The sequence below is a fragment of the Macrotis lagotis genome, chromosome 1 (assembly GCF_037893015.1).
Source record: "Macrotis lagotis isolate mMagLag1 chromosome 1, bilby.v1.9.chrom.fasta, whole genome shotgun sequence".
Lineage (NCBI taxonomy): Eukaryota > Metazoa > Chordata > Mammalia > Peramelemorphia > Peramelidae > Macrotis > Macrotis lagotis.
The window spans coordinates 882430605-882502416 of record NC_133658.1 but is presented as its reverse complement, the minus strand read 5'-3'; the positions used below and the strand labels follow the sequence as shown (position 1 = coordinate 882502416).

Sequence of the window (71812 nt, the reverse complement as noted above, 5' to 3'; positions counted from 1 at the left end):
TTATTGTACTGCACTGCGTGCTGTGCCTATGGGCACACTTAAGTGAGCTGAGCTCAATAGCTGCTAGCTGGGCACTGGCTCTGGATACACCCTTGGGCACACTGAGCCATCAGCAGGGAGAGCCAGGGTATTAAAGAGCTCTGTGCCAATGGCCCGCTGCTGCATTTAACCAAGGGCAGTGCTGGCGTAACTGGCTTAATTAAAACTTAATGCAAGTTCAAAGGGCAGTGGAGAAAACGGGTTGCAGAAATTGTGGAGAATGAATCAATCGATTAGGTGAGGTGTTCAGGAAGGGGGACAAGGTAAGAGGAAAGGATCTGGAGAGGGGAGGGGGTGGGGGGACTAGAATCTGTCATTGTCTTTTAGGGAGGCTGTGTAGAGAGCTGGCAAAAAATGTTAGATTCAGAAATCTGGGTTTGAATTCTAGTCCTGCTAATGACTAGATGTATGATTTTAGCCAGGTCACTTCTGAGTCTCAGTTTCCTCATCTGCAAAAAGGGAAGTGGAAGGCCCGGATTAGATGGCCTCTAATGTCTCTTCTGCTCCAAATCAATGATTTTTTTTTTATCCAAATAACTTGTTTCAAATAAAGTAATTTTTCTTTGGGGGGTCTGTAGTGAAGTGACTTGTTTAGTTGTTTCAGTAGTATCTGACTTTTTGTGACCCAATTTGGAGTTTTTTTGGCAAAGATGCTGGAGTGCTTTGCCATTTCTTTCTCCAGCTCATGAAACTGAGACAAGCAGGGTGAACTGACTTGCCCAGAATCACACAGCTAGGAAGTGTCTGAGGCTGGATTTGAACTCATGAGGATGTCTTCCTGATTCCAAGTCCACTATTCCACCTAGCTGTCCTGGTGAAGTAGCCATCACTGGATTTGGGGTAAGAGGAGGACAAGGGATGTGAATTCAAATTCTACTACTTAACTCTATATGGGATCTCAAATCAATCTTACTGTGACTACTGGAAAAAATGCATCTCTCCTGGGGTGCTACTCACCATCCTTATTACTTTTCAAAACAAAATACACTCCTTCACCCCTTCTGGTCACCAATCTCCACAAAAGTTTTCCCCCATTAGAATATAAATAGCTTACTCAAGGTTTTAAATGTGAATGTTGAAACTTTTTTTTGCATATAATGGGGGAAAATAAAATAAAATAAAATGTAAAACAAACAAACAAGCAAACATAATATAAGCTCCTAAAGGACAGGAACTGGTTTTTGTATCTATATTTCTCTTTTAATAAATTTAATAAATGTTTCCTCATCTATTCATTCAAATTACTTCACCACCCTGGACTTCAGTTTCCCCATGTGTAAAATGAAGAAGTTGGACAAGATAACTTCTAAGGTCTCTTCTAGCTCTAAATCTATGATTCATTTGTTCTCCTTTATATAAAACCAGGCAGGTATGTGACACAGTGGATAGGGCACTGGGTCTTTTGTCAGGAAGATTTGAGTTCAAATCTAGCCTCAAACATTTATGAGCTGTGTGACCCTGGGAAAGTCACTTGGCCTGAGTTTGCTTTAATCCACTGGAGAAGGAAATCTAGTGCCAGCCTGTTCTAGTATCTTTGCCAGAAAAATCTCCATGGCCCATATTGGGATGCTGTGGTCCATGAGATCACAAAGAGTTGGTCACAACTGAACAACAACAAATATAAAATTAGGTCTTCACCCTCTTAAGGGTGCAGGAGATATTATCCACAATAGACTAAACTTCTTAAGCACAACCCCCTGCATTGTTTTTGACTGTGTATCTCAGGTATAGAGCAAACACATAATAGGTATTTATGTTGAACTGAACCAAATTGAAAAAAACAAGGGACCTCAGATTCAGAAAGTGCTTTGGGATTGTTCTAGAGAAAGCGTCAATACTTGCTATTACTATTCCTGTTCTTCTTGGGTAACAGGTCTTCTAGGCGAATTATTAAGGGACTGCACTGAACCACATTGGTGGCCACCATACTTGCAGGCTTGGCACTGGATAGAACTAGCCTCTGCAGTACTGGTCTTACAAAACCAGACCTATTGAACTGGGATTCCCCTGGGCTAGACATCACTGTCATGGGGAAGAACAGTCATTATTTTTTGGGTAGCTGAAGAAAGTCCTTGCATTTACTTGGGTGGTCTACCTCCATGGGCATAGATATGGCAGGTGTCATATTGTACAAACCACAAAGAGTCAACTCTTCTCCTTGACCCCATGGTATGTGAATTGCCATTTCAAATGAACAGGAGGTCAAGCATAATTAATCTGAGGACAAAGGAAACTCTGAAACAGCAATCACATAGCCCATTCTGAAATCCTTTTACCTGGATGGTTTCTGGTCCACAAAGGATGCTCTCTTGGCCCAGGTTGGAATTTATCACTGGACACTTCAAGATGTAATGATCACTTTGTCCAAAACTTTTTATGCCTTTCTGAAATATCCTGATTTCCAGTAGGTAGTTTGCTTTCTGTGAGTGGTGCAGGATTCGTCCATGAAAATGAAAGAAAAACACAGAGAAGAAGCAGCTAGGTGGCACCTAGAGAGATGTAGATTCAAAAACCAGTCCCTGTCCTTTAGGAGCTTATATTATGTTTGGGTTTTTTATATTTTATTTTATTTTCCCCCATTACATGCAAAAAAATGTTCAACATTCACATTTAAAACCTTGAGTTAGGCTGAACCTTGAGTCAATAAGTCTAAAAATCAGTTCCATTCTGTATGATCCTGGACAAGTCATTTAACCACTATCTGCCTCAGTTTCTTCATTTGTAAAATGAGATAGCATATGTCAAGTACTTTGCAAACTTTAAAATGTTACATAAATACTAAGTATTATTAATATGGCAACAGCTAGATAGTGCACTGGATAGAGGACTGGATCTGAAATCAGGAAGAATATAAGTTCAAGTCCGGCCTCAGACACTTATTAGCACTAGTGTGACCCTGGATAAGTTACTTAACCTCTATTTGCCTCATTTTCTTCATCTGTAAAATGAGCCAGAGAAGGCAATAGCCATCCACTATCACTGTCAAGAAAACCCCATCTCAAGTGTTTGTGTTATTGTTGGTACTTTGTTTTGTGTATGGTGTTTTTCCTTCCGTTATGAAGGAGAACATTGAGTCTAGTGTTGTTTCTCTAGATAAGTATTAATAAAATTTAAATCTATTCAGCTGCTGAAAAACTTAACTGCCATCTGACTTTAGTTTTTTCAAAGATCTATAAAGAAGTTTATAGAAAATATTTGAATTGAAATCTGCCTATGTTTAAAAAAGAGAGAAAGAAAGAAAACCCCAAATGGGGTCACAGCTGAAAACAATTGGACAATAATTATTAATATAGACCAGGAGCCAGGGCAGCTAGGTGGTGTAGTGAATAAAGCACCAGCCCTGGAATCAGGAGTACCTGGGTTCAAATCTGGTCTCAGACACTTAATAATTACCTAGCTGTGTGGCCTTGGACAAGCCACTTAACCCTGTTTGCCTTGCAAAAAAAAAAACCCTAAAAAAAATAAAAATATAGACCAGGAGCTATTCCCAGACTATAATTTCTACATTATTATGCTTCTTCAGTTCTAGAACATTCATTCATGAGAATATAGATCTAGAACTGCAAAAAGTCATCTGTTTCAACCATCTTCTTTTATAGATGAAATGGGGGGACCAGCAAGGTAAAGTGACTTGGCCAAGGTCATATGGTTAGTAAGTTCCCTAAAGCAGAATTTGAACCCAGGGTTTCCTGGTTCCAAAATTAATGCCCTATCCACTAGGTTATTATATCTCCCTTCATTATATAAAAGCCATGGAATATTAATATGTATTGAACATAATATTACAATACTGGGGGAAAAAAAAGACTTACCTCCTGCCGCACAAAGCAGGCTGTATAGAGCGCTTGGAAAATATAATTGCCGGCTGAGTCAGGGTGCAGGAAATAACCACATCTGGTCAGGAAAGAATTCAGCCATCCCATGGACATGGCCCAGTTCACTAGCAATGGAGAAGGACAGAACTAGATTAAAATATTGTCCCTGCTACTTATGACCTGTAAGACCTTGGGCAAGTCACTCTTTTTTTTCTTTTTGGTCTACAAATGTAGTGGAGAGGGGGCAGGGATGGGACTATATGGTTTATATAAAATCCCTTTTACCATAATCCCAAATATGAAAGAGCTTTTTGTCTTAACAAGAGGCAACATGCGTAGTGGAGACAGCACTAGACTTTTAGTCAGGAGGATCTGGATTTGAATCCCACTTCAGTCACTAGAATGGTGACTCTGGGGTTCTGTTTCCTTCTTTGAAAAGTGAGGGGGCTGAACTCAGTGATCTCAAAGGTCTCCTTTGATCCTCTATGATCCCATGATTAATCTGGATTATGGCAACAAAGTACCAATAAGGGACTCCTGAGACTTCCAGATGATTTTAGAGTGTCGGTGAACTTGCATTTTCTTTTCCTTTCTTTTTTGTTTTTTGTTTGTTTTGTTTTTGCAAGACAGTGGAGTTAAGTGAATTGTTCAAGTCACACAGCTAGGTAATTTTTTAAAAGTATCTGAGGCCACATTTGAACTCAAGTCCTCCTGATTCCAGGGTCAATGCTCTAGTCACTGCACCACCTAGCTTCCCCATTTTTCCTTTCTTTTTAAATATTTAGATAACTGTGCAGTTGGTTTCCTTTGTAATCCTATGCACTTTATTTTATTTTAAGCATTTAACAACATTCTTCTGAGAAGGGATTATAGCCTTCCCTGATTTCCAAGGGGACCTTCATACACTGAAGGGTTATGTACACTGAATCACACACTAATTCAGAGATGCCTGAGGACATGTGATTAGATGTCCTCTGAAGTGCCCACCAGCTCTCATATATCGTTGCAATAAATGCCTTTGCTTTGAACTAAGTATGTCTTCTGGATGACTAGTAAAAATAAAAACACCAGTGGGGGCTCAATGGCTATGACTCAGAGAATTTTGACCCACAAAGAACCTAGTTCTGGAGCAGCTTTTGGGGGGGGGGCATGAATGGGGGGCATCCTGGATACCATGTCATGGAGGTTAATGCAGTATTTTAGAAAATTATTCTTAAGATCTATATATGGAAGGAAACACTAATAAGCTACCATCTTTTCTAAAATGTATTTTAGACCAAGATTAGTGTTATGCCTTTAGCAAAGGAGAGGATATGAAAGGTACAACCTCACTGGGGAAATAAAGTGTCTAGGCCTAGATGTGCAAATTGACCTGGCACATTTCTGTTTTGCCTTCAGGTTGCACTTTGTAAATATTTGCCTGGTTCCATGCTGTTTGCACCTGCCTGCTGTCCTCTTAGGTTTATGGAAGCCAGCAGGCAGCATCATTTCCTTGATCCCACCTGGTGGTGCCAGGGCCTGGGCTAGAAATGAAAAGTATCTCGTGAAAGCTACAGGTGTCCCTGACAGGGCCTAAAACTAATGGTCTGTGGCTGGCCGCTGCGACTAATTCTCCGATTATTGACTTTATGATTTTACGCTTAAAACTTCTTTATAATAACACACAGAAATGTTTAATGGCCTCTATCCGGGGCCATAAAAATTACTTATTGAACAAGCATTTAAGAACTATTAATCTATTGTTTTCCATTAATAATAGCCCACTGAAATCCAGGCGACAGCTTAATGTATCCAGAAGGTTTCTTCTTGGAAAGTGGATTTTTAGCCCATAAAGCTGGAGCCTTCAAACATGGCTTATTCATTTGGTCGCTGACCTTCTCACCCAACAACTGGCGGCTTGACTCCTCTAGGTCCTTTTGGACCTTTGGTGATAAGTAAAAGTCTGATAGGATTTCCAGCCTTTAAAAGAGAGGACCCTGGAGTTCCACTTGGAAGGGACTCCAAGAGCTTATCTAGCCCAGCCTCCTCATTTGACACAGGGAGAAAATAGATAAAGAGGAGTGGGTGACAGTGGTTACACAGCTAGATTTTAACCCAGCCTGCTTCACATGTAGCCTTTTATGTACTACATCACCCTAGAGAAAAGATTCTAAACCCTTGTCCCTCAACTTCAACCTTTAGGTGGTCACAGGGAAAGGAATTCCAAATATCCCAGCAATAGGAAGATCAAGACAGAATGGCTTAGTGGGTTGTAGAATGATGGGCTTAGCTATCAGGAAATCTTAGGAGCCCATTCTGCCATATTTACTAGCAGTGTGACCTTGGGCAAGTATATTAACTTATCTGAGATGTTGTTGTTACTCTATAAAATGGGGACTATAATTCCTGTGGTACCTCAAAGATTTTTTATAAGATTCAAATGAGATAATGTAAATAAAACTACTGATCTCTTAAGTTTGTGAATTTTAAAAAATTCACTCTGTCTCTGTCTCCCTCTTCATCTCTCTGTGTCTTTGTCTCTTCCTTTTTTCTTTGTCTCTGTTTCTTTGTCTCTCTTTTTCTGCCTCTTTGCTCTCCCCCTTTTCCCTCACTCCTCTTTCTCTGTCTCTCTCTCTCTCTCTCCCTTCCCTTCTCTCCCCACTCTTCTCTCTCAACTCTCTCCTCCCTTCTCATTCTCCCCCATCTCTCTCTTTCCTCCCCTCCCTCTCTTCTCTCACTGCTCTGTCCCTCTCTTTGTCTCTCTCTAAATACCTGTGTATCTATAAATGTATACCTGGAAGTAGAACAGTAGAATGAGAGAAGTTGATCCCGTTGGGCTTCTCTCCCCATTCTTGCTTCTGCCCCATCCCAGCAGCCTGACCCTGATCCTTGTTCAATGATAGCATATAATAATTCCATATAATCAACTCTCTGTTCACCCCATTCCCCCATTCCTTGTCTTGGAGGCTTCTGGGGAGACCACATGGCAGTTACTGTTACTCTTGGAGTACAATTTCCTTACTAAGTATAAAATATGTTTCTTATGTCTAGGGTTCCCCCTTTCATCTATTGACTTATTCTCTTCCATGGTGGTTTTTATTTCTGAGATCTTTGACAACTAAGTGGATACTTCTTAAGATGATCAGATCTCAGACTTAGAGCTAGAAAGGACCTCCAAGGCCACCTGATTCAACTATCCCATTTTACAAGTGGGAAAAGAGCAGACCAGATCAGAAGAAAAGAACAGAAGTAGAAAACATCAGAAGTGGGACTTAAATTCATGTCCTTTGAGTACATTCTGTTCAATATACCATGCTTCTTCCTCAGCTTTAGAGGTGCCGTTTTTCTGTGTCAAAATTCTCTATGTAGGGAAAGATCATCTAGATTTTAGATTCTAGAGCTTTCTGAAAGAAGAGTTCTAGACTGGGAGAGAAAGAAATGCAGGGTTCAAATCTACCACTAAGAGTAACTTTGTGACAGATTCCTCATCTGTAAAATGGGGCAATAATATCTGTAATAATCACCATCTAGTAAGAGGACCTGGGTTCAAATTCAACCTCAGAAACTCGAAATTTACTAGCTATGTGATTTTGGGCAAGTCACTTAACTCCATGGTCTCACAAAACCCCAAAAATCATCATCATCATCATCATCATCATCATCATCATCATCATCATCACAATCTAGGATGATTGTGGGACTTTTAGCAGATATCTGAGAAGTGCTGTATAAACCTCAGAGATAATAATTCTTGATCCTGTCCAATAACAAGGCCCTCTTTCATTAATTCTAAATTTTAATTGTTTTAAGCATGTTTTTCTTCTTTTTTTAACCATCATTACCACTTCTCCCCACTAGGGACACTTCACCATCAGCCCTCTGATGTCCAAAATTGTAACAGTACCCCCTTACCTGGTACCTGCAGGGTTCTGGACAGCCATTGCTTCAGTCCTTGGACACGGCTCCTAGGGATCCATAGCGCCATGTAATCTGAGAAGCATTCAATGTTATCTAGCAAAGGCAAAAACATTCAGGAGAAAAAAGAGCCCCATGGAACTAAGCACTGGTCAGCAAGTGGTGAGACAGTAAACTTATTTATCCAGAAGGGTTGGAGACATAACACATCCATCATAGCTCATAGATCACAGAATTTCAAGGTTTATGAAGAGCTTGGAGTCTGGAATCTTGCCAGAAGAAAGACGCTAAATCCTTCACTCTCTTGCCCTAGGTCATATAAGTTTTGGATTTCATGAGAAAGGACCTGGGTTCAAATCCTAACATTCCCAGTTGTCCTCTCCCTAGAACTTAGTTTCCTTTTTTCAGATTCCTAATCCTGTGTTCCTTTGATCATGAAATTGGACTTCTTGTTCCTCATACACAGCCTTCCATTTCCCATCTCTGTTTGATTTAGCTGAGGCTGTGCCCATGCCCAGGCTACACTCCCTCCTCACCTCTGCCTCTTAGACTGCCATTTTTCTCTTAACTCAGCTTTTAGATGAAATCTCTGTTGATCTCCTCAGTTTGATTGCTATGCCCCTCCCCCAGCCTGTGTCACCTAGGATGTATAATATTTATTTTTCATACACCTGTATATGCACCATTGCCTCCCTTGATAGAATGGAAACTCCAGGAGATGGGGTCTATTTTTCTTTTGCCTTTGTATCCCAGTGCCTACCTAATATAATGCTCCCCACAAAGAAGATGTTCAGTAAATATTTGTTAATTTGGGGGGTTTGATTAATTCAAAGAATTAGAATACAATGAAAAGCAATCAACACTGACTGGATGTAATTTAATTTTTTTAAACTTATGATTCAGAAGGTACAGAAGGATTTCCTAGGACCTCAGGAATATCTTTTTGAACATGGATTTGTATCATCCAGGACAGCATATGTGGGAGGTGGAAGAGGTTGGGCTCTGTCTTTTTTGACACTTTGAACAATTCCTTTTAAAAACTAGTCCCTGATATTAACTTGTTCACTTGCTTTCAAATTCCCTTTCTTTTTGAAGCTGTCCAGTGGTTTGGAGTCTGGATAAAAGAACAGTGAGAGTAATATTCAACACCTACATAACCTTCAGGTTGGCAAAGCATTTTGCTTATTTTCTTTCATTTGAGCATCAGGATGGCCCAGTGAAGTCAATTCTCCAGGGTTAACGGCTCTGTTCTCAAAGGAGAAGTGACTTGCCTAGAGCCACATGACTAACAAATGTGAGGGATGGGATTTGAATCCAGGTCTTCCTGACCCACAGTCCCGGACATCATCTGCTTTGGCAGCCTAGATCTCAACACCAATGAAGGTAACTTGCCAGTTGTGGGGAGGATCTTTCTTCTTGTGATATGAGAGAGCAGAGAGAAAGGAATCTTGAAGTCAAGGGAAAGCAGGTCCCAACTCTATGTGTGTGACCTAGGTCAAAGCCTCAGATTCCTCATCTGTAAAATGATGATAAGAACACTCATAGTATCCCTCAGACAGTGGCTCAGTGACTTGCCTAGGTCACATAATTAGTAAGTGACTGAGTGTCTGACTCCAGGTCCATCACCCCAGCTCTGGCCATGTGAGCTTGGGCAATTGTTTAACCCCTCTCTTTAGGCTATGGGGTCCTCCCCATGTAAAGTGACAAGGTTGGACAAGATGATTTCTAGAGTCCCCTAGAGGGCTGTGATTCTGTAAAATATGCATTTACATAATCCTTTCTCTGAGAAAGGTTTGGCAAATGAAATGAGAGTGCTTTCTGGTTAATGAAAGATCTGTGATGGAAATAGTCAATAAAAGTCAAATATATCATAGGTTTAGAGCTGAAAAAAAACGTTAGAGGTCATTTAGACCAATTCCTTCATTCTGTCAAGGAAGCAATTGAGGAGGAGAAGAGAGGGCCAGTGACTTTCCTAGGGTTACTTGATTAATAAGTGTTAGAGATGAGATCTGAATCCAGGACTTTTGATTCCAAATAATATAGAAACAGAGATTTAGAGATAGAAGGGACTTTGGAATCCATCTGTTCCAACCTTTGCATTTTACAGATTAGGAACTGAGGCCGCCAGATTTGAAATCAGGTCGTGTCCCTGCCTCACAAAATAAAATGAACGGGTCAGATAAAATGATCTCTAGGGACACTTACAGACTTCCATGTCATATGACCAACAAGATGAAGGACTAGACATTTTCTTCTTTTATTGTTCAGTCATTTTTCAGTCATGTCTGATTCTTTGTGACCCCATTTGGAGTTTTCTTAGCAAAGATACTGTAGTGGTTTGTCATTTCCTTCTCCAGCTCATTTTACAGATGAGGAAACTGAGGCAAAAAGAGTGAAGTGACTTGCCCAGGGTCACACAACTAAGGTTGTATTTGAACTCAGATCTTACTGATTGCAGGCCAGGTGTGCCATCATCTAGCTGCCACTCTTCAAGCCTTAACTTCCCAATTGTTATTTTACCTAAAGACCCTCTCAGTTCTAACATTCTGGGATTCCCCAAAATAGCCAAACACCCCCTACTTCAGAAGTCCCTCAGCAAGGGAATCTCCTGGAGATTGCTATTGCCTCCTAGGATGTCAAAAGGCTGATTTATTTACCTGTTGAAATTTCAACCACTTGGTCTGGCCTATCCTTTGACTTGAAAAGGAGAGCCCCTGGAAGAGTACATGTCAGGCAAATGACCCTGCAATGGAGGAAGAAAAGGGAAGGAAGCTTGGGTTAACAGCAATGTGGAGAAGCTGGCACCAGTCACCCAAGATCATTGCTAGTTAGCAGATGATTCTGAGATGCCTAACTGTGTCACGTGATTAAAGAATAAGGACTGAGAAGAAGTTGAGACCATTGAGTCCAGTCCTTTCCCTTTAATGTTTGTCCTTCATTTTTGAAGACCACAACATCAAGGAGGTGATGCCATGACATACGTGTGAATTGGATTTGAGTGAGGGGTTTCTGTGCTTAGGCACCAGCCTCACTTTTTCCTCCATAGTCATCTGGGTTCAGTGCCCGAATATGAAATTGTTCTGGATGTGAGGCAATCAGGGTTATATAACTTGCCCAAGGTCAAGAAAAGAGTCAAGTATACAGATGAAGAAACTGAGACACCAGTGGGTAGGAAGCAGCAGAGCTAAAATTTGAACCCAGGGCTTCTGGCTCCAGATTCAACCTCCTTACTTATCCATAACACTGTCTCATTCCATTCATTCCATTTTGCAGGAATGTGTGATGCAAGGTTGAAAGATGAGACACTGAGATATCTCCTCCAGAATTCCCTGTGATTGACTGGACAGCTCCTAAGGAAACATTTCAGGCTAAAGAAGCCTTGGGGCAGAGCATCCAAAGGAGCTCCAATTTCTTGTTAATTGGGGTAGAGGAGAGGATACATTCCAGACAAAAAGAAAGTACCCACTTACCTGGAGCAAGGACCTAGGTTTAGCCCCCATGATGGGCCACTAGCAAACATGTCTTCATTAGCAGACCTTCTAGTTATAGTTAGTTATAACTAGTCAATTTTGTATCCAGGGCAAGAAATTCAGAAATAACTTTCAAATCAACTTAAAAACAACTACAGTGGAAGGAGAGGAGAGATCCCAGTAGTATATCTCAAGTCTACTATGCTGGACCAGAGGGAAGCTTAAGTGTGTTGCTTTCTTTGGGAGGAAGCAAGCAGAGAGGGGAAGAGGTGGGCTATCCACCAATTTTCTATTTTAACTAAATATTCTTGTGAACTAGGCACTTATTATTTTAGTCATTTTTACATTGCTGCATTCCTGAAAATATTGTCAGTGCCCTCTAAATTTCAGAAGCCTGGAAACAAGCTCTGTTGCCCCACCCTAGTTACATCTCCATCGGTTTTAGATGGCACAGGGAAATGAGTTTCAACAGCATGCATATGCATAGCCTTGGGGCTTTGCAGAGATCTAGCAGGAACTGAGAAGTCTCAGGACATAAGGTAGAAATCACCACCAGCCAGGAAACTAACACAGCAGTTGTCAAATCAGCCAAACCTTTACCTAATGATGTCCCACAGCTATCATCCGACTCATTCATGGGGGAGACAAAGACCCTTCCCAAAGCAGAAGAACCTGCCAAACCAAGAAGAGAGGGTACCACACAATTTAGAAGCTTTTTATTCCATTTCAATGGAAAGGAACAATGAGCTTTCTCCTAATATGCCCTTCTACCTTGGTCACCTCATTAGTCAGAGGCCTGGAACCCTTCACCTTTATTCAGCACCCAGGAGGGAGAAAAGGTTATTATTATTTGATTAGTTCACAAAACAAAGACCTGGTCCATGCAATTGGACTTGAAGGAAGGTACTCTGAGGGAGAGTAAATCTGAAGCTAGAGAGGAGGAGAATTAACAAAGGAAAAGGGGAAGTTGAGGAGGCTGATTGCTAACTAGCATTGTCCCAAAGGGGGAAGTGTTTTTCCTAGTGTTCCATTTAATCCAGATTAAACAAGGCAGATGTAATACTCCCCTTCCCCCTTTTGAACCCCCAATTATATCCTTCACACAAAAAAATGCTTTAAAATGAAAGAAACAATAAAGTGCTGGCTAGGACATTGGTGCCATTCTTTTTGTTAGTGCTAAAATCCCTGGGGAAGGACAAACTTTATTTGCAGACTCAGTGAAATTCAAACACGCCTTGTTACATCTGAAACCTTGACAAATGTGTCAGATTCACAGAATCTAGGGGTTGAAAGAGACTCCAGGGGTCATCTAACCTAACCTATAATGAACAAGAATTCTACCTACAACATTCCCACCAAGGGGTTATACAATCTTTGAAGGTCTCTAATAGTAGAGAACTTTCTACCTCCATAGCAACTCATCCCATTTGGATAGTGCTTCTTTGATAGGAAATTTGTTCTTAGATCAAGTCAAGATGCAGCTCTCTATCCCCCTATTGATCCTGGTTCTGCTATCTGGGGGTCTAACAGAACAAATCCAATCCTGCTCCGTGTGTCAGTCCTGTAAATATCTGAAGACTGCTCTTATGAAGATGACCCCCCTCAAGTCTTCACTATATTAAGACCTCCAAGTTCCTTCTGATGATTACCCAGGCAGAATGATATCCAGGCCATTTACCATCTGGTCAACCTTCCCTGGATGTTCTCCAGCTTATTAACATCCTTACGAAGATGTCCACAACTGAATCCCATGTCCCAGATGCTGTCTGACCAGGGTAGCAAGCAGTGTCTAGTCCTAGACATGCAGCCTCTTATACTGAAGCCCAATATTACATTAGTTTTTTGACTAACAGAAAGCATTTTTCTGGAGAAAAATATATTTTTCTCCCAAAGAGTCAGACACAATTGAACTCCCAATAATTTCAAAACACTTCAGGAATAAACACAATACTGGAAATTTGACAGAGGGAAGAGCTGAGTCATGTGAGCAAATAAGTCATCATCACTATAGCAGAGAATGTAAAAGCTAAATCCCAGATCTATTTTGGAACCACAGAATTGTAGAGTCTGCTGAGAATATGTATGAGAGACCCATGGATCAGGGATCCTGAGTCTGGACTCAGTCAGACCAGATTCCACCTTGGGAACTACCCTCAAAGAACATTCTTATGCTTTCCTCATTCAGAATTTACTCGGGAAATTTCTGAATAGAACTTAAGTACAACTTTTGTCTGGGTTTCCACACATGTAAATAATGAAATCTCTAGCTCCTATACAAGTACTTAAGTTAACATATGATATCAGGTATAGGACAGCTTTTCTACCATATGAAACATGGACATAGTCAGATCATCTCTGCCTCAGTCAAACCATTTCTATAACTTATAATTTAACATCATTTTCTTCAAAAACAATTTCCTTCTCTCTGACTTGTGGCTGAAGAATTTGAATCTCTTGTTAAAGTCTGGCCTTTCCAAAATTCCAAAGGACTCATAATGAAAAATACTATCCATCTCCAGAGAGAACAGATGAACTCTGAGTGCAAAACAATGCTTCTTACTTTCTTCATTTTTCTTGGGGTTTTTTGATATGGCTAATATGAAATGATTTCACATGTATAACTGATCGTATTTCTTGCCTTCTCAGTGGAGAGAGTGGGAGTGGGGGAAGCACAGGATGGAGGAAGAGAATTTAGAACTCAGATTTTTTAAAAAAGAATGCTAAAAATATTTTTAAAGTGTGGTTTTTCTATAAATTTCCATTCAAGTGTCACTTGCATGAAGCCTCCTCTAGTTTCCCCAGATGAAAATCTCCCTCCTCAAATTTTCCTAGATCATTTTGTCTGCCTCTCTCCTTTACTCTCATCATTCTCTATTTTGGATTATACTTATCTATGTACAATAACATTACCACTACCAATAGAATATCATTTTTCAATTATTGTATCTCCAGCACTTGTTTTGGATTTAGGTGAGGACATGATAAAATGTCAGATAAAATGGGCAAGCATGAATGAGTTGCAATCTATCATTGGAAAGAATTTCCACAATGATCTCATACCCACTGAAAATTTGGAGTGACCCCATCACTTAACAGGTGCTCAACAAACGTTCCTTATATCTTCGCTGAAGCTCTATGGAATGGATTAACCATCCTCCTAGTCATAGTCTATTAGGGTTGTCTTAGCATCCTAAAGCTGTATTTTCCATCCTCTTTTTCCACTAAGTCAAGGGTACTTACCAGGCAATAGCTAAGAGACCCTTCATCCTCGTTCCTCTGCTGGTTCTTCACTTGCACATTCTAGGCTCAGGAGGAGAATTTAACCAGTTGCCATGGATAGAAGCAACAGCCTAAATGAAAACTCAATGCCTCTCTCCTTACCTCATACCCCACATTTTTAAATCATTCCTGGGAGGAAAAATTCCAAGTTCAAAATGTCACCTAGGTGTTGGAAAACACATAATGGGGGGTGGAGAGAGAGAGAGAGAGAGAGAGAGAGAGAGAGAGAGAGAGAGAGAGAGAGAAACATTGATTCTACATGGTAAGACTGGTTTCTTCAGTTTGTTTTTCTTTTTTTGCAAGGCAAATGGGGTTAAGTGGCTTGCCCAAGGCCACACCACTATGTAATTATTAAGTGTCTGAGATGGGATTTGAACCCAGGTACTCCTGACTTCAAGGCCGGTGCTTTATCCACTATGCCACCTAGCTGCCTGGTTTCTTTAGCTTTTAAAATAATAATGTAGAAGATGATAATAAAATAATTCCTCAGAGCTCTTCATCTGAAATGTTCTACATTTACTTGGCAAAAGTTTATGCTCATGAACCAAGAATCTAAAAGGGACCTGGGTAACTGTCTTGCAGGGAAAGGAGTCCATGCATAGATTTCCAAGAGAAAGGAAGGGGAAAATGACATCTTTATAATTGGTTTCCTTTATAATCCACTGTACTTTATTTTAGACATTTAATTTCCACATTAAATAAAACAATTATCCAGAGGTTTCAGAATCAGACTGTCCAAGTGATCCATGATTCAGACAAACTCACAACCCCTGGACTGGGCCAACCCTTCTTTGAATAAGGGTCTTCTCTCCAGCTTTCCCAATAAGAGGTCATCCAAGCCTTTGTTTGAAGACCCTGAAAGTCAAGGAACCCTCTTCCTCCCAAGCTAGTCTATCCCACTCTGGGCTTTTCAAATTGTTAGAGGTTCCTTACATTCATCCAAAATTTCCTTCTTTGCAATTTTTCATTCAGTACTCTGATCAGAATAAAGATTGCCTATTCTCATTCTAATGTTAAACTGTCAATGGACAAATGTCATTATTGTCCACAATCCTATTAATATACATTTCTAGAAAGGTATCTTTGTGTAGTAGCAAGAGCCCTATCACCAGGACAGACTTGGGTTCAAATCCCACCTCAACTCAATTTGATAGAGGTTTGTTAGATGCCTACATGACTCCAGGAGAAAAGTTGTTCAATTTTTTTGGCCTCAAGACCCCTCTTAAAAATTATGGATGTCCCCAGAGAGCTTTATTTATGTGGTTCACATCTATCAATATTTACAATATTAGAAATGAAACAACAAATATTCAAAATATTCATTTATTCATTTTAAAACAATTGCAGGGCGGCTAGGTGGTGCAGTGGATAAAGCACCAGCCCTGGAGTCAGGAGTATCTGAGTTCAAATCTGGCCTCAAACACTTAATAATTACCTAGCTGTGTAGCCTTGGGCAAGCCACTTAACCCCATTGCCTTGCAAAAACCTAAAAAAAAATTGAAAATCTGTTATGTGTTAACATAAATAACATTTTTATGAAAAACTATATTTTCCAAGACAAAAATAATTTAGTGAGAAGAGTGGCATTGTTTTATTTTTACAAATGTTTTTATTTTTTGTTTTGTAATTCAGGCATATTTGACTCTTTGTGTCCCCATTTAGGGTATCTTTGGCAAAGATTTTGGAGTAGCTTGCCACATCCCTTTCCAGCTCATTTAACAGATGAAGAAACTGAGGCAACAGACTAAAGTGGCATACCCAGGGTCACACAGCTGGTGTCAGTTTTGACTTACAAATGCCAGATTTGAACTTGGGAAGATGAGTCTCTCTGGCACTCTATCCACTGTGCCACCCAGCTACCCTAAATCTCTTTGCCAATTTAATGGAAAAAGGTGGATTTATCTCTTTCTCTATTCAATTTTTGTGTTTTGTTTTGGTTGAAATCTATGAAGAAACCATAACCTCACACAAATATGTGCTTTAAAAAAGGAAGGAGGAATTTAATAGGCAAAAAAAAGTCTGAATATTAAAACGAAAAGAGTTTAGAGCTCACAGATTCCCTAAAAGCATCATGGTGGCCCCAAGAGTCCTGGGACCACACTTCAAGAACTTCATTTTGAAAGTACACAAACAATTCTTACTAGTCCTGTCACCATAGGGTAGTGCTGGAGTTGAAGAGAAAAGGAGAGAGAAAAGAAAAAGCTCTTAGGTTCTTCTGACTTCCAGTTTTGAGAAAAAAAGATGACCATTCCAACCTCTCTTGCTGAAGGCAGAGACAGACTCCAGGAAGAAGTCAAAATGAAAGTAGTTTGGAGTCTCTATCCTATCCTAAGTTTGCTATACTAGAGACTTAAGGGAATTTCCCCTTGGGAAATGGGTTCTCTATCTGTCTCTTGTCTCTGTCTCTGTCTGTCTGTCTCTCTCGATCAGGAGTATAGTTTGAACTTAAAAAGTACCTCCCCTTGGAGTAATTATATTTAAGAGAACAAATAGATATAAATCTAGCCTGTTACCTTTTCTTTCTGAGGAAAATGGAAGAGCCAAACACTGGCCCCAATCTCCTGCTTCCTTTACTGGCAAGAATCAAGGTCTTCTTTGGAAAAGTGTAGGAGGAAGAGATGTCTATTCTTGCCTCACTACTACCAAATCTAGACAGACTCATATTATTGTTCAGTTATTTTTCAGTCTTTTCTAATTCTTTGTGACCCTTTTGGGGATTTTCTTGGGAAAATATACTAAAGTGATCTTCCATTTCTATAGCTCATTTTACAGATGAGGAAACTGGGGCAAGCAGGGTGAAGTGACTTGATCAGGGTCACACAGCTAGAAAGTATCTGAGAGAACAGATTTGAATCTGGGTCCTCCTGTCTCTAGGTCTGGCCTCTATTCACTCTGTCACATTGTTGCCCAAAAGCATAAAGACATACATAATTTACATGAGTAAAACAGCATCTTGAGACTAATAACCAAAGAAAACAACTTTGAAATACTCCCTCACACCTAAAAAATTGATAAAGACAAATTGAATCCAATGAAACTCAATGTTATGGTGGGGTATATTGTAGAGAAATAGGTATACTCATTCATAAGTAGTGGAATTGCAAACTTTTTTAGGTCACTGGTAGCATGCAATGAAAGCTACAAAAATAGTCAAACTCTTTGACTCGGTAATTCAATTATTGGACTATCCTGGAGACGCAATTTCAAAAGCAAAATAGCTATTTAAAAATTATTCATTGCAGTACTACATGTAGTTGTAAAAGAAACAAATAGAAGCAAACCAAATGCCTAACAATAAGGTAATGGTTAAATAGATCATGATATATTAATGCAATAATAATTAAGACTCTTCTAATCTGCCCTTGGATGCTTAATAATTACCTAGCTGTGTGACCTTGGGCAAGTCACTTAACCCCATTGCCTTGCAAAAATAAAAAAAAATAATAATTAAGACTCACATGTAGCAGAAATGCAGAAAATCTGGAAAGAACCAGATGAAATAAAGTGAATCAAAAAAAAAAAAGGTGAAACCAGAAGAACAGGACAGATGCATCCTGACTGGAACCACCTAAGAGAAGGAAAGAATGAATAAACAATGGCTCAGGATGCAGTCACTTAGTCAATTATTCCATTGTCTAAGGGATGAGACAATGAACAAGCAAATATATAAAAACAAACTGTATACAGGAGAAATGAGAAATAATTATGAGGGGAAGGCACTAAAATTAAGAGAGGTTAAAGAAAGCTTCCTAAGAGGTGGGATATTAACTGGGACTTAAAGAAAGCCAGAAAGTTAAGTATTCAGAGTGGAGGAAGGAGATGGTTCCAGATAAGAGGGACAGGCAGAAAGATGGTCTTGCTCCTGGGATGGAGTATCCAAGAGACAGGTGTCACTGGATCAAAGAGATTTGAACATCAGAGGATTTTGTAGTTGATTCTGGGTGTGATAGGGAGCCACTGAAGTTTATGGAGTAGGGGGAGAGATGACATGGACAGATCTGCAATTTGGTAAAATCAACTTTGAATGGAGGATAGACTGAAGTGGGGAAAGACTTGAAACAGGCAGACTCAGACTTGTAATGGTAGAAAAGTTAGGACATGCTCTATGTCGAAATTTATTTAAATGTACTGTTACAAAGCAAGTTTAACTAGTAGTATTGATGTTTAATAATCTTTTATAAAAAGATTAGGGAGGCTTCACTTTTTCCTCCACAGACTAATGAAATTCAGACACTCATTTTGTTTGTCAGTTGGGTTTTGGGGGGCTTCTGTTTGGTTGTTTTTTTTGGGGGGGGGGGGTTGGTTTGTTAGGTTTTTTTTCCCATTGGAATGGTCACCAGGCAGATTAAAGCTTTGGAGTTTTCTCCCCACCTGACACACTTTGCTTAGACCTCTGAATCTCCATAATGCCCCAATGCCAATGAATTCTTCCTTTAATCCCTCTTCTCCCAGGCAACATTCAAATATTTACTGGTATACTAGGAAATGCCAGTGAAAACTTGATGTGACATTTATGGATGTGAGTGAGGTCTGGTGGCCACCAATCACCAGGTTGTCAGATGTGAGGCCCCCTGCCAGTCCAGAGAAAAGCAAATGGTAAAGTGATTCTTGCCTGGGTGAGAGCTCAGAGGGATTCCTTAGGAATCTCAGAGTACTGGTATACTTAAAAGGGTGTCGGGACATTTCACCTCTTTCCATAAAGCCTCGCACAGGAATGCTAAGGTTACTCACCCCTGCCCTCAATATCCCTAAACCTCAAAAGAGAAGAGAAAATTGCCAAGAAAATAGACAAAACAGGTTTCCTAATTCCAGTCCAAACCCCTCATTTTACAGAGGAAAAAATTTAAGCCCCAGAGATCAGGGGAATTATTTGCCCAAGTTCACACCGGTGATTAGTGACAGAGAAAAGATTTAAATCAAGGTCATCAGTCTCCAAACTTATCATGGTTTCCATTGTACTTTATTACCTTCCCTAATTTACCAGTTCTATTCCATTGACATTTTTTCCCAATTGTCTGCCTTGGAGGCTTGGATCCCAACTATACTTATAGTCCTTTTACCTCTATGATTTTCAGTTTGCTGATTTATAAAATGGGGCTAATAATATGGTTTGATTGTGATATGGCGTATAACCTTCAGAGCATTGTAAAAGTATCAGCTTTGATCATATAGGTGAGCCTGGATGCCTCTCAAATTACAGACAAGGAAACTGATCCCTAGGGAGCCGAAGTACAATGTCCAAGACCACACAGTGATGAGTGGGATCTGAATTCAGGTCCCCTATTGTGTTCTTAAGTAAAATTTTTGTCTTTCTTTCCCTGTTTAGTATTTTTCAACTTGTTTTACACAATAGATGCAAATCATTGGGTGTTGGCTATAAATGTATATTATCACACCCACACGAGGTTTTCATCATGAGTTTATTAATACCCTCCCCTCTCTTTCAAATAAGAACTTGCAAAATCCTTTTTAAACTAGATGTTATTTTGCTTGCTGAACTATTTTCCGCCCACTCTTAAAAGCAGAAACCATAGACCCACTCATTGGCTCCTTTTCATAGACTGACATCAAAGGTCAAGTTCCAAAGCATTTTAAATTAGCTAATCTCTAGGAGATTCATCATGATGATGGCCATTTTGTGGATGAAGAAACTGGAATTCAACTCAGCAACCATTAGGCACCAACTGTAAGCAAAGCATTCATTTTAGCAAACATTTATTAGATACTGATTATACGCAAAGCATCTTTTTTTCATCCCCTTTACTTTTCCTGTTTGGATTGATAAGACAATTAATTTACTAGGACTGTAGGCCAGACACTTAAAATATAGAGTCAGTTGGGTTCAAAGTTGAACCGGAGGAAAAGAACAGGTTGTATTTGTTGGGGAGAAAATGCTATAGTGTTTTTAATGATCTTGAGTTGCACAATCCAAAGACCTGTTTTTTAAAAGTATAAATACTCTGCCAATGAACCGTATGGTGGTGAATGATGGAACACCACAATTTCTGAAGAATGAAATCTACAGATGACCCAAAGGACAATGGAGACACATAGTGGCAGTAAGTGGACTGCAATATATTTTCAGTGATCATTTCTATGCAGGAAGTACATTAATGGATATACATTTTCTATGTAGAGGCTAGAACCCTGACTTGGAGTCAGAAAGACTTAAGTTCAGATTTGGTCTCAGACACCAGCTATATGTTGATGTTCAGACATGTCCAACTTTTTGTGATCCTGTGAACCTCTATGAGGTTTTCTAAGCAAAGATACTGGAGTGGTTTGTCATTTCCTTCTCCAGTGACAGGGGTTAAGTGACTTGTCCAAGGTCACACAGCTAGGAAGTTTCTGAGGCTGGATTTGAAACTCAGATCTTCCTGATTCCAAGCCCATCATGTCCTGTACCATTTAACTGCTCCTACTAGCAAGAGATGGGATATCAGATTCAGGGAACAGCTATTATTCCAGTTTGGTTGGAAGGTTAAGAGTGTGTGAAGGGGAATGATGTGATATAAGAACAGAAGAGTACACTGGAGATAGACTGAACTAAATATCAGACTGAGAAACTCCCATTTTATCCTAGAGGCAATAGGGAGCAGGTGAAGGTGGCACGATTAGATCTATGTCTTTAAAAGATTATTCTGGCTGTACTGCTATATGGCAGTTTAGACAATAGAGGTTTGACCACACTAAGTCAGGGCCTCTCACGTATGAGAGGGTGACATGACTGGGAAGCTTGGCAAGGATCTTGGTGGAAGAACATGATCAGAGGGAGATCTGGGTAGGGAAACTTTAAACCTAAAAGATGGACTTGGCAGAGAACAGGTAAATCAATGCCATGTATGGGAGGGGACATTCCTAATTAGACTCATGTGCAATGGGGAATTTTCCCTGACCACTTTTCAATAACAGAATTGGATGGGGGAGTTTCTTAATTGGGACCAGAAATTGGGTAAGGGGTTTGAATTGGTAATGGGGACCTTAGGAATGAGCATTAGCAAGCAGTCACAGCAGGCCCCCAGAGTTCAATCCAATCAGGAATCAATCCAATTCAATCCAATCATTGACATACTTGATCCAAGGTCAAAATGAGTTGGGACAACAGAAAAGAACAAATCGTCTGTCATTGCCTATATGTATATGAATATGAGGACTACTTAGCCTAAGTGACTTCATATCAGAGTCTTATCATTAATAATTGCAACATCAGTCAAAATATGTCAAAATTCACAATTATCACAATGTCTCAGTCCATGCCCTAAATCCAGGATCACTTCCATGTAACAGAAAACACATTTCACCATTTGTCCTCATTTTAGGGATCAAAGTTCTTAGCATTTTCCCAGTTATTTCTTTTATGCAGGGTTGTTATTGTATAAATTGTTCTCCTGGTTGTCTGCATTTCACCCTTCATTAGTTTATTATAAAAAGCTTCAAAATGGTTCATTTTTATAATATTTATCTCATAATATAAATTGTTCCCCTAAGTTTCCTCCCTTTCCCCTGGACCAATCTTCAGAAGGCTTTCCATGTCTTTTGCAAATATCTATTTCCTCATTTCTTATAGCGCAATGCTATTTATTCCATCATTTTCATCTAACACAAATTATTCTGTTATTGATAGGTATCCCTTGAGTTTCTTGGGACTTTTAATAGAGGGGCAGGAGTGTTTTTCAGTCTTTCAGTTGTGACAGACTTTTCATTTAGGATTTTCTTGGCAAAGATATTGGAGTATTTGCCATTTCCTTCTCCAGTTCATTTTACAGATGAGGAAAGTGAGGCAGACAAGGTTAAAAGACTTTTCCAGCTATTAGGTGCCTGAGGCTAAGATTTGAAATCAGGACCTGACTCCACCTGGTGCTCTACTACCTATCCTTTCTGCTTTGGTTTGGCTTCTGTGTCATTTTCCCACCACAAGAAGTGCTGCCATAAGTATTTTTGTATCTAAAGGACTTTTTCCTTTTTCTTCAATTACTTTTGAGTATAGGCTTTGTAATGGGATAATTGGGCCAAAGGACTGTTAAGTTACATTTTGAGAATAATTTCAAATTGCTCTTCAGAACGGTTATTCCCCTTCCTATCTCCATCACCCTTAGGTGACCTTTACTTCACAATCCCTGCAACATTTATTTTCTTTTTTTCTTTTGTTATTTTTGCTACTGTGCTATATGAGGCAGAATCTCAGAATCCCCTTAATGTGCATATCTCTAATTAGGAATGATTTGGAGCACTTTTTCATATAGCTGAACTTCTTCAGAACTGTCCATAGCTTTAGACTATTTATCCAATGGGGAATGACTCTTACTCTTATAAATTTGAATCTATTCCTTATATATCTTAGAAATGAGGTCTTTATTAGAGAAACTTGCAGAAAAATGTTTTTTCTCAGTTAAGTTTCCCTTTTAAATACAAGATAGGAGAAGCAGGACTAGACAGAGGTAGCTCATCAGAAAAGGAACTGGGACCAAAAGTTCAGTATGAGTTGCAATAAAAAAAAAATGCAAACTTAAGATGCTTAAAAAAGGCAATGTCCAAGATTATGGAGGCCATAGTCTGGCTGTTTTTTGTCCTAGTCAGACAGCATCCACAGTTAGTTTAGGAAAGCTATTTGTAAACTACAGGACATTCAAAAAGGGGCAACCAGGATGGTAAAGAGTTCATGACATCTGAGGATCAGTTGAAAGAGCTAGAGATGTAGGAAATTTGGGAGGAACCACTTTGGAATGAGGGCCCATGAGTTTGAGATGTGATCTGCTTCTCATGTACATTTCAATTTTTTCATTTGATGACAAACACTTCTACAAATGTATAATTACATAGTAATCTCACATCTGAGGAAAGAGAAGCCATTGAACAAGGCTTAGGCATTTAAAAGAGATGTATTAAAGAGTATCTTTTATAAGTGACTGTGGAAAGGAAGTGGATACTACGGGTCTCTAAATTTGTACCCCAATTGGCATATTCAGGAAATATGAAAGCCCATAAGCTGACTTCTCCAGCTTTCCCTATTTTATAGGGAGAGTTACATCCTTGGCATAAACTGGAAATGTTCCCTCTTTTTTTTTTTCCAGGAATTCCAGACTGGTGATTGGTGGAATACGATGTTATCTTTTATCTCAGCTCCTATATTATACTTTGAGATCTATGTGGGCAATAATTGGTTGATGGTGATATGAATATGAGAATGGAAAGTTTCCTGATTTACCCAAGGTTAGATAACGGGGAGAATATGAAATGTCTTTTCAATGATGTCAGGTGTCCAGATGAACTCAGAGAGTTCCTTATCAATGAGGCTATAAAGAAAAAGAGGGTAGACAATATCAGGAAAAAATTTACATGCCATAAATGAAACCCCCGCAAAAAAAAACTTCAGGGGAAACATGAATGTACAAGTAAATTCTATTAAAAGAACAACTGATTCTAATATTATATAAATTATATGTAAAAATAGGAAAAGATGGGATTCTTCTAATCTCTATGATGCAAATATAGTTTTCATATCTAAAAAAAGAAAGTGACAAGAAAAGAAGAAAAACTATAGATCAATTACCTAATAAATATTGGCAGATCATTTTAAATTAATGTTATCAAATAAGATAGAAAACATTGGAATGATATACAGTATGACCAGATGTGAATTATATAAAGTTGATTCAATAAAAGGAACTATATAAACAAAATGAACCGTAATAACAACTTAAAGAGTAAAAGCCATAGGATTACATCAATAGGTATAAAAGTTCTGACATAATCTAACATAGCCTCAGCTTCTATTAAAAACACTACAAAAGATTTTTCCATGTTTTAGATAGATATTATTGTTATGTCATATGTAATGGAGTGAAAATAGAGGCCTTTTCAATTAGAGAGTGGAGCCAAGATGGCAAAGGCAGAGACTCATCTAAGCTCTTCAAAATTCCCCTCCAAAAAAATGTTAAAAGAAAGGCTCAAAATGAATTGTGGAATGGCAGAACTCCCAAAAGGATGGGGTGAAACATTTTCTAGCCCAAGAAAACAGAAGGTCAGCAGGGAAGGTCTGTCTTACAGGATGAGAGCAGTCCAGGATGGGCTGTACCCAGGCAAGCTAGCAGCAGACCTTGAACAGCTGAATCCACAGCAGTGGTTTTTGGAGTAAGGGTAAGGATGGGATAAGGATGGTTTGAACAAATGATGAGAAGTTTACAAGGTTGCCTTGCTGGTACAAGATACAAGATTCTGTTGCACTGCCCAAGTCAATCAGAGTCAGGGTCTTGAGTTGCAATCCCATGGCAGGGATGAGCACACCAGAGCTTGTGACAACAGGGGAAAAGGAACAGTTTCAGAGCTGGAAAGAATGTTTCTGGTCACTCATAGACAAGAGCACAGGCCAAGAGAGCAGTGACTATACCTCTCCTTAAATCATATTACCTTGGAAGTACCGAAAACTTACAAAGCCCCAGAACAGCTTGGAAAACAGTAACACAAAAAAACTGAAGTTTGGGATAGTGTCCCCTAAATTCCAGAACAGATCACAATTTTGCCATAAAATTAAAAGTCAAGAAACAGGCTGGGAAAATGAGAAAACAATAAAAGAACCTGACAGTAGAAAGTTACTATGGTCACATGTAAGATCAGAACACAAATTCAGAAGAAGACAACAAAATGAAAACAACTATTCATAAAACTTCAAAGAAAAATATGGATTGGTTTCAGACCCAAAAAGAATTACTGGAAAAAAATTTCAGGGGAAAATTGGGGACAGAAATAAGAGTGATACAAGAAAATCATGAAAAGAGAGTCAACAGTTTGATAAAAGAGGCACAAAAATACTAAAAATAACATACACACACCAAAAAAACCCAAGTCAAATAGTAAAAGCAGCACAAACATCCAATGAAGAAAAGAACTCTTTAAAAAGCAGAATTGAAAATATGTAAAAAGATGAACAAAAATTAAGAGATGAACTCCCTAAAAAGCAGAATTGACCAAATAGAAAAAAAAGAAGCAAATAGCAAAAGCTCACTGAAGCAAATAATTCAAGGGCAAGTAGAAACCAATGACTCTATGAGACATCAAGAAACGATAAAACAAAATCAAGAGAATGAAAAAAAGAATAAAATGTGAGCTATCTCATTGGAAAAACAACTGGTCTAGAAAATAGATTCAGGAGAGGTAATTTAAGAATTATTGTACTGTCTAAAAGCCCTGCCCCCCAAAAAAGAGCCTAGGCATCATCTTTCAAAAAAATTATTGGGGTGGCTAGGTGGCGCAGTGGATAAAGCACCGGCCCTGGAGTCAGGAGTACCTGGGTTCAAATCCAGTCTCAGACACTTAATAATTACCTAGCTGTGTAGCCTTGGGCAAGCCACTTAACCCCATTTGCCTTGCAAAAACCTAAAAAAAAAAAAAAAAAAAAAACGTCAGGAGAAACTTCCCAGATATTCTAGTACCAGAGGGTAAACTAGAAACTGAAAGAGTAGACCAATCACTTGCTGAAAGAGATCCCCAATTGAAAACTCCAAATTCCAGAACTTCCAGGTGAAAGAGAAAATACTGCCCCAGTAATCAGAAAGGAAACAAATCCTATATCATGGAACCACAGTCAGGATAATATAAAAAATAGCAGCTTTTGCATTAAATGATCAGATAACATGGAATTTGATATTCTGGGAGGCAATGTAGCTAAAAGTACAATCAAGAATCACCTACCCAGTAAAACATAATGTAACCTTTTAGGAGAAAAAAAATGAATATTTAATAAAATACAGAATTTTCAAAAGTTCCTGATGAAAAGACTAGTGTTGAATAGAAAATTTTATTTTCTAATACAAGACACAAGAGAAGCATAAAAAGGTAAAAATGAAAGACACATCCCTAAGGGATTCAATAATGTTAAACTTTTTACACTCCTACATGGGAAGATGATATCTATAGCTCCTAAGAATTTTATCATTATTAGGTCAGTTAGAAAGAGTACACCTTGATTATGATGGGATGATATATAAAAGTAGGTGAGAAAGAGGGAGGCACTTGAAGAAGTGGGAAGGGAGAGGTAAAACAGGGTAAAGGATTTCACATAAAAGAGGAACAAAAGAGTTTTACAGTGGAGGAGAAAGGAGAGGGACAACACAAGAACTCTAATCACAATTGGCTCAAAGAAGGAATAACATACATACTCAAGAATAGAAATCCTTCTTACCCTGCAGAGAAATAACAGGAGAAGGAGATAACAGGGTGCTGGTACTGAAAGAAGGGAGCAGTGGTGAGATTCAATGGTTCACACCAGTTCAGCTGAACTGATACCTAATTTTATCTTGAGTTCAGAGAACCAGTTGTTAAAATGACACTTGTAATCAGGGTTCTCTCCAAGGTGGACACCTGGAAGTCACCCAATGTGCAAATAACAAATTTACATCCCTCACTCTTTTTTTTTTTAACATTCATCTGTACAAGAGCATTTTCTAAGCACCTGTAATAATGTTCATTCCATCCATAGGTGAAAAAAAATTCTTGCAATTATACTTGCAATATTTATTTATTCACTTACTAAAACTCATACCTTTGATGAAACACCACATTTTAATTCCCTCATTTTTGTAACCTCAGTAAACATATAATGTAAAGAGAAAAAGTGCCAAGCAACCAGGGGGTGACAAGCTGCCATTCACCCCCCCCCAAATATTATGAGTGCACTGGTGTTCTCTGAATGATGAAACCAATAGAGAGCTGGGATATAATGAACCAATAGAAATATAGATTACAAGGCTTATCTTACCACCCATTTTGGAAGCCATGGAAGTAGAAGGAAAAAAGTTAGAATAGGTTGAATGAGTTTTGGTTCTGTATATATATTTCAACATTGGCTGCTGTGGTCATGTGGCTGCTTTTGCTCTATCAGGGTTCATTTGCTCCCTGTGAGTAATATAACCTAATTTAGTTTTGTGTACCTCTTTTATTGTTCTTATTTGAGTATTAAATGCATGAACTATTAAACTACCTTAAGGTATATCTTTTTGTATACTTAACACAGTCATTAGGGCAGAGAACTGTTTGTTAATTTATTTGAATCCCATCACTAAAAGGGAGGGCAGTTTGGGGCAGGTCTCTGTCAGAAGCAAACAACTTTTCAGAAGGGATAGGGTAAAAGGAGAGAGAGAGAGAAGGATAAATAGGGGAAAACAGATTGGAAAGAAAAACAATAATCATAACCGTGAAAAAATTTACAATAAGTTTCTCTGATTAAAGGCCTCATTCCTCAAATTTATAGAGAATTTAGTCAAATGTATAAGTATACAAATCATTCCCCAACTAATAAATGGTCAAAGGATCTGAACAGGAAGTTTTCAGGTGAAGAAATCAAAGCTACTTAAGAGTCATATTTCAAAAAATGCGTTGCTGATTAGAGAAATGCAAATTAAAACAACTCTAAGCTATCACCCCACACCTATCAGATTAGCTAACATGACAGAAAAGAAAAATGACAAATGCTGGGAGGGATGAGGAAAAATTGGAATACTAATGAATTATTGGTGGAGTTGTGAACTTACCTAACCATTCTAGAAAATAATTTGGAACTATGCCCAAAGGGGTATATAAAACTGTGCACTACTATAAAACTGGTCTGTATCCCAAAGAGATCGAAGGAAAAGAAAAAAGGACCTATAAATACAAAAATATTTTATACCAACTCTTTTTGTTGTGGCAAAAATAAGAAATTGAAGGGATGTATGAATGATTGAACAAGTTGTAAAATATGATTATGATGAAATACAATTCTACTATTAGAAATGATGAACAGGATGCTTTCCTGGGAACTTGGGAAGACTTAAATGAACTGATAAAAAGTGAGAAAGAACTGAGTCTGAATGCAGATTGAAACATACTTTTTCACTTTAATTTTAGTCTATGTTCTTTCTCAATAAGATTAATATGGAAATAAGTTTTGTATGACTGCACATGTATAAGCTATATCAAATTGCCTTCTCAATAAGGAGAGAGGAGAAGGAGGGAATTTGGAACTCAAAATTTTAAAAAACAAATATTAAGAAATACTTTTACATGGAATTGGAAAAATATTTTTAAGAACAATCATTTCAAGGCCAAAGCAAGGACACCTGTTATCACTATTTATTATGATGCTAGAAATGCTAGCTATTGTTAAGTTTAATAATTTCTCAAAACTATATCCTGGGGGTGGCTAGGTGGTGCAGTGGATAAAGCACCGGCCCTGGAGTCAGGAGTACCTGGGTTCAAATTCGGTCTCAGACACTTAATAATTAACTAGCTGTGTGGCCTTGGGCAAGCCACTTAACTGTGTTTGCCTTGCAAAAAAAACAAAAACTTTCAGATAATATTGTACAAATATGAGAGTCTTTGAAAAGCAGTTTTGGGTGGAGATATTGTGCAACATTTCATGGTTAAGTCACAAAGAAGATTAATGATTTTCCCATTTTCTATTTCTGTAAAAATTAACTATTCCCAGTCCAAAATATGATCATTTTTCTTTTTTAGAAATAGCCTCCACCTTTAGGTTTAGCAGGTAAATCCCAGAGAATAAAACTTCATGTCTAACTTATCTTTCTGTTATTTTATTTAAACCCTTTATTTTTAAGGTTTACAGGTTTAAAAATTGACACTATTGTAATAAAACAAAATAGAAATTGAGGGAATGAACACAGGCAAAGAGGAAACAAAATGACTGCTTTTCAAATAAGAGAAAATATTAGTCAACTTAAAAATTGAAGATTGAAAAATAAATTTGACAAAGTTGCAGGATATAAAATAAATCCATGCAAAAGATCAATATTTTTGAATATTACCAACAAATCCATCAAGAAGAGTTAGAACAGGGGTGGCTAGGTGGTGTAGTGGATAAAGCACCAGCCCTGGAGTCAGGAGTACCTGGGTTCAAATCCGGTCTTAGACACTTAATAATTACTGAGCTGTGTGGCCTTGGGCAAGCTACTTAACCTCATTAGCCTTGCAAAAACCTAAAAAAAAAAAAAGTTAGAACAGCTAGGTGGTGCAGTGGATAGAGCACCAGTTCTGGAGTCAGGAGAACCTGAGTTCAAATTTGACCTCAGATACTTAATAATTGCCTAGTTGTGTGACCTTGGGCAAGTCACTTAACTCCATTACCTTAAGTAAAAAAAAGAAACTGAGGGAATGAGCATACATAAAGGGTTAACAAAATTACTGCTTTTCCAATAAGAGCAAATAATAGTCAACTTAAAATGGAAAATTTAAAAATATATATTCAGGAAAGTTGCAGGATATAAAATAAATCCACACAAATGATCAGCATGTTTGTATATTACCAACAAATCCATCAAGAAGAGTTAGAACAGGCAACTAGGTGGTGCAGAGAATAGAGCATGGGCTCTGGAGTCAGGAGGACCTGAGTTCAAATTTGATCTCAAGGCACTTAATAATTGTCTAGCTGTGTGACCTTGGGCAAGTCACTTAACTCCATTGCCTTAAATGTTAAAGAAATTTTTAAAAAAAGAAATTGAGAGAATGAACATATGTAAAGAGTTAACAGAATTACTGCTTTTCAAATAAGAGAAAAATACTAGTCAACTTAAAATGGAAAATTTTTAAATATATTTGGCAAAGTTGCAGGATATCAAATAAATCCACACAAATGATTGGCATGTTTGTGTACTGCCAACATATTCATCAAGAAGAGTTTGAACAGCCGGCGGCACAGCACCAGCCCTGGAGTCAGGAGGACTTGAGTTCAAATTCGACCTCAGACACTTAATAATTATCTAGCTGCTTGGCCTTGGGCAAGTCACTCAACCCTACTGCCTTGCAAAAACCGAGAGAGAGAGAGAGAGAGAGAGAGAGAGAGAGAGAGAGAGAGAGGAAGAAAGAAGAGTTAGAAGGGGCAGCTGGGTGGTGCTGTGGATAGAGCCCGGGTCCTAGAGTCAGGAGGACCTGAGTTCAAATTCAACTGGCTGGGTGACCTTGGGCAAGTCACTTAACCCATCTCGACCAAAACAAACTTAGAAATTGTCTTCAAAATTGCCTAAAACTCTATAAAATACTCGATAGTTTGGACAGCTAGGGAAGTTGAAGACCACAGCCTTGAACATGGCAACGTCCTGGCTGGTTCAGGGTGGGGGTGGCAGTCACCCGTGCCTCGCCAGGCAGGTGGGGGAGCCCCAGGCGCCCCGGGGAGGCGCCCCACGCGCAAACGCAAAGCTGCAGCAACCTTGGCCTTGGGTCCCGACAACCGGGGGGGGGGGGGGGGCGAGGCCGCTCCGTCCGGCGGGCCACAGGGCAGCCCCGCACCCGGAGCGGCCGAGACGCGGGCTGCGTGCCCAGTGGGGCGGCGCTGGGGGGCTCGGGGCGCGGGCAGCCGGGGGGCTCCGCGGAGGCGGCGCGGCGGGCAGAGGCCCGGGTGGGCAGCGAGGAGGCGGGCTCCGCGGAGGCGGCGCGGCGGGCAGAGGCCCGGGTGGGCAGCCGGCAGGCTTCCCGGAGGCGGCGCGGCGGGCAGAGGCCCGGGTGGGCAGCCAGGGGGCTTCGCGGAGGGCAGAGGCCCGGGAGGACAGCGAGGAGGCGGGCTCCGGCGGCCGGGCAGCCAGGAGGCTTCCCGGAGGCGGCGCGGCGGGCAGAGGCCTGGGTGGGCAGCGGGAAGGCGGGCTCCGCGGAGGCGGCACGGCGGGCAGAGGCCCGGGAGGGCAGCGGGAAGGCGGGCTCCGCGGGCACCTGCCGGCGGCCGGGCGAGGAGGCGGAGCCGGGCGCGTGTCCTTCCGGCCGCCGCGCCTGCGCGCTGCAAAAGGGCGCGAGCTGCGGCCCGCCCCCCCGACCCCGGGCGGCGGTTGGTCGGACCGAACCATTCGTGCGCCTGCGTGGGGGGAGCTGGCCCGCCGCCGCCGCCCCCGGCCGGCCTCCCACCCCCCGGACCGCGGGCGCCCGACCCCGGGCCGGTTCCGAGGCCCCGCTCGACCCCGTCCCTCGCCGAGGGGGCGGCCCCGGGGCTCGGGGCGGGGCGGCCGGCTGCCGCGGTCGGGCCGCCCCCCCCACGCGCGGGGCCCGGTCGGCCGGCCCGACGTCCGGCGAGGGGAGGAGGCGGCTCGAGCGCCATTTTGTGGGAGCGCAGCTGTGGCGGAGTCGGCGGCGCTGCCAGGGCCGGCCCGTGTTCCACTCGCTCGCCTGTCCGGGGCCCAGCGGCGGCCGCGCGGGTGAGTCGCGGGGCCCCGGAGCGGCGGCGGGGGGGAGGCGGCGTCCGGGCCCGGCCCCGTCGCGCCCGGGCCTCGCCGGCTCCGGCCGAGCGTGGGGGGAGGAGGGCGGCGGGCCCGGGGGGAGGGGGGAGGGGGCCTCGTGGGGGAGGGGGAGCCGGGTCACGGCCACGTGCGGCGGCGCCGCCCCTCCCCCGTCGCCGTGGCCATGGAGACCGGCCGCGTGCCGCCCGCGGGCCTCGGGGGCGGGAGGCGGGCCTGGCCCTGGACGGGCCCCGGGGCCGCTGGGGCGCCCCAACCCCGGGCTCCGCGCCGCCCCACGGTGTCGTGGCACCCTGGTGAGGATGGCACCGGCGGTGACGGGGCTGCTGAGCCGCAAGCGTTTGGTGCTTAGTGCAATAAAAGTTAGATTGGGATAAAAAGCGTCACTTATGTCTCCTCCGTCAGAAACCTTAAGTAAAGATGTCCGAATACATTCGGGTAACGGAAGACGAGAACGACGAGCCCATCGAGATCCCCTCCGAAGACGACGGGACGGTGCTGCTGTCCACGGTGACAGCCCAGTTCCCGGGAGCATGTGGGCTCCGCTACCGCAACCCGGTGTCCCAGTGCATGAGGGGCGTGAGGCTGGTAGAGGGGATCCTGCACGCTCCCGATGCCGGCTGGGGGAACCTGGTCTATGTTGTCAATTATCCAAAAGGTTTGTGTGCGGGGGCTTCCTGGCGAGGTGTAAATCCTGCACTCTTTGCGATAGGCTTCCATCACAACATTTAATTGGTGATCCCGGCTCTATTGGCCATTCCAAAAGATGCATCTAGGAATTAGTAAAATGTTACATCTTTAAAGAAATGACTTCTTGCAACAGACTTATTTGATGAAAGTTAATCATAGTAGCATTTCCGTAGCAACAAAGTGATGGAAATATTTCGTATAAATCATTTAGTAACTCAGAAGAAGTAGATAGTATCAGATGCAGTATCCCCATTTTATAAAGAAAGAGACTTCCGAGTTCTCAGAGTAAGTGGGAAAACCCCAAGGGCTAAAGCCAATGTTCTCACCCTCCCTAATATTCTGTAAAATGAAGCCTTAGGAAACTTAGTTTTGATGAATAAGGTAAGGCTGAGCTAGAAACATAATAAATTTTCGGTTCGTAAGTTACTGCTCTTAAAAGTATTTAAAACCTGAGTGATTTCTGGTAAGTCTTTTTTGTGCCGTTTGCTTAAGCAAATTCCAGAGGACAAGATTTGGCACATGTTCAAAAAGTTTTAAACTAGTAGGAACCAGTTTGATTTTTCATCTTCTACTTTTGGTCATTTTAGATGTTGAGGAAGATTTAAAAGCAATTGGTTACTCTTAGTTTTCACATACCAGTCCCTTTGCGTGTCTTTTTTAGTCTTTCTAGACATGACAATACTAGAGTTGGCCTGAATGTAAAAAATCCTTAAATGACACCATCCAGAAAGTTTTCCTTTTTAACAACACATTTTAGTTTTCCAGTGCATTATTTAACTTGAGGGATTGGCGAGAAGTTAAGTGTTTTGGCCAAATTTCTACAGCTGGAACCATTGTCAAATTTTTACAGCATTCTCCTTTTCAAAATACTATATGGGGCGGCTAGGGGGCAAAGTGCATAAAGCACCGGCCCTGGAGTCAGGAGTACCTGGGTTCAAATCCAGTCTCAGACACTTAATAATTACCTAGCTGTGTGGCCGTGGGCAAGCCACTTAACCCCATTTGCCTTGGAAAAAAAACCCCAAAAAAATACCACATGGAAAATGATTTGATTTATCTTGAGAACTAGTGGTAGTCCCCATGATGTAAATGCTCTTGGATGTTGTAAAGCCAGAGCTTGAAATGAAGAGCACCAAGAAATCCCAGGACAATCCCAGAACCTTTACGTATAGATTGTATTTTCAGCGGATTGACATACCCTTGAATGAAGTTAACCTCTTTATTTCAGCAGATAGTATCGTATTAGTTTCAGAATAATATTTCTAAAAGATTTCCTACTCAATTTGTTTAGATAACAAAAGGAAAATGGATGAAACAGATGCCTCATCAGCAGTCAAAGTGAAAAGAGCTGTGCAGAAGACTTCTGATTTAATAGTCTTAGGTCTTCCCTGGAAAACAACTGAGCAGGATTTAAAAGAATATTTCAGCACTTTTGGAGAAGTCCTTATGGTGCAGGTAAGACTTGCTTTTGCTTAATCAAAATTTATGCAGCCCTTACATTTTTTTTCCCCTTGAGAAAGGTATCTCAGCATTTCCATCAATATTATTTGAGTCGCTGTCATATTCATGTTTGGTAGAACACAGTTCTGTGTGGTTGCATCTTATACAAAAGAAGCTGGACTTAGACTTGTCCTTGTGTTTTGTTGTAGGTACATATATGGCAAGTATAGTAAAATCCCATTTTTACAGAGTAGATTGGTCAAGCATTGAGTCATACTGTAAAAATGGGTCTTACCCTAAACATTTTATCTGGAGAAATAGGAAGTGGATTGTCTTTCATTTAAGTAATTATAGGAGATAAAATACTGTCAGGCTCCCTAAAAATGAATTAAAGTACCTGAAAATAAATACATATGCTTGAGGAATACATCATGAGTCATGACTTTTCCTTTGGCAAAATAAAATAGGAACTTGGAGTTTGGTTGTTTTGAGGTTTTGTGCTGTTTGTAGTCTTGCCTCTTTGTTACTGTCTGCCCTTCAGATTTTTGTGACGATACAATTTTTTGTGCCTATAACTTTATTGATGTGGCTTTAAAAACTTTTTTTTTTAGGTCAAAAAAGACATTAAAACTGGTCATTCAAAGGGATTTGGGTTTGTTCGTTTCACCGAGTATGAAACACAAGTGAAAGTGATGTCACAGCGCCATATGATAGATGGTCGGTGGTGTGACTGTAAACTTCCTAATTCCAAGGTACTTTCTTTCCTCTGTTGTTTTTGTTGTATAGTCAGACATTTTTTTTAAAAGTACTAATTTCATTAAAGAAAATCACAACAAAGTTCTGCATGTAAGCTACTGTTTTCTTTCTTTGTGGGGCTCCAGGACTATTGTGCCATTGCACTGTAAATAGCCTCTTGACCACATTTTTGTTCACTTTTGTTTTGATTTATTTCATTTTTTGCTGTTATTGGTAATCAGAATATATTTCATTGCCCATTTGGGACAACGACTATATTCTGCCAGGATATTACTAAATAAGTCTTGCTAGAATCTAGCAAAATCCTGACTTTGATTCTGATTCAAGGGAAAAGCCTCTTGTTGTTAGGAATATACAGGCTTCATCATCGAGCATAAGGGCACTCAACAGACCAGCCTAATAATCTTTTATGTTTCCTGCCCTATAACGTTGCAAAGTGCAGCCATTGTGTAGTTTCTCATGCGTTCTTTTCTCCTGTGTGATTTGACTTAGCAAAGCCCAGATGAACCTTTGAGAAGCAGAAAGGTGTTTGTCGGACGTTGTACAGAGGACATGACAGCTGATGAATTGCGGCAGTTTTTTTGCCAATATGGAGAAGTGGTAGATGTCTTCATTCCCAAACCATTCAGGGCCTTTGCCTTTGTTACCTTTGCAGATGATCAGGTATTTTTTTTTTAACTGTAATATTTTAGTCCCTGCTAATTAGGTAACTTTTTTCATGAACTTTACCCATGCAGCTGTTACCATGCATGTCAAAGCCTCTTGGCATTTATGTAAAAATACAAATGCAGGCTGCTGGATATTGGCCGTGTATATGCTTTTTTTTTTTTTTTCAAATATTTGTTAATTAATTGTGGAAGTACACTACTGTGTTGTGGATAATAAATTTATGCAAACACATGTGTTTCAACTGAAAACGAAATGATCAGAAAATCCCTGCTACTCTTAAAACTAAAGCTGGAAAAGGGTTTTTTATTATAAGCAGCTTGGGCTTTTTTTCCTACCTTAGATACTGGTTTTAATCTTAACTTTTAATGGTGTTCTTTTCTAACCATTCTAAATCATAGTTTAACCTCATTTATTTGCATCCCTTATTTCTTGTAGGTTGCCCAGTCTCTTTGTGGAGAGGACTTGATCATTAAAGGAATCAGCGTACATATATCCAATGCTGAACCTAAGCACAATAGCAATAGGCAGTTAGAAAGAAGTGGAAGATTTGGTGGTAATCCAGGTGGCTTTGGAAATCAGGGTGGGTTTGGTAACAGTAGAGGGGGTGGAGCTGGTTTGGGAAACAACCAAGGCAGTAATATGGGTGGAGGGATGAATTTTGGAGCATTCAGCATCAACCCTGCTATGATGGCTGCTGCCCAGGCAGCACTACAGAGCAGCTGGGGCATGATGGGCATGCTGGCTAGTCAACAGAACCAGTCAGGTCCATCAGGCAACAACCAAAGCCAGGGTAATATGCAGAGGGAACCCAACCAGGCGTTTGGTTCTGGGAATAACTCATACAGTGGTTCTAACTCTGGTGCAGCAATTGGTTGGGGTTCAGCATCCAATGCAGGGTCAGGCAGCGGGTTCAATGGAGGCTTTGGTTCAAGCATGGATTCCAAATCATCAGGTTGGGGAATGTAGACAGCTCTGATACTATGGTGGGAATTCAATTTTTCTAAACTCATGGTAAGTATATTGTAAAATACAGATGTACTAAAATTTTCAGAATCAGTTTGTTCCGTGTGCAGTATATTCAGCAGTATTTTTGACATTTTTCTTTAGGAAAAGAGAAAAAAATTAAAAGGAATTTTATAAGTTTTGTTACGTAAAGGGTTGAAATACTGAATGGTTTGAAAGTGAACTGCTATTTGCCTGATGGGTAAACTAACACACTACAATTGATTATAAAAACGATTTCTCCTGTGATATTTTATCCCTGGACTTCTTGTCAAGTGAATTTCTTTGCATGTTCAAAATGGAAACCATTAGTCTGAACTGCATTCTCCTTGTTTTAATTTGATCCCCACCATGCAGATTTTTCCTTGGAAAACTCCAATCTGGAGAACACGGTGTCATGCTGTTGGTATTTTTTGTTTTCATTTTGTTTTTTGTTTTGTTTTTTAACCCTGTCTCTCCTCATGTACTAAAGTACAATATGAAGGCTTCATTTAATCTCTGCAGTTCATCTCATTTCAAATGTTTATGGAAGAAGCACTTCCTTGAAAGTAGTGCTGTAACCATTCCGCCGTAGGGACACTCCTGTCTACACGCTTTCTCATCCAAGAATCCTTCCTCACCCTGCACATGCTGCCTCTCTGACGGTGGGTGTCCCATTTTTATCCGCTCCTCTTTATTTCATGGAGTCGTATCAACGCTATGAACGCGAGGCTGTGATATGGAACCAGAAGGCTGTTTGAACTTCTGAAAACTTGTGTGGGATTGATGGTGGTGCCGAGGCATGAGAGGATGGTATGAGCGAGAAACAGGAGAGAGCGGAGCGCGTGCAGAGACTTGGTGGTGCATTGAACTTGGCGCGAGATGTGTCTCTCAATCCTGTGGCTTTGGTGAGAGAGTGTGCGGAGAGCAATGATAGCCAGTAATGTACGGGATGTTTCTTGCATTCAAAGGACATCCACATGTGTTGGAAGACTTTTAAGTGAGTTCTCTTCCTAGTTAACCAACTAGTTGAATGTGTTAAGTGAAATGAATTATTTGTATTTTCTCCCTTATGTCAACTGCTGTGAATGCTGTATGGTGTGTGTTCTTTTCTGTTAATGATATGTAAGTGTGGTAATGTGACCTGAAGATGATGGGGGCTGTGACTGGGAACATTGACTGAGCTTGTGGTGTGCTTTGCAGGGTTTCTTTGAAGCAGAGTCCACCAGTGAGCTCAGGGTGTGTCTCAAAGAAGGGTGGAAGTTCTAATGTCTGTAAGATACCCCTAAGAATGCTGTTTGCTGCAGTTCTGTGTTCTGTGCTTGGATGCTTTTTAGAAGATTTGTCAATGTTGGAAATTCTTAAATAAAACTGATTTAAATAATATGTGTCTTTGTTTTGCAGCCCTGAATGCAAAGAATTCATAGCAGTTAATTCCCCTTTTTTGGCCCTTTTTGAGATGGAACTTTCATAAAAGTTTCTTGGCAATAGTTCATTTTGCTTCAAATAAACATGTTTGAAAAGTTGTCTCAAGTCAAATGGATTCATCACCTGTCATGTATTGACACCTGATACCCAGACTTAATTGCTATTTGTTCTTGCATTGTCCAAAATAAGTTTTGTTTTTTGTATTTTTTTTTAATCTAGTTTTTAATGAGTCTGGGTGACCTCACCTAAAATGGTAAGCAGTACCCTCCAACTTTCCTTAGTGCCTCTGCACAGTAGGTCATAGTCTTGTTACACAGTTTGTATGAATTTCCACTTGGGGAAGTCATGTCTGCCTTTTAGAAATGTTTTTGATTTGGGGGAATCGGATAGAGTGGTTAATGTTTAAAAGATTGTTCTTGTGCTTTGTAGCAAAGCAGATAAACTTTAAAAAAAAAGAATGGGTATACAGATAACCTTACCCATTGCATATGAGAAGGAAAAGTGGAGTTAATTGCAATTTGGGGATAAGGTTGAAGAAACTACCAAGTTTTATCTTGTGCCTAAATTAATGATATAGGAAACTTGACAGCTTATGAACTATTAGATTGGGTTGATATCTTATTTATTTGACTATGGGGGGAAAACTGTTAAAAAGAGTTTTTGTCTTTTCCCTCCCCCCCAGATCCCTCCTCCTCTTCCCCCCCCCCCCCGAAGTGGAAGTAGAATATTGGTAAATAAAATGATTTGCAAAACTCAGTTTAGGCTCTTGTGCTGCATTGTTAAGTATGTGAAAGCAATAATATGTTTATTTTATTATTGTATTTCATGTAAGCATTAGAGTTCTTGGTTGTTATTGCTTTTAATGCCCTTATCTAGTTGGGTGACAATAAATAGGTTTGTCATTTTGCAAGCTGTTTCAAACAATGAAGTCATGATTTCCTTTAGCTTTTTAAGTAATCCCCAAGTTGTTTCATTATTCATTTCCTCTGTAAAAGGATCTTGAGTTGTTTTAATTTTTTTCTGCATCTAAAGCTGCATGATGTCCAAATCCTGTACCATTTGAATTTTGCATTTTAGCCCTTGCACTATTACTCAGCAGCAGTTACATGGTAACACTTAAAATGGTATTCGGGAACCTCCAAAGACTAAACGGGCAAGCCTTCAAGGAACCCAATGGTAAGTTAACTTGTCAATGGCATGGTTTTAATCCCTTATTTACACTTGTATAAATCCAGATTCAAGTTATAGAATTCATACAGTGTTGAGTAGTCTCTTATTAAAATCTATATATGGGACTAAACAGTTATGGTGGGGTATTAGTCTGCCCTCAAAAAAAATGAAGTATATAAAAATATATTTTTTAAGCTTTTTGGTGTAGAACTGTTTTAAAACTATTTGGTCTTCTCTAAATGCATTTATTCTAAATATTTTTAGACTAATTGAATAAAAGTTATTGTTGCCACCATAATTGTGTCTGGAGTCTTACTGGGGGGAAAAAAGTCACTTTTGTGGGAATTTTTTTGTATCTGGGCAACTGGAAGACAAATGGGAAGTGTCTCATCCATAAGAGTGTGTGTGAAGCTTAATGTATGGTGGTACTGAGAGCTGATGAACTGAAAAGATTTCATCATGTTTTAGGGATATGGATTTGTTAAATATCAAAGAGATTAGAAGATTGAACCAAAGAGGTTTTTTAAGTGCATTGTCGTTCAAATATTAGCTTAAGTGTATGTTGGGAACTGATGGGAAGCAGTGATTTCATAATAGCTTGCACATGATACTAAAACTTTTCACAACATTTTTGATCCTTGGCACCCATCTGAGACCGGCATCCCAGGCATGCAAGAAGAACTTAACAGTTGGGACTAGGGTGTGTTCATATCTAGTGGATATCAGGAAAGAAAATCAAACCAGGGTCTCCTCCCACCACCTGGAACATGCTTTCTGCTCCTCTTTTCAGCTGTTGCCATTTAAGAAATTTTGAGCCACTTGGTTCCCATGATATGAATGCTCAGGACCATAATGTTTTGCCCAGATTTTTGTCCTTAGAATTTACAATTTACATTTATTTAGTATGTCACAATAACAAAGCATCTTCACAATCTCATTAGGAACAATAGATAAGTAAACACTTACATTTTAGAAAAATGATGGCGTAGATGCAGAGAAGTGACATACAGGACCTGAGATGCAATGCTCTGCTCATTGGTCACAAGGGGGGCAGGGGGGATAGGCTGAAGAGTGGAGGGAAGGAAGGGAATTCTGCTCCATATTAGGAAAGCAATTCTGAATATAGTTCCTCTTCAGAGGACTCTGAAAGTAGTAAGGTTAACCTGGGCTATTGCAGATGTAGTCATTGGTGTGTGGTGTAAAGTTTTCAGAAACCTTAGAATGCTTTCATTTTTAATGTTTGAGTTTGAAACTCAAGATTTTGAGTTTTGGTATTCCAAATTTAAGCAACTTTGTTGGATATAATACAGATTGCTTGAAAAGTACTATTTTTATTAGTTTTTGGAGGTCTCTGCAGTTTTAAGAATTATTCAAAATTATGTTCTCAATCCAGGGAATATAGTTAACGACTTTGGTATAAACTCCATACTGATTTGCCTCACCACATCCTAAGCCCCAAGACACAATCCCTCCTACAAACCATTTTTTGGTTTCCCAGTCTAAAAACACCAAGGGCCCTCCACTATCACCAGAACAAGAATCCTTTCCGCCACTCTGAAAACCAGCACATAGCATGTTGTCAGTTAGGACAAGAGGTTTACCTCCTGGGGACAACTTATTTTTGAAAGCTGCCCAGCACGTTTGCTGGTCCACAATTGGTAATTCAACGTACATTAGACTCTGAGCTCTAAAAGCTTTCTCAGTCCTTCCCCAGCCAGATACTATTCCCAAATCTTTTGCTTTCACATGCGTTCCATTTTTCCTTGGCAAGCAAATTGGTGTGACGTTACTGTTGATTTCAACATGATTCTTCAACTTAATCAGTGCGATGTCATTGTCAAAGTTGGCCTCATCATATGTATAACCCTCGTGTATGAAGGCCGTTTCTGCCCAGGCTTGTGTATAATGAGGTGATGATCTCTTCAGAAGACCCAACTTGATTTCCAGAGATGATAGGTCACTCTGCCTGTAGATTGCATGAGCAGCCGTGAGGACCCAGTTGTCATATAAAAGTGCACCTCCAGCTAGAGTTTCACCAAGCAACATGACTTGCCAGGGAAATTCACCCAGCCTGGCCTTCTTCCCTCCAAGTACTCGTGCCATGTTCTGAGACGCTACACCACAAACTGTTGGAAGTAGAAACAGTTGTATTATGTGTCAGAATGACTACAAAGCTGGGAAAAATTTGGAGTGGGCAGAGCAAACTGTTTTCAGATTGTGTGATTGTCTAAAATGATGGTTTTAAAAGATGACTTGTACCCCGGCAGTTCTCATTTCTGGAGTGAAGACAGATTGCAGGGGCTCAACACCTTATTAGCTTCACTGATCCCCAAAGCACTAAGAATTCAGTCAAGCATTAAGAATATCCTGCTAATTGTCAGACGCCAAAGGGATAGCCTTCTATGGCTGCCAAAAGCTTTTTTTGCCCTATGATAAGTAATTCTCTTAAGGTTGGCAGAGTGCTATACAAATAATTCATCTTTACAACCACCTTGGGAGGTAGGTGTTTTGTATATAAGGAAACTGAGGCAGAGGTTGAGTGATTTGTCCAGTCATACACAGGGTTATACTGGTGAAAGGTTTTAACAACTAACTCTCCCCCAAAATGTACATAACACAGGTTTAATCTGTTTCAAAGTGTCTGTCCCATCACAATCGACACAATAAAATGTTAAGATTTTCATTTCAGAGGTCCAAGTGCTAACTGAAAATGTAACTGTTGACTCCAGCACACCCATTGGTTGCACAGCTAGTAAATGTCTGAGGTCAGACTTGTACTTGGGTCCTTAGGAGGCCACGTCCAAGTGGTCTATCCCCCACTCAGATGCCTTTTAGCTTCTAATTTTGAGAATTCTGAAAATCATTTTGTGTCTATATAAACATGGTATAACCAAACTAGCCTCCAGGATAATGATCATGAGGGATGGACTATTCAACAATCACACTGTAGTATCTAAGACTACAATCCTGCAATGCCTCAGTTTTCCCCATCTTTAAAAATGGAACAAGAGACCAAGTCCAACAGGTGCTATAATGATGACGGTGTCAAGAATTGCAAAGTGCTTTCAGCTTGGAGCATTTAGTTTGCTGTGTTTTAATGTATAAAAATAGGACACCCACATTGGAATTGTTGCTAGGGCAGTTACAGTCCAGAAATTATTATTCCCTGGCTGGCTTTTATGAGTACTACATTTTACTTGAGGTCTTTATTGCTAACTAAACTCTGATTATTACAACATCTCTCAACTTCCCCTTGTGGCAGGATACTTATAAAAACAACAATTTACAAGTGTTATATGATAGAATCTAAGTAAAAGAAAAAAATCAGGAAGGTAATAACACACTTATTACCCTCATGTTCTTCAGCTTCTGTATCTCTTTTTAATCACTTTACTCAAATATTTCTTGAGAGCCAATTCTGGTAAAAAATTTTAAATTAAAGTACTATTACAAGCAAATTGCATTAATGTTTAAAAATGAGATGCCTTCAAAAGCTGCAGCTTAGGGAAATAATCAACAAGTTATTAGCTCCAGATTTTAATAGTATTTTTACATACAAGGAAAGTAACTCAGTGGAAGAATGTTATTTACAAATGGGTAAAGAGTAGTTTAAAAAATCATTTGGCTTTTTATGCTTGCCTGGTTAAAAGGTCAACCACAATCAAACAGCTAATATAGTCACCACCTAACAACCACTCCATATGAAAAGGGAATAATGAGAATATGTTAGTTGGCACTAGTAACTCGGTTTAAGGGCCAGTCACTGAAGTCAGATTTTGCCTACTACAGCTAAAAGCCCTAGTTATATTCTAATACCAAGTTCTGCCCTCCATCAATTATAAATTTCTTATATAAGTGTATCCATTACCAGGCTCACAGACTGGGAGTGAATTTTCTCCCTTGGAGTTCTTCCAGAAGCCATCAGCCCCACACTGATATTTACCTGCAAATCATTGAAAAGGGGGGGAAAAAAAAGCTTAAATTAACTGCATATATAAGATGGTTGTCATTTGTCTGAATACCACCTTGAAGGATGTTGACTCTTGAGCATCAGTGGGAAATAGAGGTGTCTGAATAACCATTTTACATGATTTCATAAACAGGAGGTCTCTGCATTACCATGTTTGCTTGCAAAGTGGAAACCTTTTAGATGTGTAACTTGAATATGTATCAAGATCTCAAGTGCTTAATGATATGGTTTTTGGCTTGTTAAATTAAACCATTTGGAATATATTGTGTGTTTGGAGTAGTCATTTACTGGATAAGATCTGTTTTCGAATTCTAGCAAATTGACATTAAATGTCACTTGAGCTATAATATTTCACTTAGCAATGAGAAAAGTGCCTTTTAATCTTTCTTCCAGCCTTGGCCAAAAATGTTGGTTAAAGTTTATTTTCAGTCCTTGAATGTACATGTTCTCAATATCGTCCATCGCCAGTGCTGAAGAAGAATTATCTTACCATCATTATTCATTTTCATAGTGTAGAAAGGACCCTTGCAGCTATATTGAATCACAGCTTCATATGTGGTCACTTCTTCATCCGTGATGTATGTCACTTGTCCATTGAGTAGATCATCTGGTGGTCCACAGTCAACAACTAAAAAACATGGGGGAGGAGAAGAGCAGGAAAAAGCAAGCGAAGCAAAACACTTATATACCAATTGAAAAATAGTTTAGAGTCTCTAGAGCCTATAAGCCACTCATATGGATGTGTGGAAGCAGAGAGCCATCCATCCCCACACAAGGTCATTTCCCTGCTCATTGTGGGCATCTCTAATTTCATCCATGAAGAAAGGAAAGGACTGCTGTAGAGAGACTTCAGGCCATCACCTTCATCCTTAAGATGTAATTTGTTGAGTTGTTTTCAGTGGTGTCCGACTTTCCAAGAGTCCATTTGGGGTTTTCTTGGTGGAGATAATGGAGAAAATCGTTGGCCATTTTCTTCTCCAGCTCATTTCACAGGTGAGAAAACTAACGAGTAAACAGGATCAAGTGAATTGCCCAGGGTCACACAGCTAGAATGTGTTTTAAGGTCATATTTGAACTCATAAAGATGAGTCTTCCCGACTCCAGGTCCAGGACTATAAACTGCACCACCTCACTGACCTAAGTAGTAATAACATTGTGGAAAAAGAACTGAGCTTAGAGTCAGTCCTAGGTTCAAATGCCAGATCAGATACTTAACCGTGTGATCATGGGAAAGTCACCTAACCTTCCTCCACTTTTGCTGTTGTAAACTAAGAAGCACTTAAAAAATAAACATAAAAAGCTACAGAGATGTGGGTTGCCATATCTATTCTGAGTTATTAGGCTTTGATAGGGTCTTTTTAAAGGAAAGGGATCAGTCACCTTTCCCAGAATTTTTCCATCTTAGAGACAACATGGTCCCACCCATTCCCAGAGAAAACCCCTGCACTATTGGTGACCAATGGATACCCAACTTTCTCTGTAGGTCTCTAGGGAGCAGTCCACTACCTTCTGTGGTATGTGATTCCATTTTGGAATCGTTTCTCTTTCTGGAAAGTTCTCTTTTTGCAGTTTCTTCCCATCAAACTTAGTTCTGGCTTCTGGAGCAAAACAGAGTCAATTCCTTCTCTATGGATGGATGAATGAATGGATGAATGAATGAATGAATGAATGAATGAATGAATGAAAAGTATTCCTGTCTAAGTACTGGGGATGCAGGTATAAAAGAAACAGTGAATGGGATGATATAAAAGTAAATTTTTGCACCCATTCCAGGAACAACAGTAGAGTTTAACTGTGGGTTCAATAAAGTTTTTCAGTCATGTTCCACTCTTTGTGACTTGATTTGGGGTTTTCTTGGTAGAGATACTACTGAAGTTTTTGCCATTTCCTCCTTCATCTCATTTTGTAGATGAGGAAACTAAGACAAATAAGGTGTTTGAACCCAAGGTCACACAGCTAGAAAATGTCTGAGGTCACATTTGAACTCATGTCTTCCTGATTCCAGTCACCAAGCCTCCTAATTGATATACAATAGATGCTTAATAAATACTTGACAATGACAAAGACCTTAACAAAATCCCTCTCAAAGCAGGACCCCAGAACGCAATATATTAACTTAGATTGTGGTTTGATAGGATAGAGCACAGCTGGTTCTAACCTTAATCTAACCTAAGGTGACATTAAACTTCTTGGCCACCGTATCACACCAATGACGCATGTTGAGATTACAATCAACTAAAACCTCTGTATCTTTTTCAGATGAACTCCTATCTAGCTGTGCTTTTCCTACCTCATGCTTGTGAGGAGGATCATTTCTGATCCCATGTTTGATTTTCTACAGCTCTCTTCCTTCCTTTGAAAAGAAAAATTGCCCTTCCCCAGATTCCCAGAAATTCTCCCCAATGTCTGCTGATTGTGGCTTGGCAGTCTCATCTACCAACACCCTCAATACAGTTATCGGGAGTTGCCATAGTATATAGAGTGGCAGACTTGGAGTCAGGAAGATTCCTCTTTCTGAGTTCCAATTTGACTTCAGACACTTGATAGTTGTGTAGCTCTGAGCAAGTCACTTCACCTTGTTTACCTCAGTTTCCTAGTCTGTAAAGTGAACTGGAGGATGAAGTGGCAAACCTTTGCCAAGAAAATCCCAAATGGGATCATGAAGAGATGGATATAACTGAAAAAATGACTGAAAACAACAAATTGGTCATTTGAATCTATGAAATACAGCAAGGCGTTCTCTTACTATCTCTTTTAGGACTATTAGGAAATAGGACAAAAATGCCTGATAGGGTGCTATCTTTTCCACTCTAAAGATAATTCTCCTTAGCAGGGAAAATCTAAAAATAAACCAGAAACACAATTAGGGTTAGGCACCTCCATTTTTCTATAATTCTATCCCTTCTGACAATCTTCTTTTCCCTTATAGCTTTAAAAAAACAACCTCCTTCTTGTCCTTAGCTTTCCTCAGTCACCCCAGCTCCTTCTGAATTGAAGTGCTCCTCACTATGCCACTGTCTCCCTTACCTGCCCTTGCTTCACCATCTGCAAATGTCTTAAAACTTCAATTTTTTCCAAGGAGCTTCCTGTGCATCCACATCTGTATATCTTTAGACAACTCCCTTTTATTTCCTCATTGGAATACAACTACCCATCTCTCCTGAACTAACATTTCCTATACAATTTTTAATCTATGGGGTCCTCTCTATCCTTTCTCTAAATCAACTTCTCCTGGGCAATTTCATCTACGAGATCTTCCTTTTCTTTTATCCTTCCCAAGGAAAAGGAATTTCAAAGGTCTTCTGGAGTCCCCTGGATTCTTATTCTAGTGCTGAAAGGGCATGGCAGAAACCACAGAGATAGAAGATGGAGAAAATTGGATACGGTCCGCCTGGCTCCGTGGATAATGTTCAATTTATAACTTGGTGAGACATTAGAACAGAAAGGACCTTGAAAAAACCTACAACTGGAAAAGGGCTAGATGACCTCCAAGTTCTTTCCCAGCACTAGGTTGTTGGATTTTTTTTTTCCAATAAAGAGAATTCACCCCAGGCAAAAGGATGACTCTGTCCTCAGAGATATCACTTCAAGATCTGGAAATGGTCAGATACAGAAGCATTCCAGGGGCTGGGCTGCATCATAAAATGTGGAGATTTGGGGTTTTATGGCTCCATCTCTGTTCTGCATCTCTCTAATGTACATACCACATACCATTGAGTGTTGGATTTATCTGTGTTTGCTCCATGAGAATAGCCAACCTCCTTCACCATCATTCTCTGCACAATGGATGCTTAATACATATTTGCTGAATGAATGAATGAATGGATGGATGGATGGATGGGTGGCATGGAATGATAGCTGCAGATATACTTGACTAACTTGAAGTTGTCTGAAAACCCCAATTAGGTGCCAGGCTCTCCACTAGCTAGTAGGGATGCAAAAACAAGAATCAAAAAACCAAAAAGACTACAGTCCCTGACTCAAGAGAAGTATTTGAGAAGAGATGGGGTGGGAAAGTGGGGAGATGAGAGAGAGAAAGGAAAAGAGAAGCAGAAACTGAGGGGGGGCTGGGGGAGAGGCATATCCTAAGAGACAGAGAAAGAGAAATAGAGAGGGGAGAGGGTTGGGGAGAGGGAGAGAGACAGAAAAGGAGGCAGAGATAGGGAGAAAGAGGGAGAGGAAGAAAGAGAAATAGAGATAAGGAAACAGAGAGGAGGGTAGGGAGGGGAGAGGAGAGAGAGACAAAAACAGAAAGGAGAAGGATGGGTAGAGGGAGGAAGACAGAATGGAAAGAAATAGCAGGGAGAGAGGAAGAGGTAGAGAGGTAGAGAAATAAAGAGAAGGGGAGGGATGGGGGGAGGTAGGGAGACAGAAATTGAAACAGGGAGGGGACGGAGAGGAAGAGAGACTGAGAGGAGGGTGGGGAAGAGAAAGGCAAACAGGAGGGAGAGGAAGGGAGAATGAAAATGAAGTGAGAGAGAGACAATGACAGACAGACACACAGAGACAGAGAGACACAGAGACAGAGGGAGAGAGACAGACAGAGACAGAGAGAGACAATAAAGACAGACAGAGACAGAGAGAGAGACAGACAGGGGAGAGAAATAGAGAGACAGAGACAGAGAGAGAGGGGGAAATGAGGTAGAAATAACAAGAAGCAGAGAAGGGGGAGGGAGAAGAGAAAGAGAAAGAGAGACAGACACTGAAATGTAAAATTAGTATGAAATAATATGAAGTTCAGAGGGGCACTAAGCACTGGGGAAAAGCATCTTGAAGGAAGTTCACCAGATCCGGAATACAGGTCACACACCCAGCAGATATTCAATGACTGCATATGGTCATTTAAACATCGTATTTCAATCATTTTCAATGAACTTTCTCCTGGGTATCGGCATTTTTTTTGTTTTGCATTAAATAAAAGGTCTATGATCAGGGGCTTATCATTTATTCTAATTCAGAATTCTGGTGCATTCAGATTTTTGATTGCTATTGCTATTTTTGGTATCAAAATAAATGAAGAAAGTAAGATTCACAAGTAGATGACTTAGTGGCACTGAAACATCTCCTCTGGAAGAGAGAGAACCTTGTTTTTTTCCTACTCTTTTCTAGTTGACTCTATCACAGTAAAAAAACAAATCACCCTCCTTCCTCCCCCCGCCACCCTAACCTCCCCACCCCCACCCCAGTCAGCATCAGCCCCTTACTGCTGCATTGTGGCATTGCTTGGTTCCAGGTTCCACCTTTCTGACAGACTGCAGTAAAAGACTCCAAAATCTTTTCATCCTGAAGAGGAATAGAGAAAATAAGACCATTTATGCATTTGGTCCCCTATAAGCTTTCTAAGTCAGTGACAATACCAAAATGGTTATGTAAAACTGTGACTTTTGGTTAATTTTCTCTCCCACCCTGGTCCTGACTTTCTTCCTGAGCAGCTTTCTCAGCCTGGGAATGCCTCAACTTCTGGGATTTCCTGTCTCCTACCAGGGAGCACTTGGGGCTCTAGAACCTCCTTTTGAGGAGCCTGTCCAGGATCATTTCTTTCTTGGCTTCACTCCTAATTCTCTGCTTTAATATTGTTCCTTCTCAGAGGTAGCATCTTTCTCCTGTTCTTTAGCTCTCTTATATGCTGTCTTCCCTTGTTAAAAATGGAAGCCCCTTAAAGTCAGGGACTATCTCTTTTTTGCTTATTTTTCCATTCCCAGTATTTAGCACAGTGTCTGCTTAATAAATGCTTTCTGTCCATCTATCTATCCATTTGTTGGATCCATCTGTCTGTCTTTCTATTCATCTATTTGTGAGTCCATCTCTCTGTGTCTCTGTCTCTGTGTATGTCTCTTTTTTTCTGTTTCTCTCTCTCTCCCCTCCCTGTCTCCATCTCTCTGTCTCTCTCTGTTTCTCTGGTTGTATGTCCCTCTCTCTCTTTCTCTCTCTCTCCCTCTCCTGTCCAACTCTGTCTTTGTCTCTTCTTTCTATATTCTAAGCTATATTTGGGTTTTTGTATACCAGGGAGTGGGGTAGTGTTAATTTTTTCTAGGGAGAAAGAGGATCTATGACTTTATCAGCATGGGGAGTTGCCTGAGATTCTAAGAAGGGAGTCATGTAACTAGTTAACATCAAAGAAAAAACTAGAACCCAGGACTTCCTGATCCTAAGTCCAGCACTGATTTCATTGTGTTACACAACTTCAGTTGCTTTGTTATTATTAAGATACCATATACTCTTATTTAATATAAAGATCAGTGCAGACCGAGGGTCCACTTTGAATTCGAGAAGAGTCAGGTCCAAGTTCCACCTCTCAGAAATATTAGTTGCATGATGATTATTGCTAATTGTTTTCAATCATGTTAAACTCTTTATAAGCCCATTTGGAGTTTTCTTGACAGAGATACTAGAGGGGTTTGACATTTCCTTCTCTAGTTCATTTTACAGATGAGGAAACTGAGGCAAGCAGGGTTTGTCCAAGTTCACATTGAGGTTCATTTAGTCTTTCAGTTTAGAAAGAAAAGGATGAGAAGGAGGGGAAGGAAGAGGAAGAAGAAGGGAAGAAGGAAGAGAGGGAGGAGAAGAGAGTGGGAGTAGATGGAACTGAAAAGTTGTATCTTCCTTGGAAGAGAAGTGATGTCACAGTACATAGATCTGGCATTGGAGTCAGATCAAACTTTTTTTTTCCATTTTTTTTAATTTTCTAATTTTTTTTATTCTCATTTCATACAAATGTTTTTTTTACATTAATAAAATATACTTGTTTACAAGTAAACAAAATACCCCTCCCCCCATGAATATAGATAGACTTGCTTGGGCGAAAAAGTAAAGGGGAGAGAAAAAAAATTAAAATTAAAAAAAATAATAGTAATAATTGTAGGTATGGCCAGGTGGCGCAATGGACGAAGTACCAGCCCTGGAGCCACGAGCACCCGAGTCCATATCCAGCCTCGTAAACCCAACAATCACCCAGCCATGTGACATGCAAGCCACCCGATCCCCACTGCCCTGCAAAAACCAAAAAGAAGAGAGAGAAAAAAAAGACCCAAAATAAAATAAAATAGTAGGGGTGACTGGGTGGCAGACAGAGCATTGGCCCTTGAGCCAGGAACACCTGGGTCCAAATCCGGCCTCAGACACCCAAAGATCACCCTGCTATGGAGCCCCAGGCAGGCCACCCAGCCCCACATGCCCTGCACCCTCCCCCAAATAATAATAAAAAATGTGCTTCACTCTTTGTTCCAACCACCATCAACTCTGTCGTGAGTCAGATCAAACTTGCCTCATGTTTATTAGCTGTGCAACTCCAGGAAAATCACTCAACCTCTCTCTGTACTCACAAGCCTCTAGATTTCTTCGTGTGTGTGTGTGTGTGTGTGTGTGTGTGTGTGTGAGAGAGAGAGAGAGAGAGAGAGAGAGAGAGAGAGAGAGTCTGATGTGAAAAAAAAAAGCCACCAATAAAATATGTGTTAAAATAACAAAGAGCCCCAGTTTAGACATGCAAGAATTCTGATGTCCCTGTTATTAGTAGTTATAAGAATGGGTAAGTCACTCAGCTTATCTGGGTCTCAATTTTGGTAAAAGGAGGAGGGTGTGAGAGCTCTTTAAAATTCCTTCCCATTCTGTCATTCTAAGTGATCTGGAAATTGTTCCCCACTGGAGGTGAAAAAAAACAACAAAACTCAACAATCCTACAACAAATAAGGATCCAGATTAGATAGAGAGGTCTCCTTCTGACTCTAAGGATTGTGGGATGGGCTTCCTGGAAATCCAGGTGTTTGAGCATCATTGTGGTCTGAGGCATTGTGGGAAAGGGGAACTAGAAGTTTTGCCAAGGTGAGAAAAGTGTCTCACTTTCTTCTCTCTTGTCCCTCTGCAGGACTGTGGATTGCCTAGCTATCGTTTCAGGATTATTACTTTTTACTACAGGGACTTAGTGACAATTTTGAAGAACATAAAGAGGACATGTTAATCTCCTACCTGGGCCACTCAAGCAACTTGCTAAGCATTTTTTAAAATTATACTCCCTCTCCCTGACCAGTGATCACTATTTATAACTTTGCAGAATATACGAATTCCTGTTGGCATCTCATTTTTTGTGCGTGGGGGCCTAGGAATTGTTGCAGAAGAAAGGTCATCTTTGGGCCAGGGGGACTGCCTGCTTCCATTTTTTAATACAGAGGTGTTTCACTGAAGAGAGTGAACCTGGACAGGTAACTACTCATCTGCCTGCCTTCCCAGTCTTCATCCACACATTGGACCCTAAATGTGGGGACCAACAAGACCTATTTCTTTGTATCCCAAATCTTCTAGAATAGCCTCAAAAGATAGAGGATGAGCAGAAAATCGGGAGATAGGACTTCTCTGCCGAGACCCTTCATGTTCTTTCCCAACTTACTTTGGAAATGACATAGCCAGTCTCACAGGAGAGAGAGAAGTGGTCCTTCTGGATGTAGTTTGATTGCACTGGCGCGATGTGGCCATGAGGTGGCGATATTGGATTAGGACACGGCTGAGCTAGGCAAGGATGTGGAAGAAATGTTCTATTAATAAACTTCATCGTAGAAGAAATAACGTTTTTTTCCTTCCCCAAATCCGGCGAAAGTGAAAGCACTATGCTGAGTCCTCTGAATACAAATAAAAAAGAGATCCTGTCCTCTAGAAGCCTCATTCTGATTAGGGCTGATAGCATATTAAATAAAGTTTAGCTGTAGGTCAAATCAAAAGACCCTCAAGACCTAAGAGTGTGTTAGAGGGACTGATGGTAGCATCTAGGGGTGCTCAGGTTATGCCACCAGGTAAATATATTTAAGGCACAGAGACAGGGTAGGGGTAAAGCTTAGTGATCTATCCATCTCACAGTAAAAAATGGGGGTGTTGACTCTGGTCTTATCCTGTCCATGTGAAAGTCATATGAGTCTTGGGTAGATGAGACCAGTGAAATGGATGAAGGAGGAAAAGGAGGGGTGAAGAGGACCCTGATAGTGATGAACGGAGGACTAGATTTTCCTGGAATCAGAGGATCTCAGAGGAGAAGACTTCAGAAGCCAATTAGTTCATCTCTGTCTTAGTCATCTAGCCTTCTGCTCCTTGACCTGATCCTCATATGGCATGATCCCAAGCTCCCTCAGCATCCTGGCTGCCTTCCTCTGGCAGTTTTGCCACCTTACCATTGTCCTTCCAAAACTGGGGCATCCAGAAATGGAGACTTTATTCCAGGGCAGATTGGAACAGGATGCTCACCTCCTTAGTCATAAGCACCCTCTCAATTCAGTCTAAGGTTGCCTAATATTACACTGCTGCCTCATATTGAACTTGCTATCCACTAGAAACCCCAGATCCTTTTCAAATGAAATGCCTCCCTCATCTTGACCAGTATACTCAGCTCCTCACTCCGAGTACTAACTAGTCACCAAATCTGGAGTTTTCCGTACCTCCGCAATATTGCTCCCCTCAGGCTCCTGCCCTCTACTCACATGGTTGCCACTTGAAAGTCCCTCAAGTCTTCTCTCTACTTTATTGTAGCAGCCCCCTAAATGATCTTCCTGACTTGCATCTCTTCCCACTCCCCGCAGCTGCCAAAGGGATTTTTCTAAAGCACAGATTTAGCCTTACTGTGTCTGCTCCAGTGGCCTCTATGATAAAACATAAATTCTTCTGTTTTAAAACCTTACATAACTCTTTCCAGCCTCACTGGACATTACACTCAGCAATATAGCCATACTGGTCACTCTGTTCCTTACCCCACTTCATCTACCATCTCCAAGCCTTTTCCTGTCTGTCTCCTATGCCTGGAATGCACTTCTTCCTCAGCTCCACCTCACAAAATCCTTCACTTCCTTCAAATCCCAGTTCAAGTACTATCTTCTGCATAGTGCCAACTGCTCATACCCTCCATCCTTTCCAAACTGCCTTGTATTGAATGAGTTTGTAGATATTAGTGATTTCTTACTTTATCATTTATATGTAATTGTTGTCTCCTCCAATAGAACCTAAGTTATTTGAAAGCATTGTTTCATTTTATATATTTGTATCCCCAGAGCCTACTAATGGTTGTTGTCAGTGATGGGGTTCAAATAAATTTACAACTGCTTCTCTACCCTAATGACTGTTTTAAGTATACAAAAAGATATACTGAAAGGTAGTTTAATATTGTATGCATTTAATACTCAAATAAAAACAATAAAAGAGGCACACAAAACTGGATTATGTCATATTACTCACAGTAAGCAAACATATCTTTATGGAGTGAAAGCAGCCACGTGATCCATGTTGGAACATGTGCAGAACCAAAACATATTCTATCTATTCTAACTCTTTTTTCTTCTCTTTCCATAGCTTTTGAATTGGGTGGTAAGATAACCCTTGAAATCTATATTTCTATTGGTTTATTATGTCAGCTTCCTATTGGTTTCACCATTCAGGGAACACCAGTGCACTCATAATATCGCAGGGGAATTTGGGGCATAACACAAAGTGGAAACAAATGACAGCTTGTCACCACCTGTTTGTTTGGCACTTTTTCTCTTTGTTATTTTTTTTTACTGAAGTAACAAAAATGAGGGAATTAAAATGTCATATTTTATCAAAGATAGAATGAGCTTTAAGAAATGAATAAATATGATAAGCATGGTTCTATCAATTTTTTGTCACCTATGACTGAATGGACATTACTACAGGCACTTAGAAAATGCTGTTATGGGGGACAGAGCCAAGATGACGACAAGAGCAGATATTGTCTTAGGCGCTCTCTCATAAAACTTCTAAACTAAGGACTCTAACTACATTTTTGAGAGACAGCACCCACAGAGGGACCCAGTGAGGCAGTTCTCCTACTCAAGGTAAACTGGAAAAGAGCAGAAAGGCTCTGCTCCCTGGGGTTGGAGGGGTGGCCCACCAGAGCAGAAAGAATTTCAGCCTCCCAGAGGCAGCCCCAGGACACTGGGAGCTCACAGCAGCAGGGGAATTTCCCCTCAGAGCACATAGCAAGCAGTGTGGCCACTGCATTCCAGATCCAGGAACCAGAAGCAGGTGGAGCCAGTAAGCAGGAGCCCCCAGGGCATGAGCCCATTGAACCTATGGAGGGGAGTGAAGAGAGAGACTGCGGAGCTCTGTCCTCTGCCCCTGGAACAGGACTCTGGGACTCTGACCACATTCAGATCCTGATCGCAGTCTAACCCCCCCCCCCAATAGAACAGCAGGGCCCCCCCCCAACTCAGCCCCATGGCAGAGGGGGGCGCATATGGTCATTCACAGATCAGGAGGGAGGACAGAGCCTCACACACTGAGATCCTTGTGGGAGTGTCCCAGAAGTTCAGGAAGTACCCCAAAAACAGGCTAAGGCTGGGAAAATGAGCAAGCAGAGAAACAAGAGGAACACCATTGAGAAATATTTTGCCTGTGAGCCCAAGGATCAAAACACTCAGTCTGAAGATGAGGAAGCACAAGCTCCTGCATCTAAAGACTCCAAGAAAAACAGAAATTGGGCTCAGGCTATGACAACTCAAAAAAGACTTTGAAAATCAAATGAAAGAGTTAGAGGAAAAACTGGGAAAAGAAATGAGAAAGATGTAGGCAAAACATGAAAATGAAGTCAGTAGCTTAGTCAAGGAAATCCAAAAAAATGCTGAAGAAAATAGCATGCTAAAAACCAGCTTAGGTCAAATGGATAAAATAGTTCAAATTATTGAGAAGAATGCTTTAAAAAGCAGAATTGGCCAGATGGAAAAAGAAATAAGAAAGCTCTCTGAGGAAAACAAATTTGTCAGAGAAAGAATAGAACTCAGGGAAATTGATGAATTTACGAGAAATAAGGACTCAATACTTCAAAACCAAAAGAATGAAAAATTAGAAGAAAATGTGAAACATCTCACTGAAAAAACAACTGATACGGAAAACAGAGTTAGGAAAGATAATTTTAAAATTATTGGAATACCAGAAAGTCATGATCAGGAAAAGAGCCTTGACATCATTTTTCAAAGAATTACTACAGGAAAATTGCCCTGATATCCTAGAAGCAGAAGGCAAAGTAGAAATGGAGAGAATCCACCGATCTCCCTGAGAAAGAGATCCCAAAAAACCAACCCCTAGGAATATTATAGCCAAGTTCCAGAACTCCCAAGTCAAAGAGAAAATATTACAAGCAGCCAGAAGGACACAGTTCAAATATCGTGGAGCTGCAATTAGGATCTCACAGGACTTAGCAGCAACTACATTAAAAGCTTGTAGGGCTTGGAATATAATATACCAGAAGGCAAAGGAGCTTAGAATGCAACCATGAATCAACTACCCAGAAAAACAGAATGTCTTCTTCCAGGGAAAAAGATGGACTTTCAATGAACCAGGGGAATTTCAAATGTTCCTATTGGAATGGCCAGAGCTGAACAGAAAGTTTAATCTTCAGATACAAGACTCAGGTGAAGCATAGAGATTGGAGGAGAAGGGGAAAATATGAGGGACGTAATGATGATGAACTGCATGTATTCCTGTATAGAAAAATGACACTGATAATACTCATATGAACCTTCTCAATTAACAGAGCAAGTAGAGGGAGCTTTTATAGATGAAGCACAGGAGAAAGCTGAATTTGAAGATAAAATATGGTGTAAAAAATGGAGTCAATAGAAAACAGGGAAATGTAACGGGAGAAAGAAAAAGGAGAAGGGGAATAGGCCAAGATATTTCATAAAATAAGATTTTTCTTTATTACAATGAGCTATTGCAATGATATGGAAGGGGGGAAGGCAAGAGGGAATGAGGGAATCTTCAGTCTCATCAGAGGTGGCTAGGAGAGGAAACAGCATATATTCTCAATGGGGTATAGGCATCTGGTGTAAGAAGGAGAGGGGGGGCAGGGGGAAGGGGGTGATGTGAGTGATGGAGGAGAGGATGGACCATGAGGGGAGAGTGATCAGATATAACACATTTTCTTTTTTACTTCTTGCAAGGGGCTGGGATTGGATGGCCTGTCCGGGACCATAAGGCCAGGTGGATGCTGGGCCTAAGGGGTGGTAGGGGGACTTGGGGCCTCTTGGCCCCAGGGCCAGGGATCTGTCTGCTGTGCCACTCAGCTACCCTACAGCAGAGTCAGAGTGAAAGGAGAGAGAAAATATAGTACATGGTAGTGGAGAAATACAAAAGGAAGGAGTTGTGATCAGCAATGGCAATGGTGGAAAAATATGGAAGTAACTTTTCTGATGGACTCATCATAAAGAATGTAATCTACCTGCAACCGAGTTGGTGGTGTTGGAACACAGACTGAAGCACATTTTTTATTATTATTATTTTGGGGGGAGGGTGCAGGGCAAATGGGGCTGGGTGGCCTGCCTGGGGCCGCATAGCAGGGTAATCGTTGGGTGTCTGAGGCCGGATTCAGACCTGGGTGCTCCTGGCTCAAGGGCCAGTGCTCTGTCCACCACCCAGTTGCCCCTACTATTATTACTATTTTATTTTATTTTAGGTCTTTTTTTTTCTTTTTTTTGGTTTATGCAGGGCAGTGGGATTGGGATGGCTTGCCTGGGGTCACACGGCTGGGTGATTGTTGGGTGTACTGGGCTGAATATGGACTTGGGTGCTCCTGGCTCCAGGGCTGGTGCTCTGTCCACTGCGCCACCTGGCCATAACTACAATTATTTTTAATTTTAAATTTTTTTCTCTCCCCTTTACTTTATTGCTCAAGTGAGTCTATATTTTTTTGGGAGAGGGGGTTATTTTGTTTACTCTTAAACAAGAATATTTTATTAATGTATAAAAAATTGTACAAAATGAGAATAAATAAATATTAAATAAATTTAAAAAAAGAAAATCCTGTTACAAAGATGAATGTTAAAAAAAAAAAGAGTAAGGAATGTTAATTTGTGATTTCCACATTGGGCAACTACCCAGGCACCCACCTTAGAGAGAACACTGATCGCAAGTGCAATTTTAATCACTAGTTCAGCAAACATAAAAGTAGGTATCAGCTCTGCCAAACCAATGCCAACCAGCTGAATCCCACCATTTGTTGTTGTCCATTGTACTAGAAGAGGACCAAAATGGTGGCACTATGTTGATTGATGTAGAGTCGTCCGGTTGTGGCGAATCAGACCAACATGAGCTCGGAAGGCTCTACCTCAGATCCTACACAGTCTGCATTAACATTTGCAGTGGAGATGTCTCTAATAATACACATTCAAATATTGTTAATTGTTTATTTGAGAGGCAGATTTAATCTGTAGAAAAGATGTCCAAAAGTAGAATGCAGTACCTTGCTGGGATGTTTCCATTAATCACAACTCTTCAAATCAAGTTGGGGGCCTACTGTCACTTACATGGTACAGTGGATCTTATTTATAAATACCTGAAGGTTTAGGTTCAACTATCCCGACTTTTGGGGTCCATCCAACTCTGACATTTTTGATCATAGGGAATCGTTTATATGCAAGGCGATTCATATTAACTCAAATGCATTTCATAGAATCATGGCTATAGTGTTAGAAGGGACTTCAGAAGCCATCTGGTTCAAGCCAACTCCATTTTCCAGGTGAGAAAACTGAGACTAATGGAGGTTAAGTGTCTTGTCCAAGATTCAACTTAGGATTTGAACCTAGGTCCAGTGCCTTTCTCACTATTGTATGCTTTCTTATCAACTACATCCTACCTGAAGTTACAGAGGGCAATCTTGGGCAGTTTTGCATTTAATAAGGAATGAATTAATGCTTTTTCACTCATTTATTGTTCTTTCATTAGTTCAGGTAGAGGGTTGGACTAGATACCCTTTGAGGACCTTTCCAAAATTTGAGATTCTGTAACTCAGGATTTAGAATAATTTTGAGAGATCTTTTTCTCCAAAACCTCATTCCTCAAGCCTATATACCTTACTATTTTTTTTTAGGTTTTTGCAAGGCAACCGGGGTTAAGTGGCTTGCCCAAGGCCACACAGCTAGGTAATTATTAAGTGTCTGAGACCGGATTTGAACCTGACTCCAGGACCAGTGCTTTATCCATTACGCCACCTAGCCGCCCCTTATATACCTTATTTTATAGAAAGTGAAGAAGGCAAGGAGAGCACAGATGATTAACAAGAATAAAACATCTTTTTCCCCACTTAGAAGAAAGGGTTTTTGTTTTGTTTTGTTTTCACAAAACCACCAAGTCTGTGCTTGGAGTACCAAAGTAGGCTTTTAGAGTGTCACTGAAATGATCCAAGACAGGTTAAGTCTCCACTGACAGAAGATGAATTTTAAAGGCCCAGACTGTCTCTCACTCAACTGCCAGAGTAATTTTCCTTAAATTCAGATTTGATCACATTATTCCCTACTTAATCAACTCCCCACCGGGAGCCAAGTAGGGTTTTACAGAGTTTGTTTTTGCAGAAGACCTCCCCAAGGCTAATCTAGGGAACTACCAATTCAGCCAGGAAAGAGACCTCACCTAAAACTCAGAAACTTCAACTTTCAGTCAGTGGAAGGGACATGAGAATTCATCAGAGAAGCAGGCAGGTATGGTTAGATGTAGAAACAGGAAGACAAATCTGCCTATGGGTTTAGATTTCTCTCTGGATGTTTCTTAGCCTTGGTAATTGCCTGGTTAAACTTCCTCCAGAGGAGAAGTATGGTTCAGTGGCTAGAGATCAGGCCTGGAGTCTGGAAGACCTGGCATATGGGCATAACCTTTCCCCTTCGCAGTGTCCTGGGGAACTCTCTAAAAGAGTTTGAGGGTGCAGACTTGCATTAGGAAAGGACGTTTCCTCACTATCTGAAGAAATCCCTATCCCTATCCACTCTCCATTCCAGCCAAATCAGACTACTAGCTGTTCCTCCAACAAAACATTTCCCTCCCACCTGGCTGTCTCCCATTCCTGGAATGCTCTTCCTACTCACCCTCATCTCTTAGAATCATTTCTTAGACTCCTTCAAAGCACAGTTTAGAGGCCAACTTAGATCTTTCCCTGATCTTTCAAACACTATACTCCCTTCCTCCATCTTGAAATCACTTTATTTTTATTTATCTGTATGCCTGTATCTGGTTCTTTATTTCTCTCCCCCAACAGAACATAAATTCCTTGGAAGTATGGTTTGCTCTTAGAGGCATCTAAACTGGAACCTGGTGTTAGAAAGACTTGACTTCAGATTCTGCCTCACACACTTATTAGTTGTGTGTGTCCCTAAAAATGCCGCTTAAACTCTCAGTTTCCTCAACTATAAAATGAGGATAGTAATAACACTTAGGTGAAGATCAAATGAGATAAAATTTGTTAATGATGCTTGGTACAAGGTAGGTATATAAAAGCTTATTTTTTCCCCTTCCTTCTTCCTTGTACTCTTGGCACCTCCCATTATTGTTAAATTGAAATGAAAACTGGTATTAGGTTAACATGTCTTCCATCCAGGATTATTTTCAGGAATTTCCCATAAATCTCCAAGCCAGGGAGTCTTAACCTCTAAGGTCCAGAGACCTTCAAGGGGATATCTATGGTTAAGTTTCAGTGGGATCCCTGAACTTGGATGTTTCTTTATTTTCACTGACCTCTCATTAAAAATTGAGACAATTAGGTGGCTCAGTTGATACAGCATCATACCTAGAGTCAGGAATACCAGCCTCAGACACTTCCTAGCTGTGTGACCCTGGGTAAGTCACTTTACCCTATATGCCTCAGTTTCATCATCTGTAAAATGAGCTGGAGAAGGAGATGGCAAATCACTCCCAGTATCTCTGCCAAGAAAACCCCAAATGGGGACAATTGAACAACTGACAATTCAACATTTGAATAGCAACAAGAAAGCAAAAAACATTTTCTTCAATGATGAATATTGTCAGCAACTTTTTTTCTAAGAAAGTATCCATGCACTTTACCTAATGTACCAAAGGGGTCTACAACACCAAAAAGCAAGTCCCTTCCCTAAACCTTGACACAAAGAAAGGAATCTTTCTGGGGCGGCTAGGTGGTGCAGTGGATAGAGCACTGGCCCTGGAGTCAGGAGTACCTGGGTTCAAATCCGGCCTCAGACACTTCATAATTACCTAGCTGTGTGGCCTTGGGCAAGCCACTTAACCCCATTGCCTTGCAAAAACCTAAAAAAAAAAAAGGAATGTCTCTCATAGTGACATTTCAAGCACTGGAGGATGTGTTTGGGGTGAAGCAGGGGAAACTCTCAGACTACATCAAAGACCTCTGACACTATCACATGAGGTCAGTGGAGGCAGCCCAGCCCTGATTACAGTGATCTTCACTTTGGCCAAATTTGTCCATTGATCTGGAAAAGATTTCAGAAATCATCTCCAAACTCTTCATTTTACAGATGAGGAAACTGAGGCTCAGGGAGGTTGTGACTTGTCTTAACACAAGGGTACTAAGTGTCCGATAGGGGATTTGACTCCAGATCCTCTGGTTTTGGAGTCAATAACCTTGCCACTCTACTGAAATAAGTATCCTAACATAACAGTTCCAATAGCATGCATTACCCCCTCTTCTCCCACCTCCCCCTGCTCCCAACAAACTCCCTGGGTTACCCAGTGTAACACCAGAAACTTCTAATGAGGTCCTGAAACTCCTACCTGTGCCCAAATATCGAATCTTCCATCCAGTGTGGTCTCCTGAGTCATCAGTGATGAAGATGATGGTCACTGTGTAGCTTCTGGTGTTAATTTTGGGGGGCAAAGTCTGTCCACAGAATGGGCCATATTCCTCTTTGTCTGTTTTAATCTGAAAGATCAAAGTTGCACAGAGTTGTAGGTACATCTCTATAGACAAAATGAAAGGGGGTGGGGAATCCTAAGGAAATGATGAGGCAGGATTTTATTGAAAGCAAAAAAGAACAATAGAAATGAAGGCAGCAGTGACCATAGAGGGGAAGAAATTGATATGAGCAGAGAATGTGTCCCTACATCTGACCATCACAGGTCCAATTTTCCCAGATGGTCTGTGCTACAGTGAAGAAAAACCACCCCAGTAATAGTTGAAAGGAAATGTTATCAGAATGGATGGGTGCCACTGGTTCAGTCTGGACTTGGGGAGTCAGCTGGGGATGGGGGTTATCATCTGGGTACTCATGATTTCTAAGACATCGGTGTACTGTTTTCTAAGATGAGCAGAAACTTCAAACCAGGCCAGCACCTCCCAAAGCTAACAGCATCCTTTAGTGGGAAGTGGGCACTGTCTGGGGCTCAGCACTGAAAGCCCTTCGGGCTGCCACTACCCCCTTCAAGACTCACCATTATCCTATATCAAATAAAATGATCTCTTCTGAGTTCTAATAGATTATGTTCTAATATTCTATGTCTAAACCCCTTCCAGCTCTGTTCTAAGATCCCTTCTGCCTCTAACATTCCACCTTCAATGTTCTAAGGTCTTTTCCATCTCCAACATATGGGTTCTAATATTTTATGTTCTAATAATAGTATCTCCACTAGCTCTGACATTTTGGGGGATGAGATCCCTCCTAGGTATCACATTCTATGACATTCTACCTTCTGACCTTCCAATAGTCTGCATTTCAGATGTTCTACATCTCTATTTCTGACATTTGATTTCTAATTTCTCCACTAGCTCTGACATCTATATTTTAAGACTCCTCCCAGCCATGACATCCTGTGCTCTGAGACCCCTCCCAGCTCTGACATCCTGTGTTCTAAGGGTTCTCCAAGCCATGACATCCTGTGCTCTAAGACCCTCTCCCAGGGATGACATCCTGTGTTCTAATATTTTATATTTTAATGCCTCTGCTAGCTCTGACATTCTATGTTCTAAGGTTCCTCACACTTCTAAGATTCTGTGATGAAGGAGTTTTTTTGTCACTTCTGTTATTTATTGGCACCATCAATGTACATCTGAGAGGAGAAGACAGTGATATGTTAAAAAAAATTGCTAAGGATGGCTAGGTGGTACAGTGGATAGAGCACCGGCCCTGGAGTCAGGAGTACCTGGGTTCAAATCCGGCCTCAGACACTTAATAATTACCTAGCTGTGTGGCCTTGGGCAAGCCACTTAACCCCATTGCCTTGCAAAAAACAAAAACAAAAAAAAACCCTTAATAAAAATTGCCAGAATTCTGAGTCCAATGGCACCTGGGGAGGGGATGGGATCTGGAAGCACTGCAGGATTCTCTTGGAGAAACTTGAGTTATGCTACCAGGTCCTTATTATTAAGGACAACTGTTGATCCAGAATGCCTGATCTAGAGAGAAGGTCACACACTGCTCCACACAGATACTTCAAGAGGTCTGGGCAATTTATTTAAGGCTGGAAATGGCTGGAGAGTTTTGGAGGTCAATTCTGTGAAAGGAAATGCCTGCCAGTTGAATAGCAACAACATCAAGCTCCCATGTAGATCAGATGGGCTACACCGGCACGAGTTTAGTGAAAGGACCAGGTGTATGGGCTCAACTCTTTGCCATCAGAGGTTCTGTTGGGCTCCACCGCCTCTGCTTCTCCCCATCACAGCAGCACACCTGGCCTGGATATTTATTGGAAGCTAATCCAGGAGCAGGAAACAAAAGGGCTGGAGGAAGGCACAGCTAATCTAAACAGATGAACCAAGTTGTTGGGAAACATCCCAAGAAACCTACCTTAAGGATGTCATAGGGACACGGGGTCTCCGGGTGAGTTTCCACATCAAAAGAGCCCTCAAATTCCAGGATGATGTTGAATCCATCTTCCAACTGGATACTATAGCTGCAACTGGAGAGTTTGGGGTAGGCCTGGGGGTAGTTGGGACTCATAATCACTCCAGATCTTTCAGTGAAGACCTGGCCTGAGCACTGGGCTAACAAGAGAACAGGACAAGAGCTGGAAGGAGAAATTCACTCCTTCACCCCACCTCATTTCTCTCATTGAAATCACTCTCAATTGTTTGTATCTGACAGGCTTCCCCAGCTCCTAAACCTAAAGCTGGATCATCCCCAATGGTTAATGACACAGGGTAAGGAAGGAGCTCAAGTCATAGTTAGTTCCATTCTGACTCTGGAGGTCAAGGCTGGAAAACTGGTTCCCAGCTATGGAAAGGTCCCCCAAGTCAGATCCTCGAGTCTTCTCACACTGGTTTTCCAGGAATGTCAGTGACTCTCCAGAGTAGCTCCCAGCAGGGCAACAGGCTTGCCCAGAGAAGTCCTCAGGTGAGTAAACTTCTCAGGTAAACCAAGACCTGCCTGGGAAGGAAGAATCTCAAATGACCATTATACAGAGGATTCCCCGGGACCCCAAGACAATTCACTTTGGGAGGTAAGTAGAACAAAGCAGAGAATGTTGGCTTTTTGCCTGTGGGTGACCTGGGCAATCACTGAAACTCTGATATTCTTTGCTCACTTTTCATCCATTACACATACATTAACTATGCCTGGTCCTCTTTTCTTTTTTCTCTATAATATTATATTCTCTTTAGTCTGCCTCACACATGTACTAGCTGTATGGAAAAGACACTGAACTCTGTTTGCCTCAGTTTCCTCATCTACAAAATGAGCTAGAGAAGGAAATAGCAAACTACTTCAATAACTTTGCCCAAAAAAACCCCAAATGGGGTCACAAGGAGTCAGACATGACTGAAACGATTGAACAACAGAAATTATTATCATTATCATCATCATCATCATCATCATCATTATTATTATTATTATCTGATTTGATCTCAATTACTGTCTCAATCCAGATAACTCCCAGGTCTATATATTTAGTCCTAATTTCTCTGCTGAACTACAGTCTGTCATCATCAGCTACCTTTTGAACATTTCAAACTGGACATCCTTTTGTTATCTCCAATTCAATACACCCTCCCCCAAATCATTATCTCCCCCAACCACCACCACTTTCCCTTCTTCCTTAACCTTCTTATCATCAAGAGCACCATCAGCCTTCCAGTCACTCAGACTCAGGACCTCTGGACCACCTTTACTTACCCCATAGATCCAATCTGTTGTAAAATCTTATCATTTTGGTCTCCTCAGCATCTCTCCCATGGGTCTCCTCTTCTCCCCTCCTTACATGGCCGCAATCCTAGTTCCTCACCTCTTATCTGGCCTTTGTTTCTAGGCCAATTTCATTGTAGACATCCTATCTTATCCTTATTCAAAAAAACTCCATGACTCCTTAATATCTCTAGAATCAACTAGAAAGTTTTCTTTACCAACTGACCCTTTCCAATCATCTCTCACATTACTCCCCTCCATTTAGTCTTCCATCCAACCACATGGGTCTGGTCGATAATCTGTACAGGCAGTACCCTAACTTCCACTTCTTGTCCCTAGCATTGGCCATTCCCCAGACTTTGAATGTTCTCCCTCCTCCAATCTTAGGAGTCTCTGTTCTCCAAATTTCAGCTCAAGTACCACCTTCCACAAAGACTCTTTCTTGAGACTCCTCCTCAAGGGCATTGCCTCTCAAACTATCTTCTCTTCACTTATATGTTTTATGCATATGCTTGAACTACAAGGTTCAGAATTCTAAGCAGTCCTCAAACCTGTACAAGTTGTCCCCTCCCCCATTAGAATGCAAGCTCCTTCAGGGCAGAGAGCCTTTTATTCCATCCTTGTATTTCTAGCACCTAGAACAGGGCCATAAATACTTGTCTGAAGGATTCAAAGGCATTTGATCTAACACTTTCACTCTCCAGATGAGGAAACTGAGGTCCAGAGAAATGATTTGCCTAGGATCACACAGGCAGGAAATGGCAGGGCTCCAACTCCAGTTCCTTTCTCACTGTGCCCCATAAGTAGTCACCCAGCAGGAAGGTTGATTGGATCTACCCATTCTGTGTTGGGAAAGCTCTGATTCAGTATGACTCTTGTATGTAGTGTAAAGGAGATTCTTGCTACTATATGGGTTCTGACCCCAAAGTCTTCTCCATTTTGCCATAGCTGCCTCCATATCCAATAGAGGAGACTAGCTTTCTGGACAGGCCTCTACTTCCTTAGATAACATTCTGGCTGAAAGGCTTTCTTACACAATCATCCTGCCTTCTACTGCCTTTGCTTCTTATTGTCTATCTCTGGGGATATGGTCCCCCTTCCCTGGGCTGCAGAAGAAGGATCTTGAGGCTCATCATGTCACAGCTGCTGAGCAAGAACAGACCTTAGAGCTCATCTGCTCCAAGCCCCTTTGGGTTGGAAAGGTAGATAAGAATGTGATATGGAGAGGAAAGTCTATCAGAGGCAGAATTGAAACTCAGGGCTTCTGATTCCAGATAATAATAATAGTATTTCTATAGCATAAATAATTAATAATAATGGAAACTAATATACATTATCCCATTTGGACCCCAGAATAGCCATGAGAGATTCCCCATTTTGAAAATGAGGAAATTGAGACTCAGAGTTGAAGGGATTTTCCCATGGTCGTATATCTAACGTCTGGGGCAGGATTTGAACTTCCTGACTGCTAGGATCATAGCTTTAGACCTAGAAGGGATTTTAGAAGCATAGACTTCAACTCCTTCTTTTACATTTGAGAGAACTGAGACATAGAGCTTCAGTTAAATGACTTGCCCAGTGTCACACACCTAGTATCTGAGGTAGGATTTGAACTCAGAATCTTCCTGAATGTAAATATTACACTTTCTATGAAGTTGGGGAGAAAGAGTTACCTTTAAATCATGGATTGGAAAGAAACTCTCTGTCTCTCTTACTGTCTTTCTTTGTCTCTGTCTCTTTGACATCTCTATTTTTCTGTCTGTGTGTCTGTGTTTCTGTATCTCAGCATTCAAACCTAGAACCCAGAGCTTCCCATTATCCAATCTAATAATCTCAAGAGACCTCAGTTGGGCCAGCTCCCTGGCCCTAAACTTGGTTCTGTCAGATGGGGCAGTGATGCTCCTTGGCTCCATCCCGGAGCAGAGATCTCAGGTCCTAGGGCCAGAGGGGACTTTCCATAGGCTGCTTTGCATCCAGCCCCTTGGATTTACAGATCAAATAAAACCCAGACTGGTGAAGGAACTTGCCCAGATGATGTTCTCACCCTTAATAACTCTCAGAAACAGAACTGACCCTCAGGTCCCCTGATTCCAACCCGGCATTCTTTCAGGCACCCTCTGCAGACCCCAGGTTGCTGAGAATACAGGTCTGAGAAGAGACTCAGGGCCCCTATCCACCCAGTATTTAGCATTCCTGCAATAAGTGAATGAGGAACAGAAACTCATTCAGTTCTCCCGAATAGCCAGTTCTACCGAATAGCCAAAACTGCTACAAGAGTCCAAGTTGGGGCGGAGGGGCCTTGGAAAAGGGGATCAGTCACAGATGCGCCGGCTGCTGAGCCTCCCCAGGCAAGTGTGCAAAACAGGCAACAGTGGGAGGCTAGAAGCATTGCTGCTGGGGGTGGTGGGGAATCTTAAATCTTAGGAATAATGGAAAGAACCATGGTGGGGGGAGAGGAGGGACAAGGGGACAGAAACCAAGAGTTGCCTCAATAGCAGATGGGTGGGGAGCAGTTGGACTGATGTTTTTGCACAGCTACTTAAAAAGTCTCAAAAGAGGTCTTAAAAGAAATCCTCCTCCTGAACAAGGTTGGGGGAAGACTTGGACTCCAGGCTATCTCTGTCACTAACTCACTGTGTGACTTTGAAAAGTCACTTCTCTCTAGACTTCAATTTTCTCATATATTAAATGAGAAGATTGGACTGGGGGGTCATTAATTGGACTAGGTGGACCAGCTCTGACATTCTCTGTTCTAAGCGCCCTCCCAGCTCTGATACTTATGTTCTATGGGTCCTCCCAGCTCTGACATTCTCTGGCCTAAAGACACTCCCAGCTCTGATATCCCCTGTTCCATGGTCCCTTCCACTTATAACATTCTATGTTTTAAGCATCCTTAGCTCTGATATTCTGGATTCTAAGGGTCCTCCCAGATCTGACATTCTCTGGCCTAAAGACCCTTCTAGTACTGACATTCCCTTTTTTAAGATCCCTTCTAGCTCTAACATTTTGGGTGTAAAGGGCTCTCTCTCAGCTCTAATATTCTCCCTTCCAGCTTTGATATTTTTTGTTCTAAGACCCCTCCCGGTTCTGACATTCTGTGTTCTAAGAGCCCTTCAGTTGTGACATTCCCTGGTCTAAGGTCCTCTCTAGTTCTAACATTCTGTGTTCTAAGGGTCCTCCAGCTCTGACATTCTCTATTCTAAGGTCCCTTCCAACTCTTAACATCCTGTTCTGAGAGCTCTCTCAATTCTGACATTCTGTGTTTCTAAGGGCCCTCCCAACTCTGACAGCCTCATGCCCTTGCTCAGCCCTATAGTCCAGTAGCCTCTACCCACTTTCACTGCAGAAGGGGCTGGTCTCCAAGACCACAACATTCCTTCCCAGCCCACTGGGTCCCTGGCCTGCCCTCCCCCACAAAGACACGCCTGGAGGCAGCCACTGGCCAGCACTGGGAGAAAGCCAGGTTTATTATCTGTGTCATGAGCAACAGAAAACTGCCTCCAGGCACTGATGCTTCATCCAGAGGGGGCCCATGTCTGGCCCTGGCCCCAGGACCCTCGCTGGCTTTCCTGGCTAAGGGGATGTTAATTATCTTGTGCTGGAAAATAAAGATAGGAGAGAAATGATATCAAAATATCAGAAACTACCCTCCCCTGAAGAGCAAGATTGTCACCCTGAGATGGGGTGGGGTATGGGGGGTAGGGGTGGAGTTGAGTGGGGGGGGGGGGGTTCCAGGGAGATTGTCTAAGGCAACAAAGAAGAGGAGAAAATGGCCTGGTTTGATCTAATAATATTAACAACAATAATATCATTTCTTATAAAGGCTGTAGGGATTCCATCAGATCAGGATCAGCCTCGTAGAACCAAGAGATACACCCCAAAGCCTAGCCATTAGTGGGCACCCATGTGTTTGGATTCCCCTGGATGAGTCTGGGGACAGGGATAGTGACTGAGGAGGGAGCCAGGCACTGGAGAATCATGGGGCAAAGTGAGTTAGAGTGGGTGGAAGGCAAGGAAAGGTAAAAAACTTAAGGAAAGGTGAAAGAAAAGGGAGGGAGGTAATAACCAAAGCTTTCCAATTATGAGGTCATAGACCTCAAAGTTCATTAGTCTAACTTCCTCATTTTACAGAGAAGGAAACAGACCCAGGGAAGTGCCATGATTTGCCTAAGGTCATATAGAAGGTAAATCAGTGGTGTTCTTCCCACCATGGTACCTTTGAATCAACTTTTTCTTGACCCTTCCCTCACCCCCAACACCATGTGAAATTTCTCGGAGGGATTGCGTGGCGTCAGCTTGGGGAGTTCCAGTCCTGCTTGGCAGCTTGTAGGTAGAGAAGGATGGGTGTTAAGCCTTTCCTCAGTGTTCAGAACAGGTAGGAAGGAAGAAGTGGTTGCGGCAGAGCAGGCGAAGGTGGGGGGCCTGGCTGAGCTTAGCCCAGGGGTCTGAGGGTGGAGCAACCTCTCACCTGAACAGGTCCGCTTGTCTTTGTGGAGTTTGAAGCCCAGGCTGCAGGAGCAGTAGAAACCACCCAAGTAATTGTGGCAGTGGTGATCACAGATGGGATCTACTCCAGGTGGCACCTCACATTCATCAATGTCTGCAGGAGGGAGGAAGAGGTGGTGACATATCAGATGCCCAGCCTTGAAGGCCAGGCAGAGTTAGCACAGACCCAGGCCTGTTCTTCCATAGCAGAGAAGGAAGAAGGAGGGGAAAGAGTTCTTATCAATCAAGCTGTCAACTGATTGCCAAATGTAGGAGAACCTCAGCTGGTCAGTTCCTCTCTTGGCCTCAGTTTCCTCATCTGTAAAATATGGGGGTGAGTTGGTGTAGGTGTTTTCTAAGGTCCTTTTCAGTTCTAGGTTTGGTTCTAGCTCTTCAGAAAACAGGCAAAGAGGGGAGCAGGTTGGTATGTACTCATTTTCTCAGATGGGGAAACTGAGGCACAGGATGTATTTGTGGAGGGAGCTCTGGTTTGATCCTGAGCTGAGGGGAGTTCCTCCCTTCACTCCTGGGCAACCTTACTACCCACTGACAGCCCTGGCCCATTGACTCACTCACCCTCTGCTGCATAGAAGGCTTCGAAGCCCGTGAAGTCTTTCTCATTGGAATAGTCAGAGCGGAAGGCGACACGGAGGTTGCTGCCCACAGAGTGAAACGTGTGGTTGCCAGGTGCCTGCTCTGTGTCCGTGCTCTCCTGCCCACACAGTGTGGCCAAGAGCTTGTCCCCGGAGTAGAGCTGCCTCCCGGTAAGGGCAGAGAGAGAGGCAGAAGATCAGGCCCCTGCCACTCTTCTTCAAATCCCTCTTAGGACTTCCCCGTGCCACAGGTCTGGGTTTGCCCAATCCTTATGCCAAAAGATCCCTTAGCAACTTTCAAGATCTTAATCTTCTACCTGAGATGGGGTGGGCATGGCAGAGATAACAAGGGGGTAGTGATAGAGCTTTGGATTCAAATTCTGCCTCAGACACTTATTACCTGTGTGACCCTGGACAAGTCTTTTCACCTGTGTGCCTCGGTTTCCTCATTTGTAAAATGAAGGGAATACAAATAAAAATGGGGAGGGTCTGGGCAAAGCAAAGCAGGTGGGCAACTGTGTCTATTCCATTCAGAGAGGAGCTGGGTGGCCATGTGAATATGTTACTTATACTCAACTTCCACTGACTTCTAGAACTTTAAGTTCCACCCTTTAACCCTGGGCCCTGACCAGTATTTAAGTAGTTAATACTTAATTAAGCCAGAAGCCAACTCCCTTTCTTCCTGGGGAACTGCTAGCAGTTTCCTTCCAGGGTCTCCCAAAAGTCCAGGCCTCCTGGTCCTAAGAGGCCCATCCCCCCCATGAAGTTGCTGCAAGTGACCTTAGAGGCTATGGGATCCAAAGTCCTCATTTGACAGATAAGTAAAATGAGGAACAGAAAGGTGGAAAGGTTAAGAGACTTGCCTAGGGTCACACAGTTTACATCTGAGACATTTTACCCCAGCTACCCAACGGGGACTTGGCTTCTTTTCATTTTCCTCTGGACACCTAGCCTTGGATTGTCCTCTCTGTACCCTGAAAGGCTTCCTCAGATACCTTCACAAAGTCATATTCGCAGAGATAGGACAGCTCCAGGTTGAAGTGGGTGAAGTAGAGACGGATTCGGTAGCCAGGAGGGACTGTCAAGTTCCAGCTCTGCTCCTCGTTGTTGGGATACACTTCTGGGAAACGGGGGGATGTGAGGCGTCCAAATACAGCCTTTGGCCATGGGTCGCTGTCCACTTGTTGCAACACCATTGCCAGCAAGAGATTCAGCCTGGTGGAAGATGATGGGGATGAGGAGGGCAGGGAGGGGACATAGAAGCTGAGAATTAAGGGGTGAGAGTTTGGGGGACAGAGATCCAAGGTTGGGGGATTCAGATGAAGGACAAGGGGAAGAGGTTGGGGGACCAGGAAAACAGAAATGAAGGGTCTGGTTTTAAATTTGGATTAGAGACTCGAACAGGAGCAATGGGTTAGGAGACTTAAAGAGTGAAGGTTGGGGGCTGGGGAATGAAGGTCAGGGTCTATAGATGGATTAGTTGGCCATGATGGGGAGGGACGGGCAGGCTCCGGAATCAAGGATTGGGGGACAGAAAGTTCAGGTCTGGGGTATGAGGGTAAGGGCTAAAAGAATGATTAGGGTCAGGGGACCTGACTGCTGCTGGGGCTCAAAGAGGCAAGGGTTGAGGCTCAGAGTCAAAGCCCCAGGAGAATGATTCCCTCCTCTCCCCCAGCTCTGATCCTTTTCCCAGGAGGGTGGCAATTTCACAGTATTCCTAGATGGAGGTGGGGGTATCAGACCCTTGCCCCACTCACCTCAGTAAGCCCATGTCCCCTTCTCTTAGCTGGATCTCACTCAACAGTCTGCAGGCCCCATTCACCTTTGGTCTGTTTATCTAGGTCTGCCCCCACCCCCTCCACTGACCTAGTGTTTCTGGGAATCCAGCCTGAACAGGGAGTGACCAAATCTCTTCTTGTCCTTTTCTGGGTCCCCAAATGGAGTTGTCCTCCACCCCTTTCCCACCCCCTCCTGGGTCCTCAGGCAAGTCAAGGGGCCAGGATATTTTCCTCACCAATATGGGACAAAGTTGGGGATGAAGTTAGGCCTTCAGAGGGGCAGCCAAATATAGCCAAGAGAGCAGAAGGAGACCAATCCCAGCCCCTGAGAGCCTGCTGCTGTTATCCCTGCTGACACTTCTGGTCAGTCTCCTTTACCTGTAAATAGCTCATAACCACTAGCCATAGGTGGCCCCAAAGACTCTGGTCTGGGACCTCTCTTCTCCCTTCATATTATCTCACTTGGCACTTCCTCAGTTCCCTGGCTTCTATTATCCTCTCTAGATGATTCCCAGATCTTTAATCTCCCTATAATACCAATTATCTCATGAACAGCTTGACCTGAATATCCTATAAGCATCTCCTACTCATCATGTCCAAAAGCAAATCCACTATTATTCTTCTCAAATAACTCAGATTTCCAATTTGTGTCACCTTCAATTCCTCCCTCTCCCCTCATCCCCATATCCAGTCAGTTGCCAATTCCTGTCATGTCTACTTCATGGCATATCTCATATGGCACCCCTTCAGTCTATTCAAACACCTTTTCAGTCCTTATTACCTCTTACCTAGACTATTGCAATACTTTCTGGGTTGCTTCCCTTAGCTCAAGTCCATCCTTTACTCAGTGGTCTTCCTAGAGATCAAGACTGGCCAAGTCATTTCCCTTCCTTAATGAACTTCAATGGCTCCCTACTAAGCCCAGAAACAAATATACAATCCTCTTCCCAAACTGGTTCCTTTCCTACCTTTCCAGTCTTCTTACACTTCAGTCTCTTCCAAATACTCTAGATGCATACGCATATCACCTGACCTTTTGCTTTTTTCCTGGGTCATTCCTCCTGCCTAGAATACTCTCCCTCTTTGATGACTTTTGGCTTTGTTGGCCTCCTTCAGAAAGCCTCTGGTCAAATCCCATTCTCTACAGAAGGACTTTTCTGGTCCTCCAGTTGCTAATGCCTCCCCCTCTTGGACAGCCTTCCATCCACTTTGCATGTATCTTTTAAGGTCATAACATGTTGTATCCCCCACTAGATTATAAGTTCCTTGAAGGCAAGGTCTGTCTTTGAT

The 71812-nt window shown here is 41.5% G+C and overlaps 2 protein-coding genes across 4 annotated transcripts; one reads left to right on the top strand and one right to left on the bottom strand.

Annotated features, from left to right (window-relative positions):
• Window positions 1-31522: 31522 nt before the first annotated feature.
• TARDBP (TAR DNA binding protein) lies at window positions 31523-39728 on the top strand. Of its 3 annotated transcripts, none has more exons than XR_012474591.1 (7): window positions 31523-31665; window positions 32110-32362; window positions 33686-33849; window positions 34446-34586; window positions 35083-35253; window positions 35695-36905; window positions 37645-39728. XR_012474591.1 is itself a non-coding variant. In XM_074218470.1 (6 exons), the coding sequence occupies exons 2-6, from the start codon at window positions 32125-32127 to the stop codon at window positions 36223-36225; spliced, it is 1245 nt and encodes a 414-aa protein (XP_074074571.1). In that variant the 5' UTR covers window positions 31523-31665; window positions 32110-32124; the 3' UTR covers window positions 36226-37638. The 3 variants fall into 3 exon arrangements, 1 of the variants encoding a protein (XP_074074571.1); XR_012474590.1 differs by lacking the exon at window positions 37645-39728 and adding an exon at window positions 37444-37638; XM_074218470.1 differs by lacking the exon at window positions 37645-39728 and having other exon boundaries at window positions 35695-37638.
• MASP2 (MBL associated serine protease 2) lies at window positions 38498-70609 on the bottom strand. The gene is made up of 11 exons (XM_074218469.1): window positions 70502-70609; window positions 69740-69959; window positions 68728-68905; window positions 68135-68266; window positions 62335-62531; window positions 60326-60473; window positions 51189-51307; window positions 48013-48091; window positions 43299-43436; window positions 42707-42781; window positions 38498-40964 (listed from the first exon to the last, which is right to left on the bottom strand). The coding sequence occupies exons 1-11, from the start codon at window positions 70513-70515 to the stop codon at window positions 40198-40200; spliced, it is 2067 nt and encodes a 688-aa protein (XP_074074570.1). The 5' UTR covers window positions 70516-70609; the 3' UTR covers window positions 38498-40197.
• Window positions 70610-71812: the final 1203 nt, after the last annotated feature.

Bases quoted from the DNA above. Each gene is read 5' to 3' on its own strand.
- TARDBP (XM_074218470.1), top strand. From the start codon at position 32,125: ATGTCCGAATACATTCGGGTAACGGAAGACGAGAACGACGAGCCCATC. The intron at 32,363-33,685 runs GTTTGTGTGCGG...CAATTTGTTTAG, and splicing joins TGTTGTCAATTATCCAAAAG to ATAACAAAAGGAAAATGGAT. The intron at 34,587-35,082 runs GTACTTTCTTTC...GATTTGACTTAG, and splicing joins GTAAACTTCCTAATTCCAAG to CAAAGCCCAGATGAACCTTT.
- MASP2 (XM_074218469.1), bottom strand. The intron at 68,267-68,727 runs GTGAGTGAGTCA...TCCCTCCTGCAG, and splicing joins AGCCTTCTATGCAGCAGAGG to ACATTGATGAATGTGAGGTG. The intron at 51,308-60,325 runs GTAGGAGTTTCA...ATCCTTGCCTAG, and splicing joins GATTCGATATTTGGGCACAG to CTCAGCCGTGTCCTAATCCA.